Source organism: Hordeum vulgare, chromosome 7H (genome assembly GCF_904849725.1).
Source record: "Hordeum vulgare subsp. vulgare chromosome 7H, MorexV3_pseudomolecules_assembly, whole genome shotgun sequence".
Classification (NCBI taxonomy): Eukaryota; Viridiplantae; Streptophyta; class Magnoliopsida; order Poales; family Poaceae; genus Hordeum; species Hordeum vulgare.
Window position 1 is genome coordinate 49,946,292 of NC_058524.1, and position 71,600 is coordinate 50,017,891.

The 71,600-nt window shown below is 45.2% G+C and overlaps 4 protein-coding genes across 4 annotated transcripts in view; 2 read left to right on the plus strand and 2 right to left on the minus strand.

Annotated features, from left to right (window-relative positions):
* Positions 1-17,572: 17,572 nt before the first annotated feature.
* Positions 17,573-21,202, minus strand: LOC123407170 (zinc finger CCCH domain-containing protein 40). The gene is made up of 4 exons (XM_045100247.1): positions 20,970-21,202; positions 20,049-20,318; positions 19,443-19,666; positions 17,573-18,652 (listed from the first exon to the last, which is right to left on the minus strand). Exons 1-4 carry the CDS (start codon positions 21,072-21,074, stop codon positions 17,755-17,757), a joined length of 1,497 nt encoding a protein of 498 aa, XP_044956182.1. The 5' UTR covers positions 21,075-21,202; the 3' UTR covers positions 17,573-17,754.
* Positions 21,203-21,340: 138 nt separating this feature from the next.
* On the plus strand, positions 21,341-26,353 carry LOC123410263 (adenylyltransferase and sulfurtransferase MOCS3-2). The gene is made up of 11 exons (XM_045103172.1): positions 21,341-21,667; positions 21,766-21,858; positions 22,055-22,110; positions 22,575-22,639; positions 22,773-22,847; positions 22,943-23,021; positions 23,233-23,271; positions 23,353-23,461; positions 23,880-23,998; positions 24,922-25,041; positions 25,768-26,353. The coding sequence occupies exons 1-11, from the start codon at positions 21,397-21,399 to the stop codon at positions 26,155-26,157; spliced, it is 1,416 nt and encodes a 471-aa protein (XP_044959107.1). The 5' UTR covers positions 21,341-21,396; the 3' UTR covers positions 26,158-26,353.
* Positions 26,354-27,064: 711 nt separating this feature from the next.
* Positions 27,065-28,780, minus strand: LOC123408239. Its single transcript, XM_045101393.1, has 2 exons — positions 28,572-28,780; positions 27,065-28,016 (listed from the first exon to the last, which is right to left on the minus strand). Exons 1-2 carry the CDS (start codon positions 28,778-28,780, stop codon positions 27,065-27,067), a joined length of 1,161 nt encoding a protein of 386 aa, XP_044957328.1.
* Positions 28,781-68,558: 39,778 nt separating this feature from the next.
* The window catches only part of LOC123408240, a 3,581-nt gene continuing 539 nt past the window's right edge, over positions 68,559-71,600 (plus strand). The window contains exons 1-4 of the mRNA XM_045101394.1: positions 68,559-68,623; positions 70,352-70,728; positions 71,478-71,481; positions 71,569-71,600. The exon at positions 71,569-71,600 is cut by the window's right edge and continues 114 nt beyond it. Coding sequence (XP_044957329.1) covers positions 68,559-68,623; positions 70,352-70,728; positions 71,478-71,481; positions 71,569-71,600 — 478 coding nt within the window. The remainder of the gene's footprint in view (positions 68,624-70,351; positions 70,729-71,477; positions 71,482-71,568) is intronic.

Here is a 71,600-nt window from a genome sequence, read left to right on the forward strand (position 1 = left end):
CATCTGGGAGATGAGCAGAAATGTGGAATGTGTTCGGTGAGCAAAGGTCGTGTGTTGAACTTGATTTGGTAAAGGTACCGGTGAAAGGCTGTGTAGGAGTACATGGCGGGTTGTTTCATTGGAACCGTCCTTAGGAACTGAGTTCCGTGTATGTAATCCAAGACTAGATACTACCACATGCTGGGCCCTGAAATATGACCCCGCTCGGCCTATTAATCGCGTAGTACTCGGTCCGGGAGTTGCAAGTAGTTTCTGGTGTTTATAGTAATGCTGGAGGCCGTGCATGGTGCTGACCTGAGAGGTGGACCGTGATGCGGTAGGCAGTGGCACGGTGTACCAAGTGGCACCCGGATGGTGGGCTTGGGAACCCTGCGCACATTGTTTGAGGCCGTGGCGGAAACCTCGGCCGGACTTCCGTACGGGTTACTCTCAGATAGGCGATAAACCTGGACTAGGTACTAGTGTGGTTAACGGTCGTGGCCGACTCCCTCGCTGGGCTTCCGCTTGAAGGTTGCCGAGGTACATGACGTGCACATGGCGATAAGTGGCGGGAGCGTGTGTGACGAAGTACACCCCTGCAGGGTTATGATCTATTCGAATAGCCGCGTCCGCGGATATGGACTACTTGGAGACATATGTTGTTCATAGATAACTTCAACGGCTACTCATAAAATTGTCAAGATAAGCGTGAGTGTCGTGGACGGCATTTCCGTATGGAGACGGAATGATTCCACGATAGTGTATTGTTGTGGTGTTAGTGGACTCGTGTGCGAGAAATCAAGTTGTCAAAACTAATTTCAAAAAGCAAGTTGTCTAGCCACGAGTCAAATGTTGGCTTTCCGCATGAAACCCCAGAATACCTTCTTGATACCTTGCATGAGTAGTTAGTCATCCTGAAGTCTTGCTGAGTACCTTCGTACTCATGTTTGCTTAATAAATGTTGCAGAGGTTGCTAATGACCCTAATGGAGGGTTCTTCGTAGACATCGACGACGACGAGTAGTTGGTGTCCCAGCTACGATCTGGCCCTACGTCGGCTCTGTAGTATAGTCACGCCATGTGCCTTCTAGTTGCTCTGTCTGTACCCAGACAGTTTATAACTCTTCCGCTGGCTTGTATTGTATGCCTGCTACTATGGGTCGTGAGACCCTTAATGTGTAATAATATGTGTGTGGCTCTTCTGAGCCTCTTAAATAAAGCTTGTATGTTTATGGTTATGTTGTGATGCCATCGATGTATCTATACATATCGGTATGCCATGCATACGTGTGTCTTACTTGATATGTATGGGGTTCGAATACCTAGTCGTGAACTTTAGTAGCACTCCTTACAAGGAAATGCCCCTTTGTGATCCAACGAGCCTTGGTAGTTCGCTACTGCTCCGGACACATTGGTTGACCGGCATGTGTCCTTCTTAGCTGTTGTGTCTGTCCCCTTTGGGGAAATGTCACGCGACGTAATGGAGTCCTTGTAGCTTGCTACGACTCGTCTACGTTCGTTGATGACCGACACCTGCTTTGTTGGGTCATGTATGCCTGTCCTTGTGCGGAACTGCCACTTTGGTTTATGACTAGACATGTCGATCCGGGTTCTTTGACATTGGAATGCTAGCGACACTATCGCATACGTGAGTCAAAAGACGCAAACGGTCCCGGCTAAGGTAAGGCTGCAGCCGTGGAGTTAACCGTGCGTGAGACCACAAAGGGATGCGATGTGTTACAGGCTGGATTCCTATGGCTTAGGATCGGGGTCCCGACAGCCGGCTTGGGGACGGATCAGCCAATGGGCCGAGGCGCTGGGGAGGGGCGAGCCAACTGGGCCTGGCTCGACGCTGCCTGGGCCGCGCGCACGGGAGGGTTCCTCCCGAGCCGATCTGGATCGGGGGCTGGCCAGGGCGGCGGCAAACCGCTCCGTCGGGGCGACGGCGACAGGAGGCGAGGCGGGGAACGGGGCACTGGCAGGGAGCCGAGGTGGCGGCGCTCGCGGCGGAGTTGGAGGGCGGCGAAGGCTGGCGGCGGCCGGTGAGCTGCGACTACTGTTGTTGCTGCTCCGCGACGGGATCAAGGGGCGCCGGGAAGGCAGCGGCTCGGCTGCTTGGCGCTGGTGGCTGGCGGAGGCGACCCGGGCCACCGGCAGCATGCTGGAGGCGGCGGCCGACGGCTTGAGGATGCGGCACGGCGAGCGAGGTTCACGGCGGCGGCGCGGAGGCTGGGGAAGACGGAGGCGCTGGGGATCTCGCGCATGCGGCTCACGGCGGCGGGGATCCGGACTTCGCGGGCCCCGCGCGGGCCTGGGCGGGCCGCGACGGCTGGGGGGCTGGCTGTCTGCACATGTCGGCTAGGGTTGGTGGGTGCAGAATTCCAGGAGAGGGAGGGTTTGTTGCCTAATTAGGAAGGGCTACCTTCCTTTTATAGCCGGGGTAGCTAGGGTTTGAGTTTTTTCGCCCCGATTTCAACCACACGATCGTAATCGAATGGTCACGGACGCGGGAGGGTCAAGCTGGCTGTGCAGAGTGGCTAGGCGGAGGTGAGAGGGAAACAGTGCGGCGCGGCAACGCGATTTGAAACACCGATAACCGTCTGACGGTAGACCGAATACGGTGCCGCTACGGTCGACCCTTCGGGTACCAGACGGGCTCCGATCGCGACGAAATTCGACACGCGGCCTATCTATATTAAAATAAGACCGCACGTCAAATTCCAGCTCAACCGGAGAAAGTTTTATACATGCTTTAAAAACAGGGTTACGACGGTGCCGCGGACGTGTGCAAGTACGGTCGGGCTCAGAACGGACAACGACGAGAACCGGCAACTAACAACGGATGCAAGTTTTGAAAACTGGCGGCAACGGAGATGTCAATGCTATGCAGATGATGCGAATGATGCGATGATGATGCGACAAATAAAAAACAAACACGGGACGAAAACGGAATAGAAGGGGAATCTTCTGGAACGTCGGCATCGGGCTGTCACAAACCCGCAGGGTCTGCACACTTAAGGTTCGGTGACGTTTCGGTATAGTTGAGTTATAGGTGTTGGTAACCCAAAGTTGCTCGGAGTCCCGGATGAGATCTAGGACGTTACGAGGAGCTCCGGAAGGTCCAGAGGTAAAGATTGATATATAGGAAGTCCTGTTTTGGTCACCGGAAAAGTTTCGGGCTCATCGGTAGTGTATTGGGAGTGTCGGGAGGGGTGTCGGGGACCATCGGGAGGAGTGTCACGCCCCAAGGGGTCTCTGTTGGAATTATGCCCTAGAGGCAATAATAATATAGTTATTATTATAATTCCTGTATCAAGATAATCGTTTATTATCCATGCTATAATTGTATTGAATGAAGACTTATATACATGTGTGGATACATAGACAAAACACTGTCCCTAGCAAGCCTCTAGTTGGCTAGCCAGTTGATCAAAGATAGTCAGTGTCTTCTGATTATAAACAAGGTGTTGTTGCTTGATAACTGGATCACGTCATTAGGAGAATCACGTGATGGACTAGACCCAAACTAATGGACGTAGCATGTTGATCGTGTCATTTTGTTGCTACTGTTTTCTGCGTGTCAAGTATTTGTTCCTATGACCATGAGATCATATAACTCACTCAGACCGGAGGAATACTTTGTGTGTATCAAACGTCGCAACGTAACTGGGTGACTATAAAGGTGCTCTACATGTATCTCCGAAGGTGTTCGTTGAGTTAGTATGGATCGAGACTGGGATTTGTCACTCCGTGTGACGGAGAGGTATCTCGGGGCCCACTCGGTAATACAACATCAACACAAGCCTTGCAAGCAATGTGACTTAGTGTAAGTTACGGGATCTTGTATTACGGAACGAGTAAAGAGACTTGCCGGTAAACGAGATTGAAATAGGTATGCGGATACTGACGACCGAATCTCGGGCAAGTAACATACCGAAGGACAAAGGGAATGACATACGGGATTATATGAATCCTTGGCACTAAGGTTCAAACGATAAGATCTTCGTAGAATATGTAGGATCCAATATGGGCATCCAGGTCCCGCTATTGGATATTGACCGAGGAGTCTCTCGGGTCATGTCTACATAGTTCTCGAACCCGCATGGTCTGCACACTTAAGGTTCGACGTTGTTTTATGTGTATTTGAGTTATATGGTTGGTTACCGAATGTTGTTCGGTGTCTCGGATGAGATCACGGACGTCACGAGGGTTTCCGTAATGGTCCGGAAACAAAGATTGATATATAGGATGACCTCATTTGATTACCGGAAGGTTTTCGGAGTTACCGGGAATGACGAATGGGTTCCGGGAGTTCACCGGGGGGGCAACCCACCCCGGGGAAGCCCATAGGACTTGGGGGTGGCGCACCAGCCCTTAGTGGGCTGGTGGGACAGCCCAAGAAGGCCCTATGCGCCATAGGAAGAAAATCAAAGAGAAAAGAAAAAAATAGAGGAGGTGGGAAAAGGGGGAAGGACTCCTCCTTCCAAACCTAGTTGGACTCGGTTTGGAAGGGGAGGGTTCCCCCCTTAGGCTCGGCCGACCCCCTTGGGAGTCCTTGGACCCCAAGGCAAGGCTCCCCCTCCTCCCCCTATATATACAAAGGTTTTAGGGCTGATTTGACAACTTTTGCCACGGCAGCCCGACCACATATCTCCACGGTTTTTCCTCTAGATCGCGTTTCTGCGGAGCTCGGGCGGAGCCCTGCTGAGATAAGATCACCACCAACCTCCGGAGCGCCGTCACGCTGCCGGAGAACTCTTCTACCTCTCCGTCTCTCTTGCTGGATCAAGAAGGCCGAGATCATCGTCGAGCTGTACGTGTGCTGAACGCGGAGGTGCCTTCCGTTCGGCACTAGATCGTGGGACTGATCGCGGGACGGTTCGCGGGGCGGATCGAGGGACGTGAGGACGTTCCACTACATCAACCGCGTTCACTAACGCTTCTTCTGTACGGTCTGCAAGGGTACGTAGATCACACATCCCCTCTCGTAGATGGACATCACCATGATAGGTCTTCGTGCGCGTAGGAAAATTTTTGTTTCCCATGCGACGTTACCCTACACTGGCATCATGAGCTAGGTTCATGCGTAGATGTCTTCTCGAGTAGAACACAAAAGTTTTTGTGGGTGGTGATGTGCGTTTTGCTGCCCTCCTTAGTCTTTTCTTGGTTCCGCGGTATTGTTGGATCGAAGCGGCTCGGACCGACATTACTCGTACGCTTACGAGAGACTGGTTTCATCGCTACGAGTAACTCCGTTGCTCAAAGATGACTGGTGGGTGTCAGTTTCTCCAACTTTAGTTGAATCGGATTTGACCGAGGAGGTCCTTGGATGAGGTTAAATAGCAACTCATATATCTCCGTTGTGGTGTTTGCGTAAGTAAGATGCGATCCTACTAGATACCCATGGTCACCACGTAAAACATGCAACAACAAAATTAGAGGACGCCTAACTTGTTTTTGCAGGGTGTGCTTCTGATGTGATATGGCCAACGATGTGATGTGATATATTGGATGTATGAGATGATCATGTTGTAATAGATAATATCGACTTGCACGTCGATGGTACGGCAACCGGCAGGAGCCATAGGGTTGTCTTTATACTAACGTTTGTGCTTGCAGATGCGTTTACTATTTTGCTAGGATGTAGCTTTAGTAGTAATAGCATGAGTAGCACGACAACCCCGATGGCGACACGTTGATGGAGATCATGGTGTGGCGCCGGTGACAAGAAGATCGTGTCGGTGCTTTGGTGATGGAGATCAAGGAGCACGTGATGATGGTCATATCATGTCACTTATGAATTGCATGTGATGTTAATCCTTTTATGCACCTTATTTTGCTTAGAACGACGGTAGCATTATGAGGTGATCTCTCACTAAAATTTCAAGACGAAATTGTGTTCTCCCCGACTATGCACCGTTGCTATAGTTCGTCGTTTCGAGACACCACGTGATGATCGGGTGTGATAGACTCAATGTTCACATACAACGGGTGCAAAACAGTTGCGCACGCGGAACACTCGGGTTAAGCTTGACGAGCCTAGCATGTGCAGACATGGCCTCGGGACACATGAGACCGAAAGGTCGATCATGAATCATATAGATGATATGATTAGCGTGGGGATGCTTACCACTGAAACTATGCTCAACTCACGTGATGATCGGACTTGAGCTAGTGTAAGTGGATTATGAACCACTCAAATGACTAGAGAGATGTACTTTTTGAGTGGGAGTTTAGCGAGTAATTTGATTAAGTTAAACTCTAATTATCTTGAACATAATCTAAGTCCACTTTGAATATATTTGTGTTGTAGATCATGGCTCACGCGACAGTCACCCTGAATTTTAATACGTTCCTAGAGAAAGCTAAGTTGAAAGATGATGGAAGCAACTTTGTAGACTGGGCTCGTAATCTTAAGCTAATATTACAAGTTGGGAAGAAGGATTATGTCCTTAATGCTGCGCTAGGAGATGAACCACCCGCTACGGCTGATCAGGATGTTAAGAACGCTTGGTTAGCACGTAAGGAGGACTACTCAGTAGTTCAATGTGCAGTCTTGTATGGCTTAGAACCGGGACTTCAACGTCGCTTTGATCGTCATGGAGCATTTGAGATGTTCTAGGAGTTGAAGTTTATCTTTCAGAAGAACGCCCGGATCGAGAGGTATGAGACCTCCGATAAATTCTATGCTTGCAAGATGGAGGAGAACTCGTCTGTCAGTGAACATGTGCTCAAAATGTCTGGGTACTCAAACCGTCTAGCTGAGCTGGCGATTGAACTCCCGCAAGAGGCTATCACTAACAGAATCCTTCAATCACTGCCGCCAAGCTATAAAGGCTTTGTGTTGAACTAAAACATGCAAGGGATGAACAAGTCACCCGGTGAGTTGTTTGCGATGCTGAAAGTCGCAGAGTCTGAACTCCGTAAAGAACATCAAGTGTTGATGGTGAATAAGACCACTAGTTTCAAGAGAAACGGCAAAGGCAAGAAGGGTAATTCAAAGAAGAGCGGCAATCCTGTTGCCAATCCGACGAAGAAACCCAAAGCTGGACCTAAGCCTGAAACAGAGTGTTACTATTGCAAGGGTATGGGTCACTGGAAGCGCAATTGCCCCAAGTATCTGGCTGATAAGAAGGCGGCCAAAGAAAAATCAGGTATATTTGATATACATGTTATTGATGTGTACTTAACCGGCTCTCGTAGTAGTGCCTGGGTATTCGATACCGGTTCTGTTGCTCATATTTGCAACTCGAAACAGGAACTGCGGAATAGACGAAGGCTGGCGAAAGATGAAGTGACGATGCGCGTAGGAAATGGTTCCAAGGTTGATGCAATCGCCGTCGGCACAGTTTCACTTCAGTTACCATCAGGATTAGTTATGAACTTGAATCATTGTTATTTAGTGCCTGCGTTGAGCATGAACATTATATCTGGATCTTGTTTATTGCGAGATGGTTACTCTTTTAAGTCAGAGAATAATGGTTGTTCTATTTCTATGAGTAACATCTTTTATGGTCATGCACCCAATGTGAGAGGATTGTTCATATTGAATCTTGATAGTGATACACACATACATAACATTGAGACCAAAAGAATTAGAGTTAACAATGATAGCGCCATATTTTTGTGGCACTGTCGCTTAGGTCATATTGGTGTAAAGCGCATGAAGAAACTCCATGCCGATGGACTTTTGGAGTCACTTGACTTTGACTCACTTGACACGTGCGAACCATGCCTCATGGGCAGATGACTAAAACTCCGTTCGCCGGAACAATGGAGCGTGCAAGTGACTTGTTGGAAATCATACATACCAATGTGTGTGGTCCGATGAGCATAGAGGCACGCGGCGGATATCATTATTTTCTCACCTTCACTGACGATTTGAGTAGATATGGTTATGTCTACTTAATGAAGCACAAGTCTGAAACATTTGAAAAGTTCAAGCAATTTCAGAGTGAAGTTGAAAATCATCGTAACAAGAAGATCAAGTTCCTACGGTCTGATCGTGGGGGTGAATATCTGAGTTTCGAGTTTGGTGCTCACTTAAGACAATGTGGAATTGTTTCACAGTTGACACTGCCTGGAACACCACAGCGTAATGGTGTGTCCGAACGTCGTAATCGTACTTTATTAGAGATGGTGCGATCTATGATGTCTCTTACCGATTTTCCGTTATCGTTTTGGGGTTATGCATTAGAAACAGCTGCATTCACTTTAAATAGGGCGCCATCAAAATCCGTTGAGAGGACACCATACGAACTGTGGTATGGCAAAAGGCCAAAGTTGTCGTTTCTTAAAGTTTGGGGATGTGATGCTTATGTCAAAAAGCTTCAGCCTGAAAAGCTGGAACCCAAAGCGGAAAAGTGCATCTTCATAGGTTACCCAAAAGAGACAGTTGGGTACACCTTCTATCTCAAATCCGAGGGCAAAGTGTTTGTTGCTAAAAACGGAGCTTTTCTCGAGAAGGAGTTTCTCTCGAGAGAATTGAGTGGGAGGAAGATAGAACTTGATGAGGTTGTCGAACCTCTCATCCCTCTAGATGGTGGCGTAGGGCAAGGGGAAACCTCTGTCATTGCAACGCCGGTTGAGGAGGAAGTTAATGATGATGATCATGAAACTCCGGTTCAAGTTTCTGTCGAACCACGCAGGTCGACGAGACCACGTGCTGCTCCAGAGTGGTACGGTAATCCCGTCATGTCAATCATGTTGTTAGACAACAATGAACCTGCAAATTATGAAGAAGCAATGGTGGGCCCAGATTCCAACAAATGGCTAGAAGCCATGAAGTCCGAGATAGGATCCATGCATGAGAACAAAGTGTGGACTTTGGAAGTACTACCTGAGGGCCGCAAGGCTATTCAGAACAAATGGATCTTTAAGAGGAAGACGGACGCTGACGGCAATGTGACCGTTTATAAAGCTCGACTTGTGGCAAAGGGTTTTTCACAAGTTCAAGGAGTTGACTACGCTGAGACATTCTCACCCGTAGCGATGCTTAAGTTCGTCAGAATCATGTTAGCAATAGCTGCATTTTTCGATTATGAAATCTGGCACATGGATGTCAAAACGGCGTTCCTTATAGGTTTCCTTAAGGAAGAGTTGTATATGATGCAACCTGAAGGTTTTGTCGATCCTAAGAATGCTAAAAAGGTGTGCAAGCTCCAGCGATCCATTTATGGACTGGTGCAAGCATCTCGGAGTTGGAACAAACGCTTTGATGAGGTGATCAAAGCATTTGGGTTTATACAAGTGGTTGGAGAATCTTGTATTTACCTAGGAGAAGCTGCTTACATTCTAGGCATTAAGATCTACAAGGATAGATCGAAACGCCTCATAGGACTTTCACAAAGCACATACCTTGATAAAGTTTTGAAGAGGTTCAAAATGGAACAGTCCAAGAAAGGGTTCTTGCCAGTTTTACAAGGTACGAGATTGAGTAAGACTCAGTGCCCAACAACTGATGAGGATAGAGAGCATATGAGAACCGTCCCCTATGCTTCAGCCATAGGTTCTATCATGTATGTAATGTTGTGCACTAGACCGGACGTTAGCTTGGCCATAAGTATGGCAGGCAGGTTCCAGAGTAATCCAGGAGTGGATCACTGGACGGCGGTCAAGAATATCCTGAAGTACCTGAAAAGGACTAAGGAGATGTTTCTCGTGTATGGAGGTGACGAAGAGCTCGCCGTAAAGGGTTACGTCGATGCAAGCTTTGACACAGATCCGGACGACTCTAAGTCGCAGACCGGATACGTATTTATTCTTAATGGGGTGTGCGGTAAGCTGGTGCAGTTCCAAGCAGAGCGTCGTAGCAGATTCTACATGTGAAGCGGAGTACATGGCTGCCTCGGAGGCGGCTAAGGAGGGTGTCTGGATGAAGCAGTTCATGACGGATCTTGGAGTGGTGCCAAGTGCACTGAATCCAATAACCTTGTTCTGTGACAACACGGGTGTCATTGCCTTAGCAAAGGAACCACGGTTTCACAAGAAGTACAGACACATCAAACGACGCTTCAACCTCATCCGCGACTACGTCGAAGGGGAGGACGTAAATATATGCAAAGTGCACACGGATCTGAATGTAGCAGACCCGCTCACTAAGCCTCTTCCACGGGCAAAGCATGATCAACACCAGAACTGTATGGGTGTTAGATTTATTACAATGTAATTCGCATGATGGTGTGAGGGCTAGATTATTGACTCTAATGCAAGTGGGAGACTGCTGGAATTATGCCCTAGAGGCAATAATAATATAGTTATTATTATAATTCCTGTATCAAGATAATCGTATATTATCCATGCTATCATTGTATTGAATGAAGACTTATATACGTGGATACATAGACAAAACACTGTCCCTAGCAAGCCTCTAGTTGGCTAGCCAGTTGATCAAAGATAGTCAGTGTCTTCTGATTATAAACAAGGTGTTGTTGCTTGATAACTGGATCACGTCATTAGGAGAATCACGTGATGGACTAGACCCAAACTAATGGACGTAGCATGTTGATCGTGTCATTTTGTTGCTACTGTTTTCTGCGTGTCAAGTATTTGTTCCTATGACCATGAGATCATATAACTCACTGACACTGGAGGAATACTTTGTGTGTATCAAACGTCGCAACGTAACCGGGTGACTATAAAGATGCTCTACAGGTATCTCCGAAGGTGTTCGTTGAGTTAGTATGGATCGAGACTAGGATTTGTCACTCTGTGTGACGGAGAGGTATCTCGGGGCCCACTCGGTAATACAACATCACACACAAGCCTTGCAAGCAATGTGACTTAGTGTAAGTTGCGGGATCTTGTATTACGGAACGAGTAAAGAGACTTGCCGGTAAACGAGATTGAAATAGGTATGCGGATACTGACGATCGAATCTCGGGCAAGTAACATACCGAAGGACAAAGGGAATGACATACGGGATTATATGAATCCTTGGCACTGAGGTTCAAACGATAAGATCTTCGTAGAATATGTAGGATCCAATATGGGCATCCAGGTCCCGCTATTGGATATTGACCGAGGAGTCTCTCGGGTCATGTCTACATAGTTCTCGAACCCGCAGGGTCTGCACACTTAAGGTTCGACGTTGTTTTATGCGTATTTGAGTTATATGGTTGGTTACCGAATGTTGTTCGGAGTCCCGGATGAGATCACGGACGTCACGAGGGTTTCCGGAATGGTCCAGAAACGAAGATTGATATATAGGATGACCTCATTTGATTACCGGAAGGTTTTCGGAGTTACCGGGAATGACGAATGGGTTCCGGGAGTTCACCGGGGAGGGGGGGCAACCCACCCCGGGGAAGCCCATAGGCCTTGGGGGTGGCGCACCAGCCCTTAGTGGGCTGGTGGGACAGCCCAAAAAGGCCCTATGCGCCATAGGAAGAAAATCAAAGAGAAAAGAAAAAAAGAGGAGGTGGGAAAAGGGGGAAGGACTCCTCCTTCCAAACCTAGTTGGACTCGGTTTGGAAGGGGAGGGTTCCCCCCTTAGGCTCGGCCGACCCCCTTGGGAGTCCTTGGACCCGAAGGCAAGGCTCCCCCTCCTCCCCCTATATATACGGAGGTTTTAGGGCTGATTTGACAACTTTTGCCACGGCAGCCCGACCACATATCTCCACGGTTTTTCCTCTAGATCGCGTTTCTGCGGAGCTCGGGCGGAGCCTGCTGAGATAAGATCACCACCAACCTCCGGAGCGCCGTCACGCTGCCGGAGAACTCTTCTACCTCTCCGTCTCTCTTGCTGGATCAAGAAGTCCGAGATCATCGTCGAGTTGTACGTGTGCTGAACGCGGAGGTGCCGTCCGTTCGGCACTAGATCGTGGGACTGATCGCGGGACGGTTCGCGGGGCAGATCCAGGGACGTGAGGACGTTCCACTACATCAACCGCGTTCACTAACGCTTCTGCTGTACGGTCTCCAAGGGTACGTAGATCACACATCCCCTCTCGTAGATGGACATCACCATGATAGGTCTTCGTGCGCGTAGGAAAATTTTTGTTTCCCATGCGACGTTCCCCTACAGTCTCATGGGCTATGGGAAGAGATAAACCAGCCCCTAGTGGGCTGGAATAAGTTCCCACTAAGGCCCATATGGTTTGAGAAGGAAAAAACACAAGGTGAAAAGAGTTTCCAAGTGGGAAGGTGGAATCCTACTCCAAGTAGGATTGGAGTAGGACTGCTCCACCTCCAATTTCGGCCAAACCTTGAGGGTTTGAGGCTGCCTCCTCCCCTCCCTCCCTCCTATATATACTAGAGGTATTGAGGATTTTTGAGACACAACTTTGCCACGTGCTGCTCGACCCTATACCATGCAGTTTTTCCTCCAGATCGTATTTCTGCGGAGCTTAGTCGAAGCCCTGTCGGAGTAGATCATCACCACCACCGGCGCGCCATCACGCTGCCGAAGAACTCTTCTATCTCTCCGCCCCCTCTTGCTGGATCAAGAAGGTGGAGATCGTCATCGAGCTGTACGTGTGCTGAACGTGGAGGTGTAGTCCGTTCGGCACTAGACCGGAGCGGACCATGGGACGAATCGTGGGACGGTTCACGGGGCGGATCGAGGGACGTGAGGACGTTCCACTACATCAACCGCGTTTCATTAAACGCTTCCTGCTGTGCGATCTACAAGGGTACGTAGATCCAAATCTCCTCTCGTAGATGGACATCACCATGATAGGTCTTCGTGCGCGTAGGAATATTTTTGTTTCCCATGCGACGTTCCCCAACATGCCGCCCAGCGGCCTCTCCGTGCATCTCGTGACCGTTGCAAAACGGTGCCCGTTGATACTTGCTCAAGGCAGTTGGGCTCGCGAATGCAAGAGTTTGTAGCAAGCAGTAAGAGCAACTTTAATTGGGCGACTCATTTCGTTCGCGGCCGTCCGTTTGGATCCGCATGGATAAAGGTGATGACCCAACATCCAGACCCTTTGCTAAAACACGTTCGTTTTGCGTCCGTGCCGATCCATTTTGGCCCCAAAACGTCTATTTGGGTCCGTACGGATAAAAGTGATGACCCAACATCCAGACCCTTTGCTAAAACACGTCCGTTTTGCGTCCGCGCCAACCCATTTTCGGCTTAAATTTGGGACTAAAATGGGTTGGCACAGACGCAAGCGGACGCGCGCGCGCCCTCTCGGTGTCCGCATGTGGTCGTCTTGACCCAGTTGTCACACAGGCACCCAGGCACCTCTGTCTGCTTATTTAATTCGCTGGTCCATCCGCACCCACCTTTCTCCCATTATTATATTGCCACAATGTTGCTGCCCACTTGCTTCCCGTTGGATGCATGTGCTGACCCATTTAAAAAAACGGACACGGATAGTCCGGCGGACGATCCAAACAGACGAAAAGCGGTTAAAATTGTCGTCTGTTTGGGTCGGCCCGTTGGAGTTGCTCTAAGTGTTCCCTTGATGAAAACCAAGGTATAATCCATATAGGCACAAATTTCCTACACTAGTGATGAGCCCTGCAACATAAATAACCCTTCATTTGTACCCCCAATAATTCTCGGAAGGGTGTCAACATTACTAACCTTGCTAGTTGCACAAGAGATTAAAAGATAATGCGTTCGACAATATTTTTGTATTTTTGGAACCAATAATAATTGAAAATAAAAAATACAAGGAAAAAGTTGCTAAAACTGTTTTCTTATAATAAAACGTGAACTAGAGTTAATGATTTCACCAATAATAACTCCCCCCTAGATAAATCCCTAAAAAAAACTCTCTAGTAGATAAAAGTATGGCGAATATAACATAAAGATGTGAAATATGAAATATCTTCTGCTCATGTTAAATTGTGTAAGATGTGTTGATATTATATAAGCAATACATCCATAAATTCATAGACCTAGGCTCTCCCTACATATATGGCTAATACTCCACTATTTGGCCGAAAGCAATGCGTGGCTACAGGACCGCCGGTATCGCTGACCTTGACGGAGCGACCCGGTCCTATAGCGGTGTGTGCTACCAACTTCCTAACACGGGCATGTATGTGCAATAGTGGCGGGCAGCCGACGTGCCCTACCATCGATAAGACTCCACAGCCGGCCAGAGAGGCTGGCGGACGGAGCCTGCCCCCATTTCACATGTACATTATAAGCTGGGAGTTGACCTATAACAATCCCCCCCTCCCCCGCAGCCCTCCTAGTAGAGGGTCGACCACTCTCATACACACACCCATACGAGGCAGGAAGGCAGAGCCAGAGCTCCTTCTTCCTCCTCTTGGAGCAACATGTATTCGTGATCATCTTTAGTCACTCTGGCAGGATTAGAGGTGTTACCTCCCACAGAGGGCTTCGAACCTGGATACATCGTGTGTCTCGCACTGCTTGTCCCCAATCTTGTGTCGGGAACCTATCGGCGTCCACTGGCTCCAACCACACTCGATAAGCCATTCCATAACATCTGCCGTGATAACACCACGATAATTGTTGTACCAGCAGCATGGAAACAAGACCGGCACATCACAATCTCAACTATTAGCTAAAGAAATTCCTGTCAAAAATGAAAACACTTTCGAAGAAAATGGATTCTTCCGAAGTTACACAGACCTACTGACGGCACTTCTTCTCTTTTGTGTTCAAGTGCATTTCTAGCACTGAAGTTCTATGCTAACTAACCCTGTCGACAATCCAGAATTCATTCTCAAGAAAAAAGAGAAAAAAAGAAACAATCCAGAATTTAACTGTCTTTTTTTTGGGGAGGAACCAGAAATTCAACTGTTGAAGACATGGGCTTTCCTTTTTATGAGAGTTGTAGACATATTGACTGAAGGTAAATTTTGGGCACCATGAGCTCAGAAATACCGATGCCTAGAGCTCCTGTAGTAGGTCGTGTCCTAAGAGCATCTCTAGTAGAACCCTCAAACCCCCAAACCCTTAAAAATAACCGCTTTTTTACAGTTTTCGTCCGAAAAACGGCGTAGACTAGAACCCTTAAACCCTTAAACCCGTAAATATTTTTAGAGGTCCAACCCTTAAACTAGTTTTGAGCCTGTAGAAGTGAGAGTTGGGAGGAGAAACTCCTCCCAACCCACACTCCACTTCAGCTCCAGCGCGGGATCGATCCCGTCTCCCAACCGTCGCCTTCCTCGCGCCCGCCTCGCCCCCGCCGCCGCCATGGAGCCACCCGCCGCCGGCCGCCGCGCCCGCCCCGGCCCCGGCCGCGGCTGCAGCGCCTGCCCCGGCCCCGGCCGTCCCCGCCCCGGCCGCGCCTGCCCCGGCCGCCGCAGCGCCAGCCCCGGCCGCCCCCGCCACCGTCGGGGCCAAGCGGCGGCGGGCAGGCCTGCCACCGCCTTCGTCCGCGCCAGCCCCGGCCGCCGCTCCCGCCCCTGCCACCGCCCCGGCTTCCGCCCTCGACGACGCAGAGGTGGACCTCGGGGCTCCGCCTCTAGAACCCTTTAGGGTTGATGACTTGGAGGAAGATGAGGAGGATGAAGGGGATGACGAGGAGGAGGTGGCCGAGATAGGGGAGGAGGCATTCACCGCCGCTTCCCATCCACGCATGCGGTCGACAAACTACACCGAGGCGGAAGATATCCTCTTGGTTCGTGCTTGGGCAGCTGTGGGGATGGATGCAACCACCGGCACCGACCAAACCGGTAAACTGTATTGGCAAAGGATCGAGGACAACTATTGTAGGATCAAGCCGAAGAATAGTGGGTTCATCTCTCGCACTTACCGGTCGCTTCAAGGCTGGTGGGAGTTGATGAAGCCCGCTTGTGCTCGTTGGAGTGCGGCCATGGACCAAGTGAGGGATGCACCACCTAGTGGAACCGTGGAGAGTGACTATGTGAGTACATATCTCTTCACTATTTTGATTATGTGATTATGTGTGGCTATTGTTGTGTTCTTATGTGATTATGTGTGGTTGATAGGAGACAATTGCCGGCATGAGGTACAAGGAGATGGCCGCTTCCAAGGGCAAGCCATTCCCATTTAAACATGCTTGGGCAATTCTTCAAACCTTTGACAAGTGGAAGTTGAGGGATCAAGAGACCGCACCCAAGAAGTCGGCAATGCTTAGGATGGATGATAGTGAAGATGAGGAGGGGGAGAGGAACTTGGGCAAGCCCGAGGGAACCAAGAAGGGCAAGGTAAGGGTGAAGATGGAAGGAGAGGCGTCAAGCCTAAGGGAGAAGATGGAGCAAATGATGAAGGCAAGAGAGGAATTGACAACGAAGACATTGGAGACGAAGCTTCTTATCACCGAGAAGAAGAAAGAGGTCAAGCTTGCATAAGTGGAAGCAAAGCGTGAAGAAGCAAAGCGCAAGGCCGACTTGGAGGAGAGGATGATCAAGGTGAAAGAGGCAAAGGTATGGAAAGAACTATTGTGTGATGGTGCCGAGTAGAGGGGGAAGATGATGATTGTGTGATGTAAAAACTATTAAACCATGCATCAATGATCTTTATTTCCGTGTTTGTTTGGAGGTTTATTATGTTTTCCTAGTGAAAATTATGCAATGCCAAATGACAGTTTTAAGGGTTGGGGTTGGGGCAAAGAGTAGAACCCTCAAACCCAACCCTTATAACGGAATATTCCGTTATAAGGGTTGGGTTTGAGGGTTCTACTCCGTTATAAGGGTTGGGTTTGAGGGTTCTACTCTTTGCCCCTGTTTTTCAACCCTTAAAAGTGTTAAAATTGGACAATTCTCAACCCTTAAAACTGGTTTTACATTTAAGGATTTGAGGGTTCTACTAGAGATGCTCTAAGTTGCTTCGTTCAGAGAATGCCCACTTGTTTCGTCATTGCACCGAGAAGTGTTATTTTGTTTCATCCGTCATCCGTGCTGTTTACTCGTGTTTGAGCCTTGTTCCTTTTCTGGCTGAAGTTTTAGTTCAGGCGTTGTACTCTGTTTTCTCTGGTCAAAATAGGCTTGTGCTATCTCTTCACTGTCTTCTGGGCGGCGTCACAGTGCCTAGCATTGTGGATAACGGCTCATTTTCAAGCTTGGTTGGAGCATATCAACATCTTGGGTGAAACACAAAACTGCCTAGCTATAAAGAAAAAGGGAAGGGAACCAAATTCATATAGGGCGTGAACTTTCGTACATTTTCCTGTTCTTTAACCATGAACCAAGCTGATCACCTTGAACTTGTTCCTGTAAGGCATGAGTAAGCTGAGAATTCATGGTAGTAGTTGGCACAGGGAACAGCTTGGTTCTCCTTTCTCTGAAGTTCGTTCAGGCAGCAAGATGCAATTAGTAGAGTACCTCCTGACTTGGATTCTGAAAAGTCAGGGGGCTCGAATCCCTAAACCGTGAAGTACTCTTCTCGTTTTTGTTTGTCGTACCGTCACTAACTAAAAGTTTATTAGGAATTTGGCCTCTAATGTAAACAAAAGTTTACTGCTGTGGTTTATCAGGTTCAAACCACCGCGTGCACGAACGCACGAGTCTATGAGCCAGTGCATCATTTGTGACGACCATAAACTATAAGCAGATATCAAAAACCAAATAACCAGCAAAAGCTAACTTTACGCCTTGGTTTTTAACCGATTCTGAAATGACATGGTACTGAAAGCTCTCCTGTGCTCTGCAATTATAAAGATGACACCAAGGCAATACTCGCGAGTAAAAAGCAATCCAAGTTGACAAAAACAAAATCTAGTGGCTCAATAAAAATCCACTATAGCTGTTAGTTATAATAGATCCACATAAGCAACAACATTCCGAAAGGTTTAACTGCTAATCACAAATTGGGAATACAAAAGCTGGTAACCCAGCCAGGGGTTTACAATCGTCTGCAGTTGTTCCGACATCCTCCGCTTCTTCAGTTCTGGGCCGCCGCTGCTGCCGCCGCTGGCGGTGGCTGCTGCTGAGCAGGAGGTGCTTGAGCCTGCTGCTGCCCTGCCGGCTGCTGGGATGAACTCCCTTGTGGCTGCTGTGCTGGGGGCGCCAGCATTGGCCGGTATGGCGGATACTGGGGTGGGTACGGCATGCGAGGCGGGGCCATATAACCGCCACCATATGGTGGGGGTGGGTAGTATGGAGGGTACTGAGCACCACCATGGTAGTAAGGCGGCAGCGGCGGCCGCATAGGATAGCCCTGACCTGAGCTGCTTGACGCCTGAGCTTGCCCGGCGTGCTGTGGCCCTGGCTTGCTGCCATCGCCCTCCTGCGACCTGACTACAGCGCCCATTCTCTGGGGGTCCATCGAAGGGTACATCCGCTGATCCACCGCTGGCGGTGGTGGAATGTTGAAGTAGCCTGATCCTGGTGGTGCCACTTGTTGCTGTCCCTCCATCCCAGGTGGCTGAGGCTGGTCGCTGCTCTGCTGCTGAGATATAACAGCCCTAGGGAGTAATCCTCCATGGGAAACATGGCCTTGCCTCCCAGCCTCGTCATCATCTGGCCTTGGGGCTTGGGGCTTGCCCCACATGAGCTTCAGGCGCACACCCTTGATGACTAGCTTGTTAGCAAGCTCCTCTGCAGCTCTCTCAGCACCTTCTCTTGTTGTGTACGTCACAAATGCACAAGCACGCTGGATTACCATCCTGATGGATTCGATCTCACCATGTGCATAAAACTGATCCCTCAAATCCTGCTCACTGACTCGGTTATCAAGTCCACCAATGTAGAGGGTCCTTATAGTCTCATCATCTGGTGGTTGTAGAGATGGCATCTCACCTGCCTTACCCAAAAGCTTGAGAGCAACTGGGTCATTAACTCTGTAAAGAGTAAGAAGGGAACATCAGAAACCAAACCAAAGATTTAAGTGCCGTGTGCACAACAAGATAATCACTTAAGAGCCTACAAGAAGGAGCCGTATGATATGTTACTGCTTGGTATAACTAAAGCTCAATTAGGCTGAGATGCCATGTTAAATAGCTACAAGCTCAGGTTTTATCTAAGTTTAGACGGCTTTACAGCCCAAATAAAGGGATGTACATAATTTTCTTCAGTTCATGCCCAAATTCACATTAGCCACATACAAGTTTAAAGGTTTATTAATCCTGCAGTTGCTCTTTTTATCCTCAGAGAACACGGAAGAGATTTAAGTTTAGTGGTACAATCACGTCATACTCTAAACATAACTTGAAATTACAGGCCAAAACAACAGAGGAAGGGAGATTATAATCTGCTTATTTGGATAAGTCGGCTAAGATCCAACTCTAAGGCTACTAAAGGAGAATCATTGCATGCTACTGATAGTTCTTGCCAGACACTCTAAACGAACTATGCAATATTATGGACACATGAACTGGCAATAAACCAATCCTTTTAATACTCAATGTAAACGCAAATAAGCATTGGGATATATTCAAGGGCACTCAATTTCAGAAAACAAAGTACACCACCATGTCAATGTCTAAAAGCCAATCTGAGGTTGCTACGTGCGCTGAAGTTTTAACTGATATATGATGATTATGAATAAACTACCTGCCAATGTGATACGGAAAAATTGTAGAGAACTAAAAGCATATACCTCAATTTTATAGGCACAATAAAATCACATACCCATAGTAGCGATCTTTGATGTTCTGCTGGGATAACTCCCCTGTCTCAGGCATCTCGTGGCGATAGGGGCACTCAGCGCCTCTGGTACATTCACCCCGCACATAGAAACTGCAAACATGAGCTCGGTTCCTCTTGTAATATGGTGAAGTTCTCTGAAGCTTCAGAATGGTATCATTTGGACGGGCCTTTCCATATGAAGAGTCATAGTCTATGCCAGCTGCAGCCTGCATACATATAAAGCATGAACTTCCATTCAAAGGAACTAACCATAGATTCAAGAGGCAGGCACAAGAAGTTGAGCATGGGTGAAATATAAGCAGATAAACGGTACAAGGCATTATGGAAAATAAGAGTATAAAGTTAAAAGATATTGTGGTTATTATTTATCAATATACTTTAAGCGCATCCATCTCACTAAGTTTTAGTAAATACTAAACCATTGCAAGTCACAATGAAATTTGTTTTCTTACTTTCATCCTATCATAAAACCAGTGAATATAGACATGCTCACTGCAGTAGATGTGGAAGTTAAGTAGTGTTTAGCTATAAGCAATATCACATCTAGTAAATGATGGCAGCGAGATTGTGATGAAAAGTAAAACATACCTTACGGTCATGCTCTTCTGCAAAGTACTCGCGGTTGACATCACTCCTTGGAATTGCATCGTTCGAATTGATGGCGAGCGCAGTATCGCGAACCTGAACTGGCAGACCATATTCAAGGTCCAGAAGGCAGACCTGGCAGACGTTTTTCAACTTGCAGCACGTCTGGCAGATCTCTGTCTTCTTGTACCTTGCATCCCGACCAGGTCTCCAACGGAAGACAGTAAAAGGGCGAGCACAGATCTTGCATTCCTTGTCATATTCTGCTCTCAGCTGCCAACACAAACAAGAAAACCAGTAAATAATCCATCTTGCAAAGAACTGAAGCAATACAGAATAAGGAGCTGCTCGTAGTAGAAACAACAAAAAGCTTTAACTGCAGATGTTTTTCACATCCATTGCATGTTCAATTGTACCCTTACGCAATCTGATTGATAACTTGTTCCCGTTTTGCTATATACAGTTAACTTGCTTGCATCTAATTTACCAATGGATATAACAGTGGCGGGACATGTAAGCAAACCACGCATGGTACCAAGCAGAGTAATTCACCCGGAGCTACGGATCGATAATTGTTAGAAATTTCTAAATCGTGGCAACTGCGACAACAGAATCAAGCGGTTCAATTCAGCGAAGAGCTACCGGTATCGATTTTACTTCGTCTAAGGTAAAAAAAATCCGAAAACGCGGAGGAGTACGAACACACAAAATCGAAGAGCACGCCAGCGGAACAGGCGCCCAGCTTCGAGTCCGATCTACTCCCCAACGGACAGACAGCAGCCTCGCCAAGCAGATCGCGGCGGCACGCACAAAACCGCTCAAACGCCGACGCCGCACCAGCAACCGAGCACGCGAATCGACGAGGTAGGGTTAGGGTTTGGGGGGGGGGGGGGGGGGGGGAGGGAAGTGGGCCGCGACACGTACCATGCGGACGTAGGGGTTGTCGCCGAGGCATGACTCGCAGATGATGGGGAAGTCGGACCTCTCCCAGCCGTCCGCCTGCGCGTCCCGCAGCAGCCGGTGCGCCATCGCCGCCGCCGAGAGGAGGCAGCGAGAGCGAGAGCGAGAAGAGGCCGCACGGGACGAGACCTCGATTTCGATTAGACGACCACGACGCGCTACCGGGCTCTCTCTCTCTCTCTCTCTCTCTCTCTCGTTTTCCCTTGGGTGGGTTGGTTGCCTAGGCTATTTAAATGGGCCTGGGTCATCCGGGCCTTAGTCGGCTTCTGCGACGTGGGCCCGACCGGCATACGGACTGCCAAGGGCCCAGTTGGTTTATCGGCCCATTAAAGAAAGTTTATTCGGCCGGCGGCTTGGGCGACCCGGCAGAGAGGTGTCGAGCTGCGGCGAGATGGACGGCGGCGGCGGGAGGGGCAGGGAGCTGGAGAGGCTGCGGGCGGAGAGGGAGGAGCTAGACGCCCGCATACGGCTGCTCGAGTCGGAGATCGAGACCGGCTCTGCCGCTCCGGCGGGAGAGGCCGGAGGGCCGGCGGCGGGGGTGGGAGACGGCGGTGGCGGTGCGTGCCAGGCGTGCCCTGGGCTCGCGCATGCCGATTCCCTCCCGGCCGACATGATCTACCGCTACAGCCGCCACCTCCTCCTCCCGGACTTCGGGGTCGAAGGTTTGTCAGCTCAGCTCAGCTCAGCTCAGCTCAACTGCGCACCTGCTCGTCGCGGCTCGACGAACCTGCCCTCTGATGCTTTGCTGACGACGTGGCAGGCCAGCGGAAGCTCTCCCGGTCATCGATTCTGGTGGTCGGCGCCGGAGGGCTGGGCTCGCCCGTGGCGTTGTATCTAGCAGCTTGCGGCGTTGGTAATGCTCCTGCCCTGTTGCTGCCGAACTGAAGCCGTGTTTGGTTTTGTAGTTTGAGATCATGATTGTGGGAACTCTGGGGAAGCATTTAGGATGTTGTGAACTCGGATGTTTCCCTTGATTGGGGGAACTGGGCAGGGTAGTTCTCGTTGCTGTCACTGACGTATTGCTTTCCTGTAACCTGCTATCCTCCTAGGGATCCTGGGCATTGTCGACGGTGATGATGTCGAACTGAACAACCTTCATCGACAGGTATAAATGATTTTGGATTTGTTTTGCTCCTCTCATCTCCTATATATTCTATGTTCTTTGTATTCTACCTTATGAATTATGTTGGTGATCATGCTGTCTGAAAAGAAAAATCTGAATGATAGAAGTAGGCAAACTATTCTAATTCACTTGTCGGGGTGTCAGCTATCAAATTCAGCCACTTTGCTTGATAAAAGTGGACCTTTTGAGCATAGCTGCCCATAAAATTTTTGTTGTTATTTCAAATATTTAATAGTGGTGGGTCATACTCCCTCCCTTCCTAAATATAAGTCTTTGAAGGGGTTTGATTAAAGGGCTACATACGAAGCAAAATAAGTGAATCTATAGTCTAAAATATGTCTATATACATCCGTATGTAGTTTCCCTAATGAAATCTCTTAAAAGACTTATATTTCGGAACGGAGGGAGTACTATTCATCGTATCTAGTATTTGAATGATTTCTTAGATTATCCACCAAGAAGCATATATTGGAAGATCGAAAGTGAAGTCAGCAGCTGATACTTGCCGTGCGTAAGATACTGTTCTTTTGACACACTCTTTATATAGTTATATCCCCTTTAAATAGTGTTTTTGGCAAAGAAAGCCTCTTACCGGATTTGAGGCTACTGTGTAACTAATTTCAGTTGTGTTATTGTGGAATCAGGATTAATTCATCTATTAAGGTGGTAGAACATCATCATACATTGAAACCAAGCAACGCTTTGGAGGTTGTGAGGAAGTATCCTTCAGTAATCTGATGTTATCAGCAAATGAACACTGCATCTTTAAAACAAAAAAATGAATACTCCTGTTTTCAGCACTAAATTATCACAGATATGACATAGTTGTTGATGCAACTGACAATCTTCCTACGCGGTACATGATCAGTGATTGTTGTGTATTGCTAAACAAGGTAACCCATTTTTTTGGCCTTTGTTAACAGTAGTGCTCTAAATACTTCACAATGTAATCCTGATTCTCTGTTACATTATGTTAATGGCTAGCAAGCTTTCTCCTAGGTTATTAGGTTTTTTGTGTATTAGCTTGCACCGCTACATTTATATTTGTTTCACTTGCACTGGCTTTCGTTGATCAAATTCTGATATGTTATTCAATTCATGCAGCCTCTTATATCAGGTGCAGCATTAGGTTTAGAAGGACAGGTAAAGGTCTTTCTTGCAAAGATCTTGTATTTTTGTAACCCACCTTAACATTTTTTATCCATTTGCTGATGTCTTGAATAGCTGACTGTTTATCATCATAACGGAAGTCCATGCTACCGGTGTCTTTTCCCAAATCCACCACCAGTGGCAGCTTGCCAGAGATGCTCAGACAGTGGTGTTCTTGGGGTTGGTAAGTAATCTAGTAAATCGTGTGTCATGGCATAACAACAGCACGCTCCAGCAATTGAAGTATGAACTGTAGTAGTCACTACAAACATTGTCCGATTATGTATGCATACACAAATTTCTGTTGCACAAATAATTGAAATCATGAATTATTAAGTTACTCATCAAACATTATTCAATTTCTAAATTTGGTTATTCCCACCTTAGTTATCTGGTGAGTGGTGACTACATTCTTAGATTTTTTTTTATATAACAATGCTTCCTTTTCTAGATAGAGCATGCATTTACTACTGTGGTTGTATTTTATTTGGCAGTAAATGGGATTGTATGTGTGGTGTGCTTATTATATGCAATATCAACTTCATATCTTCTTTCTTCATAACTAGTTTCGCGCTGTATTCTCACTACTTTTTGTTGAATAGTTCCGGGAGTGATTGGCTGCCTTCAAGCCCTAGAGGCTATAAAGGTTGCAACTGATATTGGTGAACCTCTAAGTGGAAGAATGCTACTCTTTGACGCACTATCTGCTCGTATTAGAATTGTATGTTACTCTACTTTCGTACACCTGTTGCTTATGCACCTGTGAATCTTTTTATTTCCATACCATGCTGTACACAGTGAGGTTTGTTATTTGCTACTTGCAAATTGCAATATGTGTTTCATAAATTAGGATTGTAACGATAATTTGGAATTTTCACTTTTCCATCTGAGACTCATCCGTGAATATGTGCATTGTCCTTCATGTGCATTTGGGGAAGGGGGTATTTAGACTTTGCTCTCCATTCCTCAGTGTACTCGCAATTTCGAACACGATAAGCCGTATATTTACTGCTGCTGCAGCTCAGACAATGGGTACACGCACCATATACTGTCTGCCTCCAACTTAAATATTCTCTTTAGTGTCTTTTATCATAGAACCAAAATGCTAGCCATAATTATAATATGGCAAGGGTATGTTCATCTCTCCAATCATGCTAACTGACTCCAGTCCTGAAAATGATAATTTGACAATCAGGTAGTCCCTCCGTAAACTAATATAAGATCTTTTAGATCACTAATATAGTGATATAAACGATCTTGTATTTCTTTACAGAGGGAGTATTTATGTAGTGTATATTGCAAGCTGTAAGAGAATCAGTTGGGTTGGGATATGCATAGTAGATTATGATCATTAAGCCTATTCTTTTTATCTCGCAACCTGTCATTAGCCTTGTATGACCTTCTGAAGTTGTATCAATTGCTTGAGAATGAACTACACAGGACAAGTTTAAACCTGCTTATAATCTGTTGCTTCATATTATGCTTGTTTTATACTCCCTCCGTCCCAAAATTCTTGTCTTAGGTTTGTTTAGAAATGGATGTATCTAAATACTAAAACGTGACTAGATACATTTATGTCTAGACAAATTTAAGACAAGAATTTTGGGACTATTTATTTCATTATCAATTTACATATTCCTGCAGGTTAAGATTCGAGGAAGCTCGCCTGTTTGTACTATTTGTGCAGAAAATTCAGTTTTCACGCAAGAAGATTTTCAGAAGTTTGATTATGAGGCCTTCACACAATCCCCAATGTCTGACAAGGTATGTTCTCCTTCTGTATTGAGATTCTGGTTTTCTTTTCATACTTAAGATGGCTTCAAAACATTGACCATAATTTGTCTTCAATGTGGTCGGCATTTTGTGTAAACAAAGGGAGGTATGAATTGCATGTTTTGACTATTTTCTTGTAACTCTAATCATATGTGATTTACAGAACAGAACTCTAGATTAGCAATTAGTGTTCAGCAAGTGTTATACAAAATGCTCACTGCACTGTAAACCAACTGGGCAATTTTGGCCAATTTGTAGCCCTGTACATAAATGTGGAGTGATAGACCAGTACAGATGTGCAGTGAAAGCATTTAACGAGCATCCTCTCATAGCTCTACAGCCTGAGTTGCCCTACTACGTAGGAATATGGGTATGAGAGCACTGAGCAGTCCAGGTCCAGTTATATTTTCATTACCTGGCGGTTTCTGGATGTCACTTGGAATGGCCAGAATCATTGATCACCAGCTTACACAGTAAGCAAGCTGAATGACATGTTAGAGTTTAGAAAGTGATAAAGTTGAAATGAATTTTAATAGTCCACGTCCTTACATGGAATTCATAATTCTTTAGTGTTTCTCTAGTTTCTCCGAAAACAAAGGCAACAACAAAGGTGCAGCGCCAAACAAAATCATGTTAATTTAGTTTCTTCTGGATCACTTAGTTCTTGTTCCAGGTTGTAAAGCTATGACATTTCACCTACTTTTATTATTAATGCAGTCGACACTGAGCCTGAACCTGTTACCGGAAAGTGCCCGCATCACGTGTACGGAGTATAAAAGGCTGATCGACAAGGGCGAACCTCACGTGCTGCTGGATGTACGGCCTGCTCATCATTTCCAAATAGTTTCACTTTCCCGGTCTCTGAACATACCACTCTCCGTTCTGGAGGAGAAGCTGCCTATGCTCGAGACCTCAATGAAGGAAACTATGGATGCCTCCGCCGCCTCAGATAAACAGCCTTCCTTGTACGTTGTCTGCAGAAGAGGCAACGACTCACAGAGCGCTGTCCAGCTTCTCCGCGAGAAGGGCTTTCACTCCGCCAAGGACATAGTCGGTGGCCTGCAGTCTTGGGCACAAGACGTCGATCCTGATTTCCCTGCATACTAGCAAAGTGCATTTTATGCTTCTTTCTGGAGTTCCAGCCTTAATATTGGACATGATTGTTGAGCTTCAGATCATTGTTTTGCATGACGTTGGCTTACTTGAGCTATCTCCAAAGATCTTGTGGAGTTGTAGTAAGATACTGCAGCAGTTTTACAGGCGCGAGGCTTCCTGGTGAAGTTTCCGTGGAAGGTGTTTCATATATACTTCTAGTTATCGTTCCTGACTGTTTCTGCTGCCATCCCTGATGGCAAGCCATCAGAGAGATCAGGAGATGATGTATCATGTTAGAGCAGCCGCAACAGTTTGTATGTTAAGTTGTTGGTAAATCTGTCCACATCAGCAACCAACAACACAACATACAAGCTCTCCAATGGACCGTATGTTAAGCTGTATGTAATTAAGAGAGAGAATATAGCAGAAGCATTAAATTAGTAGAGGAAGCACATGATCACCAGTGCAACACATCTTTGTAACCATAGATGATGCCTTGCTTGCAAGCACATACATAACGAAAAATCTTCAAACTGGGATAGCACTACAGCCGACAAAGTTTAACAAAAGTAGAAATTCTTGCAAAATAACATAGTACCAGTGCACTCTATTTTTGTTCTTACATAAAAGGCCACAAGGTCAAACAAAAAGACTGATTCGCAAAAGAGTAATCAACTAAATGAAATAAGGCAAAGGTTTCCTGCGGTTGCAAACTCCAATAAGCTGCCATGAACCTCTTCATTTTTCTAAATGCCATGAATCGCTTGACCTTGCCAATCCCAGCCTGAAAAATAAGAGATAGAAAAGAACAATCACACGACTACTCTTAACTTTTTTCAGTTGTACAAATAAGATATCACATTCTAAGAGTATGAGGAAATGTTTTTTTCCTATAGAGAAGCTATACCTAATTATTTAGCTAATTGCCAAATCTCTTCCAAATGTGCTCAACCAAGTCCCTCTTGAGTTGCGTATGTGTTGAGCGATCACGAATTCCAGCATTTCTACGAAGAACATCAGCAAAGCATGTGTTACCACCTACCTTCATTTCTGGAGGTAACACAACTGATGACCCCGGAGTCTCATTCAAGTCAAGAGGAGTGGTGACCATTTCCCTCTCATCTTCAACTATCATATTGTGAAGAATGATGCATGCTTTCATAATATTTCCAATAGATGCTCGCGACCATAATCGTGCTGGACGACGCACAATGGAGAAGCGAGATTGCAAGACCCCGAATGCACGTTCAATATCCTTCCTAGCTCCTTCTTGAAGTTGTGCAAACCGCTTGTCCTTTTCTGTTTGGGGGAGTGGAATTGTCTTGACGAAGGCAGCCCATTCTGGGTATATGCCATCCACAAGATAGTAGCCAGTATTGTACCGCCTCTCATTGACAGTATACTGCACACGAGGAGCTTCCCCCTTCAACTCCTCAATGAACAATGGGGACTGGTTGAGCACATTTATGTCATTATTGGAACCAGCAACGCCAAAAAAGGCATGCCATATCCAAAGGTCATACGAAGCTACTGCTTCGAGCATGAGAGTAGGGACACCATGGTCACCACAGGTAAACTGTCCTTTCCAAGCAACCGGGCAATTCTCCCACTGCCAGTGCATACAGTCTAGGCTTCCCAACATGCCAGGAAAGCCTCGAGACTCGCCGACTTGCAGCAAGCGCTCCACATCCTCACAAGTGGGGCGTCGCAAGTAATGCCCAGCAAAGTTGGCGATCACCCCTTTTGCGAAATGCTTCAAACACTTCAATGCAGTGCTCTCACCAATCTTCAAGTAATCATCCAGCTCATCAGCAGGGGTACCATACGCCATCATACGAATAGCGGCCGTGCATTTGTCTTCTATTTGTCTTCTAGTTATATCCAAAATTCAGAGAACGCTCCTCCGCCTCCGTATTCTGACAAAAGCTACACAACTTCCTTTAGAACTACAACCTTTAATTCTTCCTACTAGATTAGATATATACTGATTAGTATTATGAACTAGACAGAAATATTATGAACTATACAGCCTTTAATTCCTTTTACTGTGCTAACCATGTTCCAGCCAGAATAATAGGTGTTAGCATTGCCAGATTAAGTAAATCTGAACCTATGTTCTGCTGAAACTTCTATGAAAATGTCTGCTCCTTCACGCTGCTTCGTAGTTGATGATCAGAGTAGAAAATAGAGGTTCACGTCTTAAGATGATTGCTAACAGAACTGAACAGAAAAAATGACAATTTATTATATAGCAAATATTTTTAGCATAGAACTGTTATCAAACTCAGTGCTCCATGTGAGTATAACGAGTGGTTGTCGTGCGTACTTTACATTTTTGTATCATTCCACACCTGTGGGTTCAGAATACAAGTGCACACTGAAGAAACCAAAATCAACCATGGACTTAGCTGTACATGTGTACGTACCTGAAATCTTTCACGGGCATGAGGGGAGGAGATCCTGACGAACTCCAATAGCCGGGAGGAGTGGAGGTGCCCATGGTCTGCATGGAAGGAGCTATACCATAGGACGCAGCAACGTCGGGAGTCAGCGTGGGTTCGCTGGTAACAGCCGTTGCCGGCCACGAATACGGCGGCGGCGGCGGCGGCGCTTGAACCCTAGTTTGGCGGCTCATGGTCAGAAGTTTGGGGCAAAGTGAAATTAAGAGATGAACGCGAGAGGGGATTTGATGGAGGCGGGAGCAGCAGGGCAATTTGGGCGCGAGCAGCAGAGTGATTTGGCGCGCGAAACAGGAAATCGGGATATACACGCGGGAGAGGAGAAATTTTGGGGCGGCTACTCGCACCAGATCCAGACGACCCCACTTGAATGCTAAAGAAAGGAACGGGCTGGCCTCGGAGCTTGTGTCCGGAGCGTCGGTTCAGGATCATACGTTTTGGTTCTCTCTCTGCTATTATTACCTGCCATGTCACCAAAATAGTCTACGTGGCCAACTTACCAACGCTTATCATACGCCTGTTGGAGATGCCCTTAGTATATCAAATTTCTTTGAAACCTGGTCCACAAAAAATATAACGAATAGTGCTCCCTTGTCTTGTAGAGTTGTGGTGCTGCTGCCACTGGAGCACAACCAAAAAAGTTTGGACTCCTTATAGTGGGTTACGCAATTGACATGTACTGTGCCACAAAGATTTTTAAGTAAAAAGATTGATTCACGCACTATGTAATAAAAAGGAGAATTTCTGCCGTGAACAGTGACATACTAGAAGGGTTGGACGCGCTTTGCTGGGCCGCTGAATGTGTTGTGATTTTCAAATTTCTTTAATCATTCTACTTTAAAATATATGGTGTATTACTTTTTTGAAAAGTCAAACCTTTTTAAATATGATTAAATTTGTAGAGAAATATATCAAAATTCATAATATCAAATCGATGTTATTAGATTCAACAGGAAATGAATTTTCATATATTTTTGTTTAACATTGTGGAAGTTGATATTTTTGGCTCTGAGCTTGGTCAAAAATACGGAAATTTGACTTTTCAAAAAACTAATAATCCTTATATTTTACAATTGATGGAGTATTTAGTTTGGCCGGTGGGGGAGACGGTGGAGTGTGTTTTATGTTTATTTATAATGCGGTTATTTGATGGGCCTTTCGTGGTGTGATTTGTGTTATGCGTTAATCAATCCATGTTTATGTGAGGATCTTTTTTTTATCATTGGTTGCGTGTACTTTATTCAGCTATAATATCACATGGTGGTGCTTTTTTTATGATGACATGAGTCTGCGAGGGGTTAATATATTTTTATAGGTCGGTTGTTGCTAATTAATTTGAAAAATCGTCGGTCCGATCAAAATTGTAAACCAAATCCGAAATTGAATACCTCAATCGAATGAAAGAGTAAAATTAGGAAACATGAAGACTTAAAATAAATTAATAGGAGGGCTCCTTGAGAAATTGTTGACCCGGTCAAAATCGGACCAACGGATTAGTGGTACTAGTATAAGTATCGTCGCGGTGTTGGGCGGAGGCGGCACCGACGACATCAACACCATCAACACGGGCTTGTGGAGGCGCTATTCGTCACCCTGGGTGAGGAATAGTTATTCTTCACCCCCTTTATTTTAACATCAATGCACCGTAATTTTACGTTTCGTAATTTTGCCTCATTTTATATGTAAAAAGAAACCGTAAAAAATATAATCAACATAAAAATATTTTATGCCACGTAAAATTACGAACATACAAAAATAATGCAAAAAATAAAATAAATTCAATTTTTTATGATCTTGTGACCTATATTATTGTTTTTCTTTTGTTAAATTTTAAGTGATTCAATATAAATGTAACTATTTGTATTTTAAATGTAATTTATTTATAAATTGATCGTAAGATTATCTCGGATGAAGAATAAGCTATTCTACACCCTGGGTATATATATGTGTGTGAGTACACATACATATTTTATATATATATATATATATATATATATATATATATATATATATAAACTATCTATATCACATATGTATCATTGATTGTATGCATAACACGTACATATTATAAAATGCATGTATGTGAGTACTATAAAATGTATATCTAAACTGGATTAGGTAGATTTTTTTAATCATAATTAGTTACTAGTAGCTTGGGTGTATCATAGAGGCGCTACTACTATGTGGGTAGTAGCGTGGAGCACAAGCGCTACTGGTATGTCAGATTACCAGTAGCGTGGGGGTAGAACACGCGCTACAGCTAAAAAATAACTATAGCGACTTAGGAGTAGCGCGGGAGCCCGCGCTAGTGCTAGTCGAAAAACCAACGTTACTACTAGGGTTTTTTCTAGTAATGAGTGCTTAAGTGTTGAGGAGACTATCCTTTAAGCACTAAAGTAAGGAGTTCATCATCCATACCACATCTATTAACTTTTGAAGAGTGGTGTTTCCTAGATTGGTTATGTGTCACTTGGGAGCCTCCAAATCATGTGGAGTTGAACCAAGAAGTTTGTAGGAGCAAGGAGATCACCTACTTCGTGAAGATCTACCTTGAATGAGGCTAGTACTTCGTGGACGTAAGCCATGATGGAATAAACAAGGTTGCTTCTTCCTGGACCCTGATACGTCCATTTTGCATCATGCTTTCATGTTGATATTTATTGTTTTTGAGTTGTTATTACACTTCACGGTACAATACTTATGCCTTTTCTCTCTTATTTTGCAAGGTTTACATGAAGAGGGAGAATGTCGGCAGCTAGAATTCTGGCCTGAAAATGGAGCAAATTTGAGATGCCTATTCTGCGCAACTCCAAAAGCCGTGAAAATCAACGTGGATTTTTTTAGGATTTATAAAAAATACTGGGCCGAAGAAGTGCCAGAGGGGCGCCAGCAGGAGGCCACAAGCCTGCTAGGCGCAGCCTCCCCCCGGCCGCGCCTAGGGGGCTTGTGAGCTCCCTGCTGGCCCACTAGCCCCCCTCTTTTGCTACAAGAAGGGTTTCGGTTTGAAAAAAATCAAGCGGAGGCTTTTCGGAGGATTCGCCGCCGTCACGAGGCGGAACTTGAGCAGAACCAATCTAGAGCTCCGGCAGGACGATCCTGCCGGGGAAACTTCTCTCTCGAAGGGGGAAATCGTCGCCATCGTCATCACCAACACTCCTCTCATCGGAGGGGACTCATCACCATCAACATCTTCATCAACACCATCTCATCTCCAAACCCTAGTTCATCTCTTGTAACCAATCTCCGTCTCGTGACTCCGATTGGTACTTGTAAGGTTGCTAGTAGTGTTAATTACTCTGTGTAGTTGATGCTAGTTGGATTACTTTGTGGGAAAGTTTATGTTCAGATCCTTGATGCTACTCATTACCTCTCTGGTCATGAATATGATTATGCTTTGTGAGTAGTTACTTTTGTTCCTGAGGATATTGGATAAGTCATGCTATAAGTAGTCATGTGAATTTGGTATTCGTTCGATATTTTGATGTGTTGTATGTTGTTTTTCATCTAGTGGTGTTATGTGAACGTCGACTACATAACACTTCACCATTATTTGTGCCTAGAGGAAGGCATTGGGAAGTAGTAAGTAGATGATGGGTTGCTAGAATGACAGAAGCTTAAACCCTAGTTTATGCGCTACTTCGTAAGGGGCTGATTTGGATCCACTAGTTTAATGCTATGGTTAGACTTTGTCTTGATTCTTCTTTCGTAGTTGCGGATGCTTGCGAGAGAGGTTAATCACAAGTGGGATGCTTTTCCAAGTAAGGGCAGTACCCAAGCGCTGGTCCTCCCACATATCAAACTATCAAAGTAACGAACGCAAATCATATGAACATGATGAAAACTAGCTTGATAGAAATTTCCATGTGTCCTCGGAAGCGCTTTACCTCCTATAAGACTTTGTCCAGGCTTGTCCCTTGCTACAAAAGGGATTGAGCCACTTTGTTGCACCTTTGTTACCGTTGTTACTTGCTACTTGCTACGAATCATCTCACCACACAACTACTTGTTACCGATAATTTCAGTGCTTGCAGATATTACCTTGTTGAAAACCACTTGTCAGATCCTTCTACTCCTCGTTGGGTTCGACCCTCTTACTTGTCGAAAGGACTACGATAGATCCCCTATACTTGTGGGTCATCAAGACTCTTTTCTGGCGCCGTTGCCGGGGAGTGAAGCGCCTTTGGTAAGTGGAACTTGGTAAGGAAACATTTATATAGTGTGCTCAAATTTATTGTCACTTGTCACTATGGAAACTAATCCTTTGAGGGGCTTGTTCGGGGTATCTTCACCTCGAACGGAAGAACAAAGAGTTGCTCCTCAACCTGCTACACCTACTGAAAATATTTGCTATGAATTTCCTTCGGGTATGCTTGAGAAACTGCTGGCTAATCCTTTTACAGGAGATGGAACATCACATCCAGACTTGCATCTAATCTATGTAGCTGAAGTTTGTGGTTTATTTAACCTTGCAGGTTTGCCCGAGGATGAGGTCAAGAAGAAGGTCTTTCCCTTATCTTTGAGGGATAAGGCGTTGACATGGTATAGGCTATGTGATGATACTGAATCATGGAACTACAATCAGTTGAAATTGGAATTTCATCAAAAGTTTTATCCTATGCATCTAGTACATCATGATTGGAATTATATTTATAATTTTTGGCCTCGTGACAGAGAAAGCATCGCTCAAGCTTGGGGGAGGCTTAAATCAATGTTATATTCATGCCCCAACCATGAGCTCTCGAGAGAAATTATCATTCAGAACTTCTATGCTCGGCTTTCTCATGATGATCGCACCATGCTTGACACTTCTTGTACCGGTTCTTTTATGAAGAGAGATATTGACTTCAGATGGAATTTATTGGAGAGAATTAAACGCAAATCTGAAGATTGGGAGCTTGATGAAGGTAAGGAGTCAGGTATGAACTTCAAGTTTGATTGCGTTAAATCCTTTGTTGAAACAAATACCTTTTGTGATTTTAGCGCTAAGTATGGACTTGACTCTGAGATAGTAGCTTCATTGTGTGAATCATTTGCTGCTCATATTGATCTCCCCAAAGAGAAGTGGTTTAAATATCATCCTCCCTTAGAAGTCAATGTAGTTAAACCCAATCCAGTTGAAGAGAGAGTCATTGCCTATAATGATCCTATTGTTCCCAGTGCTTACATTGAGAAACCACCTTTCCCTGTTAGGATAAAGGATCATTCTAAAGCTTCAACCGTGATACGTAGAGGCTACATTAGAACACCTACACCCCGTGAGCAAACTAGAGTTGAACCTAGCATTGCTATTATCAAAGATCTCCTGTCTGACAATGTTGATGGCCATGATATTCACTTCTGTGAAGATGCTGCTAGAATTGCTAAACCACACGCTAGAGACAAACATAGGCATGTTGTTGGCACGCCTGTTGTTTCTATTAAGATAGGAGATCATTGTTATCATGGTTTATGTGACGTGGATGCTAGTGTTAGTGCAATACCTCAATCCTTATATGATGAAATCAAAGACGAGATTGCACCTGTCGAGATAGAACCCATTGATGTCACTATTCAGCTTGCGAATAGAGATACTATCTACCCTGTGGGAATTGTTAGGGATGTTGAAGTCTTGTGTGGTAAAACGAAGTATCCTGTTGATTTCCTCGTTCTTGCTACCACCCAAGATAGCTTTTGTCCCATCATATTTGACAGACCCTTCCTCAATACCGTCAATGCTCATATTGACTGTGAGAAGCAAACTGTCATTGTTGGCTTTGAAGGTGTGTCACATGAATTCAATTTCTCCAAGTTTGGTAGACAACCTCATGAAAAAGAGTTGCCCAGTAAGGATGAAACTATTGCCTTAGCTTCTATTGCCGTGCCTCCTACTGATCCCTTAGAGCAATACTTACTTGAGCATGAAAATGATATGCATATGGATGAAAGGGATGAGATAGATAGAGTTGTCTTAGAACAATATCCTATTCTTAAGAATAATTTGCCTGTTGAACTGCTTGGGGATCCACCCCCACCAAAGGGTGATCCTGTGTTCGATCTTAAACAGTTTCCAGATACTCTTAAGTATTCTTATCTTGATGAAAGAGAGATATATCCTGTTATTATTAGTGCTAGCCTCTCAGAGCATGAAGAAAAGAAGTTACTAAAAACTCTGAGGAAGCACCGTGCTGCTATTGGATATACTCTTGATGATCTTAAGGGCATTAGTCCCACTCTATGTCAGCACAAGATTAAAACTGATCCTGATTCCAAACCAGTTGCTGATCATCAACGGAGATTAAATCCTAAGATGAAAGAGGTAGTAAGAAAAGAAATACTAAAGCTCATGGAAGCAGGTATTATCTATCTTGTTGCTCATAGTGATTGGGTGAGTCCGGTGCATTGCGTCCCTAAGAAGGGAGGTATTACCGTTGTCCTTAATGATAAGGATGAATTGATCCCACACAGGATTATTACTGGCTATAGGATGGTGATCAATTTTAGGAAATTGAATAAAGCCACTAGGAAAGATCATTAACCTTTGCCTTTTATCGACCAAATGCTAGAAAGACTGTCCAAACACACACACTTCTGATTTCTAGACGGTTATTCTGGTTTCTCCCAAATACCAGTTGCACAAGCTGATCAGGAGAAAACCACTTTCACCTGCCCTTTCGGTACCTTTGCTTATAGGCGTATGCCTTTTGGCTTATGTAATGCACCTGCTACCTTTCAAAGATGTATGATGGCTATATTCTCTCACTTTTGTGAAAATATTGTTGAGGTTTTCATGGATGATTTCTCCATCTATGGGTCTTCTTTTGATGATTGCCTCAGCAACCTTGATCGGGTCTTGCAGAGATGTACAGACACCAATCTTGTCTTGAATTGGGAGAAGTGCCACTTTATGGTTAATGAAGGCATCGCCTTAGGACATAAAATTTCTGAAAGAGGTATTGAAGTCGATAAGGCTAAGGTTGATGCAATCGAGAAAATGCCATACCCCATAGATATCAAAGGTATAAGAAGTTTCCTTGGTCATGCTGGTTTCTATAGAAGGTTCATTAAAGATTTCTCTAAGATTTCTAGGCCTCTTACCAATCTCTTGCAAAAGGATATTCCTTTTGTCTGTGACGATGATTCTGAGGAAGCCTTCGAGATACTTAAGAAGGCCTTGATAACTGCACCTATTGTTCAACCACCTAATTGGAACTTACCTTTTGAAATCATGTGTGATGCTAGTGATTATGCTGTTGGTGTTGTCCTAGGGCAAAGAGTTGATAATAAGTTGAATGTTATTCACTATGCTAGTAAAACTCTAGACAGTGCCCAAAGAAACTATGCTACTACGGAAAAGGAATTTTTAGTAGTCGTGTTTGCATGTGAAAAGTTTAGGTCTTACATAGTTGATTCCAAAGTCACTATTCACACCGAGCACGCTGCTATTAAGTACCTCATGGAGAAGAAAGACGCTAAACCTAGACTTATCAGATGGGTTCTCTTGCTACAATAATTTGATTTGCATGTTGTCGACAGGAAGGGTGCTGATAACCCAGTAGCAGATAACTTGTCTAGGTTGGAGAATGTTCTTGATGACCCACAACCTATTGATGATAGCTTTCCTGATGAGCAATTGAATGTCATCAATACTTCATGTAGTGCACCGTGGTATGCTGATTATGCAAACTATATCGTTGCCAAATATATACCAGCAAAAGAAGAAATTCTTCTTTGACTTGAGACATTACTTTTGGGATGATCCTCACCTTTATAAGGAAGGAGTGGATGGTGTTATTAGACGTTGTGTACCTGAACATGAACAGGGACAGATCCTACAGAAGTGTCACTCCGAGGCCTACGGAGGACACCATGCGGGAGTGTGACAGCCCGATGCCGACGTTCCAGAAGATTCCCCCTTCTATTCCGTTTCCGTCGCGTGATTAGATTTATTCATTGCATCGTCATGTAGTTTGCATCATCGCACCATGCATGGCATCATGTCAACCGTGTCTTGTCGGTGTTGCCTGTTGCTCCGTGTTGTTGGGTGTTAGTGCTTCGTGAGTGGCGTCGTTTGTAGGCATGATGAGAGTGCGTGCGTGAGGGCCACCGCCAAACCCCGTTGCACCGCAGACCTAAACCTTCTCTCCCCTCTCTTTTATTTGTCGTGCGGTTTGCTAAAGTTTCCGTTTTAACCCCGTCAAAAGATTCGTCTTCTTTTAAAACCTTTTATAAAATGCGGGGGCAACCCTTAGGTTTTTATTTTATTTCTCCGTTCGTTTTATTTTAAAACCGTCCCATTTTATTTTCTCTTTTAAAAGGCTTTTATTTTATTCTTTAAATAAAGAGGTTTTATTTAATTCTTCAAAGGGGTTCGTTTTTTTTGTAAACGGGTTTAAATTTTATTTCTTCAAAAGGTTTTATTTTATTTGTTTTAAAAATGCCCAAAAGTATTTCTTATAGTGGGGTATGTTTTTAAGTAGTTAAAAGACATTTTCTTTATTTTAATTTTTTCTGTTAAAACCTTTTATTGTGAGTTTCTATTTTTTTCCTTTTCTTTCTTTAAAAAAAAGAAAAAAATCAGGTTTAAAAAAAACCAAATGGGGGAGGAGCCAGGCCAGGCCAGCCGGCCCAAGGCCCAGCTTTCCCCCCGTGACCTAGCCCGTTGCTCCCCCGTGCCCGATCCCATCGTCGTTCCCGTCCCAGCGCTGCAACCCTCGTCTCCTCCCTCGTCCTTCCCCGTCGCCCGAGCAGCTCCGCCCCGCCTGCGCCGTGGCCTGCTGCCGCCCGTCGCAGGAGGTGCACCTCGCCGACCTCCTCCTCCCGAGCCGCGCCTCCCCGTCGCCGGCCTCTCCTCCGCCGCCTCGCCCCTGCCTCGCAGCACCCCGCCTCCAGCCGCCTGCTCGCCGGTTGCCGCCATGGCCTCGAGCACCCTGCGCCGCCCAGCCCCGATTGCCTCTCCCTCGCCCCCGCTCGCCTGCCCGTGCGCCGCCGCTGGCCTCGGTCGCGCTGTCTCGCTGCCTCCCCGCGCAGGTTCCCCGAGCCGGCCACCGCAGCCGCAGGCGGCCCAGCCTCGGTGCCTGCCGGCCAGGGCCGCCGGCGCGATGCCGCACCCTCCCGGGCCCCTGTCAGTTCCCCGACGGCCATTGTCGCTGGAGCCGCCTTGGTCCCGCTCGCCCCCGTGCTCGCCCCCTCGCCGTTCTGCTGGCCGTTGCTGTTGCTGCGCCGCTGCTTGCCGTTGGCCTGCTGTGCTTGCCTGCTATGTGTTGCTGCCATTGTGGCCGAAGCTGCCGATGGTGTTGATGTGCACGTGGCTGTTGCATGCCTGAGGATGCTGCCTGCCGAGTGTTGTTCCTGTTGCTGCCGGTTGCTTGCTGCTCTGCCGGCTGATGCTTGTAGCTAGCTGCTGCTTGCGTTTTTGCATGTTGGTTGCTTGCTCCGTTTGCGTGCTAGCCTGCTAGATAGTTGCTAGTTGCTGTGCTAGGTAGCGGCAGGATGCTGTTGCTAGTTGCCGTAGATGTTGCTGCTTTGCTAGCTGATGCTTTTGCTGTTAGATGCTAGTCTAGGTAGCTAGTGGCTTGCGGTTTGTCCGCTTATGCTAGCCGTGATGCTGCCGCTTGCGTCGCCACGCGGACCATCCTTGCCTACCATGAGTCATCGACGAGATCGGCGAGTACAACGACGACCTCGACGAACCCTGAGCATCGACGGAGACGTGATCGACTACCGACGCCGAACATGTCTGCCGACGCCGAGAGAACGACTACTGTCGACGAGAACGTGTGCCACTACTTCAACTACCGGCGCGTGTACGACTACTTCCACGACGACCACGACGTCCGCTTCGACCGAACCCCTCTGATTCGCACGCGTCGAAGGTATACCGATGGGACATGTCGTGTACCGTGTGCTAGTGATGTACGAACGTATGAGTTGTTTGAGTTGAATGCATGTATGCACCGTTTGTTTGCCCGTGCACGTTGTCTTCCTTTTCGTCGTGCCCTCGACACATGGGAACACGGTAGTCGGGATCACCCCATCTTTATTTAGCGTTCCCGCACGCGCTCCCTATTCGTTGTCACCGATATCTCGTCGAGTTATCGGGATAGGAACGTTGCCGTGGCATCGTTTCCGATTTGCCGCCATGGTTCCCTTTCGCTCGCCGTGGCGACATATGTTTCTTTCCCTTCTTGCCGTGATGTAATGAACTCGCATGCATAATGCATTCATGGCATAACATATTGTGTTGCATGTCTTTTGTGCCGTAGATCCGATCTATGTTTCGTGTGTTACCCGACTAGGATGTCGTGTAGGACCATCGCTTCACCCTTGCCATGTTAACAACAATTTAATATTGCCGTGTAAATAATCGGGAGTGAATTAAATAATTAATCGTGGAGTTCCGTCGATATGCAACCCGTTGCATATCGAGCTTCACTTAATGTGTAGAGTTTGCGTGAGGTGAATTGCCATGCCATCCCTTGCATTATTGAACTGATCATGCATCATAGTAGGTTATGCATCATGTTGTGCATCGTGTGGTGAATATCTGTGTTGATGTTTGTTTCCGGTTTGCTCCGTCTCGATAGAGTTCCGCAAGCGTGTCGGAATGTGAGGACCCGTTCGACTACGTTGGTTCGTCGACATCTCCGAGAGGTTCTTCTTCCAAGCGGGATCTCAGGCAAGATGATCATTTCCCCCAGATACCATTACTATCATTTCCATGCTAGTTATTTCGATGCTATCGATTATGTCTCGTTGCCTACCACTTGTTAAAAATCAGCCTCTCAACAATGCCATGAATACCTTCAACCTGTTCGACCTAGCAAACCACTGATTGGCTATGTTACCGCTTGCTTCCCCATGTTGTTAGCGTTGCTAGTTGCAGGTGCAGATGCTTCCATGTGATAACATGGGTTCCTTGTCATATCACCCTATTAAACTCTATTTAATTTAATGCACCTATATACTTGGTAAAAGGTGGAAGGCTCGGCCTTTCTAGCCTGGTGTTTTGTTCCACCTTTGCCCCCTTAGTTTCCGGCTACCGGTGTTATGTTCCATAAATGAGCGCTCCTAACACGATCGGGGTTGTTATGGGGACCCCCTTGATAATTCGTTTTAGATTAAAGCTGGTCTGCCAGGGCCCAACTTTAGTACTACATTTTCCTAATAACTAATGAACTGCATAGGGAGTAATTAACCCGAGGAAATTTAATCAACCCCCGGGCCAGTGCTCCTCATGAGTGTTGGCCCCACCTGAGCGATGTCCGGCGCCCCTCTGGTCACCCGGAGGTTTAGCGATCCCGACGTCTAGCTCATCTGCCGTGTCCTGAGAACGAGGTACGCGACTCTTATCGGGATCGTCGACACGTCGGGCGGCCTTGCTGGATTAGTTTTACCTTTGACGAAATATCTTGTGCATCGGGATTCCGGTGATGCTTTGGGTAATCTCAGAGTTGAGGTTTTCCACTAGGGAATCCGATGAGATCGCGAGCTTCGTGATTGAGGATTTCTATGCGGCTTGTGGTAATTTGTGATGGACTAGTTGGAGCACCCCTGCAGGGTTAAATCTTTTCGGAAAGCCGTGCCCGCGGTTATGTGGCAACGTGGATACTTTGTTTAACACTGGTTCTAGACAATTTGAAGTTAACTTAATTAAAACATGCCAACTGTGTGCGTAACCGTGACTGTCTCTTTCGTGAGTTCTTTCTCCGATCGAGGACACGGTGGGGTTATGTGTGACGTAGGTAGGTGTTCAAGATCATTCATTTGATCATCAGTAGACACGTCCGCTATGCGTAGTCCTTCCCCTCTCTTATTTCTTGTACTCGTAAGTTTAGCCACCAAATATATGCTTAGCCGCTGCTGCAACCTCACCACCTAACCATGCCTCACCCATTAAGCTTTGCTAGTCTTGATACCTTTGGAAATGAGATTGCTGAGTCCTCTGTGGCTCACATATTACTACAACACCAGTTGCAGGTACAGATAAAGGTCACTTGACGCGAGCGCGTTGATTGTTCATTTGGAGTTGCTTCTTCTTCTTCCTCTTCATCGATATAGGATGGGTTCCAGGCCGGCAGCCTGGGATAGCAAGGATGGACGTCGTTCTTACTTTCTCGTTTGTTTCCGTCCGTAGTCGGACCCTGCTCTTACTCTTGATGATTATGTAATGTACTGATGTGACTCTTATGTAGCTTGTGGCGAGTGTAAGCCAATTCTATATATCTCTTCTTTTCAGTACATGTACTTGTAACGATATCCATTCTTGCGACACGACGAGATGCGCTTCTATCCCTGACGAGGCCCTCGTGCCAAATTGAGGATAGGGTCGCATCTTGGGCGTGACAAGTTCGTATCAGAGCCGTACCGACCTAGGATCCCCCTTGATTGATCGAACTTGGCCGAGTCGAGTCTAGTGAAAAACTATTTGAGTCTAGTTATATATCGGAGAGTAGGATTCTTTTTTCTCCTCTTCTATGCTCTGGTGAGGAATCTTGACGTAATAATTTATTCTACTCCTCTTCTCACTCAATTTTTTTTAGGATCACGCGGTTATTTTTGAGATCTATATGATGCCGATGTGACGGAGTTCTGTCTTGGTGCCTCCTGTCTGACTTGATTTTCTTCCGGGGAGTTGAGCTCCAGGGGATTCTCGAGCACATCATTATCATTCAGATTTCTTAGTATCTCAGAACGAAGGATGTTCGTAATTGCTTCAATACTAGTAGTGGCGAGATAACCCCGATGTCTCCAGTACTGGTGCAGATTGTTCAGGAGTACTGTCATACTTTGTATCGTTGTGATCACGAGGGTCTGTTGTAGATGAAGGCCCGAGATTCTGGTTGTGTGTTGACGGATGTGATATAGGTGACGGGTTAGTTAGGAGTTGTGTGATTATTACTCCTTGTATCCGTGTACCAGATTGCATGACCAGATATTTCGGGAATTCATAGGTGGGAATTCAAGTAGTTACTTATAGGACATTCTTCCAACAAATGCATGATGTTAGGTTGGGGTTCGACATCTAGTGGATTCGTTTGTTCACGATCGACTTACAGCGGTACACGTTGTGTCTTAAAGAGTCCTTGTAGCTTGCTACGACTCGGGGACGCTTCGTATGTCGGGTGCACTGCCTTGCACTTGATGGCTACTGTAAAATCGTGCCCGTGCGATTCCGTCCACGAAAATATCGGACGAAATCTTTCTCATGAGTTTGTTCTGGCTTGTTTCATAAGCCTCATCCTTTGTTTTGTTGAATATGGTAATTCAAGTTGCTTCGATGTCAAGTGGTGATTTCAGATCTTTTCTAAGCAGTGTTCTCATATTTTTATGTGAGAATGCAAATTCTTTTGTTCATTCAAATTCTCATATCAATTCTTGTCAACCGGAGTCGTCTTTTCAACCGGTGTGTTTCTCTCTAAGTGAATTCTATCATTTCCGAATTTTGCAAGATCGTTCTCTCATTTCATCTGGAGTTCGTCTCATCTGTCCCAAGTCATCTTTGTTTTTGCCCGCCCTCCCGCCCTTTTTCTTCGGTGTTGGATTTCATCCAAGCGCATTCATTTCATTGTGCTTCCGATATCTCTTCTTCCTTTTGTACCCGGTGATTCATTGTGAAGTTTATCACGAGATTCGTGTTCTTCTTTATTCATTCTGTCATCTTTTCCGGTGAATTTAATTTAATTATCTGTGTTCATTGTATCCTATTCATCCTTGTAATTTTTCCCATGTTGGAAATTCTCATCGGTCTTCTTATGGTCATTTCTCTCTATTCCATCCGGAGTGCTGAAGTTATCTCAGAGGTTCTTATTTCCAATCCTTTTAATTATTTTCAGGTGCTATCCTCATCTATACCGGTGCAATCTCTCTTTCTAATCTATTTTTTTCTATTCAACGGTGGTTTCTTTGAGTGGGCCCATAACCCACAAGTTTTTTCCAAGGATCTTATATGTCTCTTCTATTTTTCCACAGGTCTTTAATTCTTTTCAACTATGACGTAAGTATGATTTCCATCAGTCATATCCCTTCTCCAAGGCCTATTTGAATTAATTCTCATATTTGGCTGAACCTTGCATTTTTCTTTATTCCGGAGGTCTCAGTAATTCTTGGTGTTGTTTCTCGTAATCATTCTCAGTTTGTAATTCGAAGGAGTGCTTCTCTCAAAATCTTGGTTCATTCTCTTGGAGATTAATCATTTCAGCTTGGTGCCATCATCTTAATTGTTCCAATCAGGAGTAATCTATTTCTTGCTATCCGGTGCATTTCTAAGTTGTTTTTATTTCTCGATCCTCCGAAGGCCATCATTTTGGAAGATTCTTCGTTCTCAGCTTTCAACTCTCATCCTCAATTCTTCTCAATTGTTGTCTCTTCGTTCGTCTCTCGATTATCCGGTGCCCTGTTTAAGTTTTCTTCTCTTAGGTGGATCATGATCTCTTCGTTATCTTGCATCTCCATTAATTCTTGGTATTCCCATTCAATTGTGAATTCTCACCGGTGCCTCTTTCAAGATTTCTTCTAGTTTGTGCTCATATCTCTCCTTAATCATTTCAAGAAGAATAAGTTGTATGCTAATTCCGTTGCTTGTCATCAATTAAACTTGATGAAGGATAAGCATAACATAATTTTTATTCTTGTTCTTCCTTCTTCCAAGAGATTTCAATTCTTCTTCCGGAGTGGCTCACGATATCAATTCCTTTTCTCTAGTGTTCTTATCTTTCTTTTCCGGAGTTCCAAGTTTTCTCAAGTATCTTTTCGTGTTGCTTCATCTAAATCTTGGCAAGGTCATAATCTTATTCTTCTCTACCTTCATATCTTTGCATCATTCATTTGTATACAGAGGTCCTTCTTGGTGGTTCGTCAAGGTTTCAATTCGTTCTCAAGTGTTCTTCAAGATTCTTGTTGGAGAACCTCTAGTATCCTTTCTCTTGCATTTATATGTGCAATTGTTCTTCCTTTATCCTTTGAGGTGGTATTATAGCATTCTTGTTAGTGTAGGAGTCTCGAAGAGATTGTATTTCAAGAATGAGATAATTAAACCCACCAATTCTACGATCATGAGGTATTTGCAACACATGATTCTTCATTGAGCTATCTTGATTTGGATTTCACCTAAAGCTTTTCCTGTGGATTGTTGCTATCATGGTGCTTGTCATTAATCCAAGTTCTCAATGTATCCTCTTGGTGTAAGATTTGTTCATATCTTGTTTCTCCCAATCAATCCGTGTTTCTTTTAGTGGTTGGTTGTCACCTCATATATGTTGATATGATCTTCATAAGCCCACTACTATCTTGTTCTTTTCGTTGTTGGTTTTCCAACTACTATGCCAATTCTCTGTCCGGAGGCTCTCCAATTCTATTGTGATGTTAGTTGTCATTCTTTTCTTCATTCTCTTCTTCCGCTTGAGCTAGTTCTTATTCTCTTGTTCTGGAGGCATGTGATGTTGCTCTTTGGGTCTATAATCTTGTTCTGTCAAGATCATGGTGTTCCCTTGTTCTATTTACTTGTTTGTTGTGAATATTGTCTAATTCTCCTACCTTTTCGATTTTTTTGTCCCATTTTCCTACCGAAGTGCTGCCGAAATTTTCTGTGAATTCTGGCCTCTTTCTCATGTCATTCCTCATCTCCTTGCAACCTTCAAGGATCGTTGGTTTCACTCGTTTGTCAAAGAAGCGACTAAGTTTTACCTCGTGTTCTTTCTCATCCTCTCCCCCTTTCATTCTTGGATCTCGGGGCGAGATCTTCTTGTAGTGTAGGAGAGTTGTGACAGCCCGATGCCGACGTTCCAGAAGATTCCCCCTTCTATTCCGTTTCCGTCGTGTGATTAGATTTATTCATTGCATCGTCATGTAGTTTGCATCATCGCACCATGCATGGCATCATGTCAACCGTGTCTTGTCGGTGTTGCCTGTTGCTCCGTGTTGTTGGGTGTTAGTGCTTCGTGAGTGGCGTCGTTTGTAGGCATGATGAGAGTGCGTGCGTGAGGGCCACCGCTAAACCCCGTTGCACCGCAGACCTAAACCTTCTCTCCCCTCTCTTTTATTTGTCGTGCGGTTTGCTAAAGTTTCCGTTTTAACCCCGTCAAAAGATTCGTCTTCTTTTAAAACCCTTTTATAAAACGGGGGCAACCCTTACGTTTTTATTTTATTTCTCCGTTCGTTTTATTTTAAAACCGTCCCATTTTATTTTCTCTTTTAAAAGGCTTTTATTTTATTCTTTAAATAAAGAGGTTTTATTTAATTCTTCAAAGGGGTTCGATTTTTATTTTTTTTGTAAACGGGTTTAAATTTTATTTCTTCAAAAGGTTTTATTTTATTTCTTTTAAAAATGCCCAAAACTATTTCTTATAGTGGGGTATGTTTTTAAGTAGTTAAAAGACATTTTCTTTATTTTAATTTTTTCTGTTAAAACCTTTTCTTATGAGTTTCTATTTTTTTCCTTTTCTTTAAAAAAAAACCAGGTTAAAAAAAACCAAATGGGGGAGGAGCCAGGCCAGGCCAGCCGGCCCAAGGCCCAGCTTCCCCCCCGTGACCTAGCATGTTGCTCCCCCGTGCCCGATCCCATCGTCGTTCCCGTCCCAACGCCGCAACCCTCGTCTCCTCACTCGTCCTTCCTCGTCGCCCGAGCAGCTCCGCCCCGCCTGCGCCGTGGCCTGCTGCCGCCCGTCGTAGGAGGTGCACCTCGCCGACCTCCTCCTCCCGAGCCGCGCCTCCCCGTCGCCGGCCTCTCCTCCGCCGCCTCGCCCCTGCCTCGCAGCACCCCGCCTCCAGCCGCCTGCTCGCTGGTTGCCGCCATGGCCTCGAGCACCCCTACGCCGCCCAGCCCCGATTCCCTCTCCCTCGCCCCCGCTCGCCTGCCCGTGCGCCGCCGCTGGCCTCGGCCGCGCTGTCTCGCTGCCTCCCCGCGCAGGTTCCCCGAGCCGGCCACCGCAGCCTCAGGCGGCCCAGCCTCGGTGCCTGCCGGCCAGGGCCGCCGGCGCGATGCCGCACCCTCCCGGGCCCCTGTCAGTTCCCCGACGGCCATCGTCGCTGGAGCCGCCTTGGTCCCGCTCACCCCCGTGCTCGCCCCCTCGACGTTCTGCTGGCCGTTGCTGTTGCTGCGCCGCTGCTTGCCGTTGGCCTGCTGTGCTTGCCTGCTATGTGTTGCTGCCGTTGTGGCCGAAGCTGCCGATGGTGTTGGTGTGCACGCGGCTGTTGCATGCCTGAGGATGCTGCCTGTCGAGTGTTGTTCCTGTTGCTGCCGATTGCTTGCTGCTTTGACGGCTGATGCTTGTAGCTAGCTGCTGCTTGCGTTTTTGCATGTTGGCTGCTTGCTCTGTTTGCGTGCTAGGCTGCTAGATAGTTGCTAGTTGCTGTGCTAGGTAGCGGCAGGATGCTGTTGCTAGTTGCCGTAGATGCTGCTGCTTTGCTAGCTGATGCTTTTGCTGTTAGATGCTAGTCTAGGTAGCTAGTGGCTTGCGGTTTGTCCGCTTACGCTAGCCGTGATGATGCTGCTTGTGTTGCCGCGCGGACCATCCCCGCCTACCATGAGTTGTCGACGAGATCGGCGAGTACAACGACGACCTCGACGAACCCCGAGCATCAACGGAGACATGATCGACTACCGACGCCGAAGACGTCTGCCGACGCCGAGAGAACGACTACCGTCGACGAGAACGTGTGCCACTACTTCAACTACCGACGCGTGTACGACTACTTCCACGACGACCACGACGTCCGCTTCGACCGAACCCCTCCGATTCGCACGCGTCGAAGGTATACCGATGGGACATGTCGTGTACCGTGTGCTAGTGATGTATGAATGTATGAGTTGTTTGAGTTGAATGCATGTATGCACCGTATGTATGCACCGTTTGTTTGCCCGTGCATGTTGTCTTCCTTTTTGTCATGCCCTCGACACATGGGAACCCGGTAGTCGGGATCACCCCATCTTTATTTAGCGTTCCCGCACGCGCTCCCTATTCGTTGTCACCGATATCTCGTCGAGTTATCGGGATAGGAACGTTGCCGTGGCATCGTTTCTGATTTGCCGCCATGGTTCCCTTTCGCTCGCCGTGGCGACATCTGTTTCTTTCCCTTCTTGCCGTGATGTAATGAACTCGCATGCATAATGCATTCATGGCATAACATATTGTGTTGCATGTCTTTTGTGTCGTAGATCCGATCTATGTTTCGCGTGTTACCCGACTAGGATGTCGTGTAGGACCATCGCTTCACCCTTGCCATGTTAACAACAATTTAATATTGCCGTTTAAATAATCGGGAGTGAATTAAATAATCAATCGTGGAGTTCCGTCGATATGCAACCCGTTGCATATCAAGCTTCACTTAATGTGTAGAGTTTGCGTGAGGTGAATTGCCATGCCATGCCATCCCTTGCATCAATGAACTGATCATCCATCATAGTAGGTTATGCATCATGTTGTGCATCGTGTGGTGAATATCTGTGTTGATGTTTGTTTCCGGTTTGCTCCGTCTCGATAGAGTTCCGCAAGCGTGTCGGAATGTGAGGACCCGTTCGACTACGTTGGTTCACCGACATCTCGGAGAGGTTCTTCTTCCAAGCGGGATCTCAGGCAAGATGATCATTTCCCCAGATACCATTACTATCATTTCCATGCTAGTTATTTTGATGCTATCGATTATGTCTCGTTGCCTACCACTTGTTAAAAATCAGCCTCTCAACAATGCCATGAATACCTTCAACCTGTTCGACCTAGCAAACCACTGATTGGCTATGTTACTGCTTGCTTCCCCATGTTGTTAGCGTTGCTAGTTGCAGGTGCAGATGCTTCCATGTGATAACATGGGTTCCTTGTCATATCACCCTATTAAATGCTATTTAATTTAATGCACCTATATACTTGGTAAAAGGTGGAAGGCTCGGCCTTTCTAGCCTGGTGTTTTGTTCCACCTTTGCCCCCTTAGTTTCCGGCTACCGGTGTTATGTTCCATAAATGAGCGCTCCTAACACGATCGGGGTTGTTATGGGGACCCCCTTGATAATTCGTTTTAGATTAAAGCTGGTCTGGCAGGGCCCAACTTTGGTACTACATTTGCCTAATAACTAATGAACTGCATAGGGAGTAATTAACCCGAGGAAATTTAATCAACCCCCGGGCCAGTGCTCCTCATGAGTGTTGGCCCCACCTGAGCGATGTCCGGCGCCCCTCTGGTCACCCGGAGGTTTAGCGATCCCGACGTCTAGCTCATCTGCCGTGTCCTGAGAACGAGGTACGCGACTCTTATCGGGATCGTCGACACGTCGGGCGGCCTTGCTGGATTAGTTTTACCTTTGATGAAATATCTTGTGCATCGGGATTCCGGTGATGCTTTGGGTAATCTCAGAGTTGAGGTTTTCCACTAGGGAATCCGACGAGATCGCGAGCTTCGTGATTGAGGATTTCTATGCGGCTTGTGGTAATTTGTGATGGACTAGTTGGAGCACCCCTGCAGGGTTAAATCTTTTCGGAAAGCCGTGCCCGCGGTTATGTGGCAACGTGGATACTTTGTTTAACACTGGTTCTAGACAATTTGAAGTTAATTTAATTAAAACATGCCAACTGTGTGCATAACCGTGACTGTCTCTTTCGTGAGTTATTTCTCCGATCGAGGACACGGTGGGGTTATGTGTGACGTAGGTAGGTGTTCAGGATCATTCATTTGATCATCAGTAGACACGTCCGCTATGCGTAGTCCTTCCCCTCTCTTATTTCTTGTACTCGTAAGTTTAGCCACCAAATATATGCTTAGCCGCTGCTGCAACCTCACCACCTAACCATGCCTCACCCATTAAGCTTTGCTAGTCTTGATACCTTTGGAAATGAGATTGCTGAGTCCTCTGTGGCTCACAGATTACTACAACACCAGTTGCAGGTACAGATAAAGGTCACTTGACGCGAGCGCGTTGATTGTTCATTTGGAGTTGCTTCTTCTTCTTCTTCTTCATCGATCTAGGATGGGTTCCAGGGCGGTAGCCTGGGATAGCAAGGATGGACGTCGTTCTTATTTTCTCGTTTGTTTCCATCCGTAGTCGGACCCTGCTCTTACTCTTGATGATTATGTAATGTACTGATGTGACTCTGATGTAGCTTGTGGCGAGTGTAAGCCAATTCTATATATCTCTTCTTTTCAGTACATGTACTTGTAACGATATCCATTCTTGCAACACGACGAGATGCGCTTCTATCCCTGACGAGGCCCTCGTGCCAAATTGAGGATAGGGTCGCATCTTGGGCGTGACAGGGAGATAGAACTACACACAAGGTATTGCAATCAGGTTTCTATTGGCCCACTCTCTTCAAGGATGCCCGTAAGTTTGTCTTGTCTTGTGACGAATGTCAAAGAATAGGTAATATCGGTAAACGTCACGAAATGCCTATGAATTATTCACTTGTCATAGAACCATTTGATGTTTGGGGCTTTGATTATATGTTACCTTTTCCAAAATCCAATGGGTATACTCACATCCTAGTTGTTGTTGATTACGTCACTAAATGGGTAGAAGCTATCCCCACTAGTAGTGTTGATCACAACACCTCTATCAGGATGCTTAAAGAAGTTATTTTGCCTAGATTTGGAGTCCCTAGATATCTAATGACCGACGGTGGTTCACATTTCATTCATGGTGCTTTCCGTAAAACACTTGCTAAGTACGATGTCAACCATAGAATTGCGTCTCCCTATCACCCTCAGTCCAATGGTCAAGTAGAGCTAAGCAATAGAGAGATTAAACTAATTCTGCAAAAGACTGTCAATAGGTCTAGAAAGAATTGGTCTAAGAATCTCGATGATGCACTGTTGGCTTATAGAACCGCCTATAAGAATCCCATGGGCATGTCTCCGTACAAAATGGTGTACGGTAAAGCATGTCATTTACCTCTTGAGCTAGAGCATAAAGCTTATTGGGCAATCAAAGAGCTCAACTTTGATTTCAAACTTGCTGGTGAGAAGAGGTTATTTGATATTAGCTCAGTTGATGAGTGGAGAACTCAGGCATATGAGAATGCCAAGTTGTTCAAAGAAAAGGTTAAAAGGTGGCATGATAAAAGGATACAAAAGCGTGAGTTCAATGTAGGTGATTATGTCTTGCTATATGATTCTCGTTTAAGATTTTTTGCAGGCAAGCTTCTCTCTAAATGGGAAGGTCCTTACATTGTTGAGGAAGTATATCGTTCCGGTGCTATCAAGATCAACAACACAGAAGGTAATTGTCCGAGAGTGGTAAATGGGCAGAGAATCAAGCATTATATCTCAGCTACTCCCATAAATGTTGAAAGCAATATTACCAATACCATAACTCCGGAGGAGTACCTAAGGGATATTTATGAGCCTGTTTCAGACTCCGAAAACGAAGAGGTATGTGATTCGGTAAGTAAACAGACTCCAAAACTTTTCCAGTAGGAATTTTTCTACGTTTTGGAATATTTAGAAAATTAGTAAAATTTGAAGTAGTCCGGAAAGCGCACGAGGAGGCGACAAGCCTACCAGGGGCGGGCCACCCCCTGGCCACGCCTGGGGGGCTTGTGGCCACCTCGTGTGCCTCCCGGACTCCGTTTTCTTGCGGAGTACTCCTTCTGGTCGGAAAAAAATCATTATATATTCTCTCGAAAGGTCTGACCCTTGTATCACGCGAATTTCCTCTATTTTTGTTTCGAGCCTGTTTCTGTTGCAGATCTAGATTGCTATGACGTCCCCAAAAGCTCCGAAGGACAAGATCTTCGAGAAGGTCATCAATCCCTACCTCACGGGAATGCTGCAACACCCTCAATCTATCGAGATGCGTGAGGGTGTGTTGCACATCCGTGATGTTGAGGGGCCTAAGAAGACTGGAAGCATGGAGGCGAGGCTCGATGCAATGGAGCAATAGGTCTTCAAGTGCCAAGGGATGGTGGAGCGTGGACTCAACGCCAACCACATGATGATCACGGAGTTCACCAACAAGCACAAGATCGATGCCAATGACATCGGGAAGCACCTCTCCACGCTCTATGACAGAATTGATCACCTCCAAGCCCGGATCTATGACCTGCATAACCAAAACTGTGAGTATGAGTATAGATTTAAATCAATACGGTTGGGTGCAGATTTGAGGATTCCGGAGACTCGGTCATCTTTCCATGATGGAGCACCTATCCCTAGGAAGACGGAAGATCAAACCTATGTTGCAACAACTCCACCACCATCACCTCCAAAGGAACACAGCTAAGCACGGGTATGGGCAATCCCCTTGGCTTGCCAAGCTTCGGGAGTTGCCCCGGTATCGTATCACCATCACATATTTTGCCTTTACCTTTGTTTTAGTTTGTTCCTTTTCAGTTTTCTCTTTCTCTAGTAGATTAAAGGTCTTAGTGTTTTAGGCTTGAGTTTTGCTTTGTGTCACCCCCGATGTATTCGAGCTCGTGAGCCATATAATAAAGAGTGTCTTAGTTGAGGGCTTTGCCTCTTGCCATGATCAAAAGAGTGAGAAAAGAACAAAAGCATGAAAGATCATGTAATGATCTTATGGAAAGTGACTGCCTCACATATAAAAAGGATGATGATTGAAACTTGTTGAGGGTAGACAAATGTAGACCTTGGTCATTGTTGCAATTAATAGAAAGTGATAAAGAAGGAGAGGTTCACATATAAATACATCATCTTTGACACCATCTATGATTGTGAACACTCACTAAACTATTACATGCTTAGAAGTAGATGTTGGACAAGGAAGACAACATAATGAATTGTGTTTGCTTGGTTCCGAACAATTTTATACGACTAGAGATCCCTTAGCATGTGACGATTGCTTCCACCTCATATTAGCCAAACCTCCCGCACCAAGTAGAGATACTACTTGTGCATCCATAAACCTTCAACCCTATTTTGCCATGAGAGTCCACCATACCTACCTATGGATTGAATAAGATCCCTCAAGTAAGTTGTCATCGGTGCAAGCAATAAAAAATGCTTCCTAATATGTATGATATATTAGTGTGTGAAAAATAAGCTTTGTACGAACCTGTGATGAGGAAGACATAAAAGCGACAGACTGCATAATAAAGTTCTTTATCACAGGAGGCAATATAAAGTGACGTTCCTTCACACTAAGAGGACACACATCCAAACGTCAAAAACGCATGACAACCTCTGCTTCCCTCTGTGAAGGGCCTATCTTGTATGGAAAACGTTTCATGTCTATAGTCTGATAAGACCCCAATTTCACACCAGGCAAACATCGTCGATTTAATTGAAATCTAACGTTGCAGAGTTCTGCTTCTTTTGTAAATAAGGAAATAGAAAAAAATTAATTGTCACGGAGGTAATCCCGCAATGCCCACACGTAATCTTCTCCCTGGTCCCCATATTCCAATCGGGACACACAACACCGAGAACTTCCCGTCTCCACCTCGAGCGCAGTCCCGGCTCGCTCCTCGTCTAGATTCCCTTTTCTCCGGCTCCGCCCCGTGCTCCTCCTTCTCTCCTCGTCGTCGAGCTGTCCGGCCGCCCCATCCTACAGTTCACTGATGTGTCCCCCGGACAAGACCGCAGGTGCGCCATCCTGGCATTATGGAGTCGAGCCCCATTCTAAACTGCGATTCGTGCTTTGGTTGGTTACAAATCGGCTGGATCGGTCGCCGGGGAGTACCCCCTTGAAGCGCCCATCTCGAAATCGAAGGTATTGCACTGCTTCTGTCGCCTTGATTTGATGATTTGTTATTTTTGCAATGCAATTTTGTTTGTAATTGATCAAAGAGCCGATTACTCATTGTAATTTATGTTCAACGTCTGCCTAGTATTCATGAAGTTAATGTGTCTCCAATACGTATGTATGCATTAATCGTGGCTTTTCCGTAGTTTCAATATTCGGTGCTTTCAATGAATATGACAAATGTTGTGATTCTTTTTCATTGCTTCCTGTTTACAGAGCTTCCAAAAATATGTATCCTCAGTTGGCACAAATATATTTTTGTTTTATGTTTCAAAATTTGATGCTTCCACCTAACACAAATAAGGCACCCTTTGCATTATTTCTTAGCTTCATGCATGTTTGCTTCTACATTATACTCATGTTGCTAAGATCGTCAAGAAATATGCTTCCCCTATCATAGTTTATCCTAGCACAAGTTGATTTACGCAATAAACACATTCCTACTTTTGTTCGATGATACTAATCATCTCATCTTTGCGGCAATGGTTCTAATATTCAGTGATTTTTACACTAGGCCACATATGTGTTCTGCTTGCAAGATTTTCCCTTTTTGCTATAGATATTCGATGCTAGAAATATATCTGTTATGTGCTTGTACTTACGGATGAATTTGAAATACAACCAGGCTTCTCAGGTTCAACATCCTCTTCCTGCTGTCACCACTAACCCCTTTTGCCTTTTTGAATGAATCTGATGCTTGCTACATATGTATCATTCTTCTGCTTTTTAGAGTTATAAGCATTTAAACCATGCTTCCATTTTTTATACTCTTGTTTTATATTACATAGCATGAAAATTGATGCTTGCAAATATCCATGATCTAGAATTATTGTACTCCACTCCATATAGATTGTATCATTAGTCCAAAATTAGGTTGACAGATTTGTTTTTTTCATTGGGAGTAGTTCATTCCTGCTATACATGTTGCCAGTTATATTGACAACGAACTATTTTAATAGCTAATTAGTTGTATGTTCTTAACTTATTTGCAAGACATAACTTCCTGCATCCAATGATGCTCGCAATTAAAAAAAAATCCATGCTTCCAGTGTGTTTATATATGTTATGATATAATGAATTTGATGCTTCCTAGTAGACATGCTACTTTTCTTACGTGTGTGTTTCTATGGTATAGCAAATTTTTCTTCCAGCATTGTAATTGTATGCTTATTTTTATTGTAAAATCATTTTGATGAGACCATTAGCAGACATATGTGCTTCAATCACTACTATTATGTGCTTCAACCAATGTCACTGTTGCTTGAGTTGGTGAAACTTTATTGTACATATGATTTTGAACCTTTTATTTTTATGAACAGCCATCGGTGTGTGTTTTCTTCCTTCTAACTGAATGGTTCTAATGTACATACACAGACACCCGATTCCAAATATGCTTCTTTGTTGTCTGCAAGATGCCTTGCAATGGCGTTGAGTGCCTATAACTGGGACAAACCCGTCATTGCTTTAAGTTGTTGGTTGCACTAGAACAAGGGAGAGCTCGTGGCACGCGACGATCTTGTCCATGACGGGCTTGTAAAAAGTGTTGTTGTGTAGCCTTCTATTAAGTTGCAAAAAGGAATTGTAATATTTTGTGCATATCTTATGAATTATTTTGATGGCTTGATCTTTGTTGTGCTTGCCGATGATTTCTTTGCGAAGCAAACGCTTCCACTATATAAGAAAATGCCTCCTTTACACCAAAAAAGTATTTCCATCTCCTAAAAATATAGCATAGATTAAATCATTCCGTTGAACAATTTTTTCCTGCATCACCACAAAGCATATGCTTCGAGCATTTTGAATGTTTCCATGGCACAAAAGCAATGTCTGCTTTGCATAAAAGTGAGTCTCGGAAAAACATTGGTAGTATACTAGATGCACAATATCTCCCGTATGCTTCCGGCGGTTACAGGGAGTGTTCCCATGGCATAAAGATGCACATTATCTCCAGTAAATATGGATAAAGAATGATTTTTGGAGACAATCCTGGGAAGCATAATTCTCGGAAGCAGGAAACAAATCATAACCATATTTAGCACAATTCTTGGAAGCACGATTCTCGGAAGCAGAAAACAAATCCTAAACATAATTACTGAAAACTAGCTACGACCAAGCCCATCCCCGAAAATAAACTACCACCGGGCCCATGCACACATAGCAGTTGCGATGCACCATTCAATTAATGGTACAATCCATCAATCATGCGTGGGAGATTAGTAGCTAATCTGATGGTCAACGTGCATCTGATCCAAAGGTCGTGGACTGGTCTGGTAGATGCAAAGCATCAGTAGTCTGATGCCTAGTGCTCTCCATCTTGTATCTTTATTTTTTGCCCTTGAAAGAGTCATGGTGATCTACACCAATTCCTTATTTCGCCTTTATCTTGGCTAACGTCATATGCTTGGGAAAGATCTATATTCATATGTCAACTTAGAAATAAGTATTCATGAATTATTATTGCTGACATTACCCTTGAGGTAAATAGTTGGGAGGCGAAACTATAAGTCCCTATCTTTCTCTGTGTCCAACTGAAACTTTGATCTCATGAGTACCGCGTGAGTTGTAGCAATTGTAGAGAACGAAAAGATGATTGAGTATGTGGATTTGCTTTACAAGCTCTTATTTGACTCTTTCCGATGTTGTGATAAATTGCAATTGCTTCAATGACTAAAGGCTATCGGTTGTTAATTCTCGGTAAGGTTCTTGATCCATGCTTTACTTTGTGAAGGAATTGTCACTTTAGCATAAGAGTTGTTATGATGGTATTGCTGTTATGATCATGATCATGATGCCTGCATGTTCGTACCTTGTTTTGTTGACACCTCTCTCCCTAAACATGTGGGCATGTTTATTGATCTAGGCTTTCGCTTGAGGACAAGTGAGGTCTATGCTTGGGGGAGTTGATACGTCCATTTTGCATCATGCTTTCATGTTGATATTGTCGGGGAACGTCGCCAGGGAAACAAAAAAATTCCTACGCGCACGAAGACCTATCATGGTGATGTACATCTACGAGAGGGGATGAGTGATCTACGTACCCTCGTAGACCGTACAGCAGAAGCGTTAGAGAACGCGGTTGATGTAGTGGAACGTCCTCACGTCCCTCGATCCGCCCCGCGAACAATCCCGCGATCAGTCCCACGATCTAGTACCGAACGGACGGCACCTCCGCGTTCAGCACACGTACAGCTCGACGATGATCTCGGCCTTCTTGATCCAGCAAGAGAGACGGAGAGGTAGAAGAGTTCTCCGGCAGCGTGACGGCGCTCCGGAGGTTGGTGATGACCTTGTCTCAGCAGGGCTCCGCCCGAGCTCCGCAGAAACGCGATCTAGAGGAAAAACCGTGGAGGTATGTGGTCGGGCTGCCGAGGAAAAGTCGTCTCAAATCAGCCATAAAACCTCCGTATATATAGGTGGGAGGGAGGGGACCTTGCCTTGGGGCTCAAGGAGCCCCAAGGGCGTCGGCCGAGTCCAAGGGGGAGGACTCTCCCCCCCCCCAAACCGAGTTGGACTTGGTTTGGTGGGAGGGAGTCCCCCTTCCTTCCCTCCTCCTCCCTTTTTTTTTCTTTCTCTCTTGATTTTCTTCTCCTTGGCGCATAGAGCCTTTTGGGCTGTCCCACCAGCCCACTAAGGGCTGGTGTGCCACCCTCAAGGCCTATGGGCTTCCCCGGGGTGGGTTGCCCCCCGGTGAACTCCCGGAACCCATTCGTCATTCCCGGCACATTCCCGGTAACTCTGAAAACCTTCCGGTAATCAAATGAGGTCATCCTATATATCAATTTTCGTTTCCGGACCATTCCGGAAACCCTCGTGACGTCTGTGATCTCATCCGGGACTCCGAACAACATTCGGTAACCAACCATATAACTCAAATACGCATAAAACAACGTCGAACCTTAAGTGTGCAGACCCCGCGGGTTCGAGAACTATGTAGACATGACCCGAGAGACTCCTCGGTCAATATCCAATAGCGGGACCTGGATGCCCATATTGGATCCTACATATTCTACGAAGATCTTATGGTTTGAACCCCAGTGCCAAGGATTCATATAATCCCGTATGTCATTCCCTTTGTCCTTCGGTATGTTACTTGCCCGAGATTCGATCGTCAGTATCCATATACCTATTTCAATCTCGTTTACCGGCAAGTCTCTTTACTCGTTCCGTAATACAAGATCCCGCAACTTACACTAAGTTACATTGCTTGCAAGGCTTGTGTGTGATGTTGTATTACCGAGTGGGCCCCGAGATACCTCTCCGTCACACGGAGTGACAAATCCCAGTCTTGATCCATACTAACTCAACTAACACCTTCGGAGATACCTGTAGAGCATCTTTATAGTCACCCAGTTACGTTGCGACGTTTGATACACACAAAGCATTCCTCCGGTGTCAGTGAGTTATATGATCTCATGGTCATAGGAATAAATACTTGACACGCAGAAAACAGTAGCAACAAAATGACACGATCAACATGCTACGTCTATTAGTTTGGGTCTAGTCCATCACGTGATTCTCCTAATGACGTGATCTAGTTATCAAGCAACAACACCTTGTTCATAATCAGAAGACACTGACTATCTTTGATCAACTGGCTAGCCAACTAGAGGCTTGCTAGGGATGGTGTTTTGTCTATGTATCCACACATGTAAATGAGTCTTCATTCAATACAATTATAGCATGGATAATAAACGATTATCTTGATACAGGAATTATAATAATAACTATATTTATCATTGCCTCCAGGGCATAATTCCAACAGTATCCCACTTGCACTAGAGTCAATAATCTAGCCCTCACATCACCATGTGAATTACATTGTAATAAATCTAACACCCATACAGTTCTGGTGTCGATCATGTTTTGGCCGTGGAAGAGGTTTAGTCAGCGGGTCTGCTACATTCAGATCCGTGTGCACTTTGCATATATTTACGTCCTCTTCCTCGACGTAGTCGCGGATGAGGTTGAAGCGTCGTTTGATGTGTCTGGTGTTCTTGTGAAACCGTGGTTCCTTTGCTAAGGCAATGGCACCCGTGTTGTCACAGAACAAGGTTATTGGATCCAGTGCGCTTGGCACCACTCCAAGATCCGTCATGAACTTCTTCATCCAGACACCCTCCTTAGCCGCCTCCGAGGCAGCCATGTACTCCGCTTCACATGTAGAATCTGCTACGACGCTTTGCTTGGAACTGCACCAGCTTACTGCACCCCCATTAAGAATAAATACGTATCCGGTTTGCGACTTAGAGTCGTCCGGATCTGTGTCAAAGCTTGCATCAACGTAACCTTTTACGGCGAGCTCTTCGTCACCTCCATATACGAGAAACATCTCCTTAGTCCTTTTCAGGTAATTCAGGATATTCTTGACCGCTGTCCAGTGATCCACTCCTGGATTACTCTGGAACCTACCTGCCATACTTATGGCCAGGCTAACATCCGGTCTATTGCACAGCATTGCATACATGATAGAACCTATGGCTGAAGCATAGGGGACGGAGCGCATATGCTCTCTATCTTCCTCAGTTGCTGGGCACTGAGTCTTACTCAATCTCGTACCTTGTAAAACTGGCAAGAACCCTTTCTTGGACTGTTCCATTTTGAACCTCTTCAAAACTTTATCAAGGTATGTACTTTGTGAAAGTCCTATCAGGCGTTTTGATCTATCCCTATAGATCTTAATGCCTAGAATGTAAGCAGCTTCTCCTAGGTCCTTCATAGAGAAACTTTTATTCAAGTAACCTTTTATGCTCTCCAATAACTCTACGTTGTTTCCAATCAGTAATATGTCATCCACATATAATATTAGAAACGCCACAGAGCTCCCACTCACTTTCTTGTAAATACAAGATTCTCCAACCACTTGTATAAACCCAAATGCTTTGATCACCTCATCAAAGCGTTTGTTCCAACTCCGAGATGCTTGCACCAGTCCATAAATGGATCGCTGGAGCTTGCACACCTTGTTAGCATTCTTAGGATCGACAAAACCTTCGGGTTGTATCATATACAACTCTTCCTTAAGGAAACCGTTAAGGAACGCCGTTTTGACATCCATCTGCCAGATTTCATAATCGAAAAATGCAGCTATTGCTAACATGATTCTGACGGACTTAAGCATCGCTACAGGTGAGAAAGTCTCATCGTAGTCAACTCCTGGAACTTGTGAAAAACCCTTTGCCACAAGTCGAGCTTTATAAACGGTCACATTGCCGTCAGCGTCCGTCTTCTTCTTAAAGATCCATTTGTTCTGAATAGCCTTGCGGCCCTCAGGTAGTATCTCCAAAGTCCACACTTTGTTCTCATACATGGATCCTATCTCGGATTTCATGGCTTCTAGCCATTTGTTGGAATCTGGGCCCACCATTGCTTCTTCATAATTTGCAGGTTCATTGTTGTCTAACAACATGATTGACAAAACGGGATTACCGTACCACTCTGGAGCAGCACGTGATCTCGTCGACCTGCGTGGTTCAACAGAAACTTGAACTGGAGTTTCATGATCATCATCATTAACTTCCTCCTCAACCGGCGTCGCAATGACAGAGGTTTCCCCTTGCCCCGCGCCACCATCCAGAGGGATGAGAGGTTCGACAACCTCGTCAAGTTCTATCTTCCTCCCACTCAATTCTCTCGAGAGAAACTCCTTCTCGAGAAAAGCTCCGTTCTTAGCAACAAATACTTTGCCCTCGGATTTGAGATAGAAGGTGTACCCAACTGTCTCTTTTGGGTAACCTATGAAGACGCACTTTTCCGCTTTGGGTTCCAGCTTTTCAGGCTGAAGCTTTTTGACATAAGCATCACATCCCCAAACTTTAAGAAACGACAACTTTGGCCTTTTGCCATACCACAGTTCGTATGGTGTCGTCTCAACGGATTTTGATGGTGCCCTATTTAAAGTGAATGCAGCTGTTTCTAATGCATAACCCCAAAATGACAACGGCAAATCAGTAAGAGACATCATAGATCGCACCATCTCTAATAAAGTACGATTACGACGTTCGGACACACCATTACGTTGTGGTGTTCCAGGCGGTGTTAACTGTGAAACAATTCCACATTGTCTTAAGTGAGTACCAAACTCGAAACTCAGATATTCACCCCCACGATTAGACCGTAGGAACTTGATCTTCTTGTTACGATGATTTTCCACTTCACTCTGAAATTGCTTGAAATTTTCAAATGTCTCAGACTTGTGCTTCATTAAGTAGACATAACCATATCTACTCAAATCGTCAGTGAAGGTGAGAAAATAACAATATCCGCCGCGTGCCTCCACGCTCATCGGACCACACACATCGGTATGTATGATTTCCAATAAGTCACTTGCACGCTCCATTGTTCCGGAGAACGGAGTTTTAGTCATCTTGCCCATGAGGCATGGTTCGCACGTGTCAAGTGAATCAAAGTCAAGTGACTCCAAAAGTCCATCAGCATGGAGTTTCTTCATGCGCTTTACACCAATATGACCTAAGCGGCAGTTCCACAAAAATATGGCGCTATCATTGTTTACTCTAACTCTTTTGGTCTCAATGTTATGTATATGCGTATCGCTATCAAGATTCAATATGAACAATCCTCTCACATTCGATGCATGACCATAAAAGATGTTACTCATACAAATAGAACAACCATTATTCTCTGACTTAAAAGAGTAACCGTCTCGCAATAAACAAGATCCAGATATAATGTTCATGCTCAACGCAGGCACTAAATAACAATGATTTAAGTTCATCACTAATCCTGACGGTAGCTGAAGTGACACTGTGCCGACGGCGATTGCATCAACCTTGGAACCATTTCCTACGCGCATCGTCACTTCATCTTTCGCCAGCCTTTGTCTATTCCGCAGTTCCTGTTTCGAGTTGCAAATATGAGCAACAAAACCGGTATCGAATACCCAGGCACTACTATGAGAGCCGGTTAAGTACACATCAATAACATGTATATCAAATATACCTGATTTTTCTTTGCCCGCCTTCTTATCTGCCAGATACTTGGGGCAATTGCGCTTCCAGTGACCCATACCCTTGCAATAGTAACACTCCGTTTCAGGCTTAGGTCCAGCTTTGGGTTTCTTCGGCGGATTGGCAACAGGCTTGCCGCTCTTCTTCGAATTGCCCTTCTTGCCTTTGCCGTTTCTCTTGAAACTAGTGGTCTTATTCACCATCAACACTTGATGCTCTTTACGGAGTTCAGACTCTGCGACTTTCAGCATCGCAAACAACTCGACGGGAGACTTGTTCATCCCTTGCATGTTGTAGTTCAACACAAAGCCTTTATAGCTTGGCGACAGTGATTGAAGGATTCTGTCAGTGATAGCCTCTTGCGGGAGTTCAATCCCCAGCTCAGCTAGACGGTTTGAGTATCCAGACATTTTGAGCACATGTTCACTGACAGACGAGTTTTCCTCCATCTTGCAAGCATAGAATTTATCGGAGGTCTCATACCTCTCGATCCGGGCGTTCTTCTGAAAGATAAACTTCAACTCCTGGAACATCTCAAATGCTCCATGACACTCAAAGCGACGTTGAAGTCCCGGTTCTAAGCCATACAAGACTGCACATTGAACTATTGAGTAGTCCTCCTTACGTGCTAACCAAGCGTTCTTAACATCCTGATCAGCCGTAGCGGGTGGTTCATCTCCTAGCGCAGCATTAAGGACATAATCCTTCTTCCCAGCTTGTAAGATTAGCTTAAGATTACGAGTCCAGTCTACAAAGTTGCTTCCATCATCTTTCAACTTAGCTTTCTCTAGGAACGTATTAAAATTCAGGATGCTGTCGCGTGAGCCATGATCTACAACACAAATATATTCAAAGTGGACTTAGACTATGTTCAAGATAATTAGAGTTTAACTTAATCAAATTATATGCTAAACTCCCACTCAAAAAGTACATCTCTCTAGTCATTTGAGTGGTTCATGATCCACTTACACTATCCCAAGTCCGATCATCACGTGAGTTGAGTATAGTTTCAGTGGTAAGCATCCCTATGCTAATCATATCATCTATATGATTCATGATCGACCTTTCGGTCTCATGTGTTCCGAGGCCATGTCTGCACATGCTAGGCTCGTCAAGCTTAACCCGAGTGTTCCGCGTGCGCAACTGTTTTGCACCCGTTGTATGTGAACGTTGAGTCTATCACACCCGATCATCACGTGGTGTCTCGAAACGACGAACTGTAGCAACGGTGCACAGTCGGGGAGAACACAATTTCGTCTTGAAATTTCAGTGAGAGATCACCTCATAATGCTACCGTCGTTCTAAGCAAAATAAGGTGCATAAAAGGATTAACATCACATGCAATTCATAAGTGACATGATATGGCCATCATCACGTGCTTCTTGATCTCCATCACCAAAGCACCGGCACGATCTTCTTGTCACCGGCGCCACACCATGATCATCCATCAACGTGTTGCCATCGGGGTTGTCGTGCTACTCATGCTATTACTACTAAAGCTACTTCCTAGCAAAATAGTAAACGCATCTGCAAGCACAAACGTTAGTATAAAGACAACCCTATGGCTCCTGCCGGTTGCCGTATCATCGACGTGCAAGTCGATATTTCTATTACAACATGATCATCTCATACATCCAATATATCACATCACATCGTTGGCCATATCACATCACAAGCATACCCTGCAAAAACAAGTTCGACGTCCTCTAATTTTGTTGTTGCATGTTTTACGTGGTGACCAAGGGTATCTAGTAGGATCGCATCTTACTTACGCAAACACCACAACAGGGATATATGAGTTGCTATTTAACCTCATCCAAGGACCTCCTCGGTCAAATCCGATTCAACTAAAGTTGGAGAAACCGACACTTGCCAGTCATCTTTGAGCAAAGGGGGTTACTCGTAACGATGAAACCAGTCTCTCGTTAGCGTACGAGTAATGTCGGTCCAAGCCGCTTCAATCCAACAATACCGCGGAATCAAGAAAAGACTAAGGAGGGCAGCAAAACGCACATCACCGCCCACAAAAACTTTTGTGATCTACTCGAGAAGACATCTACGCATGAACCTGACTTTGATACCACTGTTGGGGAACGTCGCCAGGGAAACAAAAAATTTCCTACGCGCACGAAGACCTATCATGGTGATGTCCATCTACGAGAGGGGATGAGTGATCTACGTACCCTCGTAGACCGTACAGCAGAAGCGTTACAGAACGCGGTTGATTTAGTGGAACGTCCTCACGTCCCTCGATCCGCCCCGCGAACAATCCCGCGATCAGTCCCACGATCTAGTACCGAACGGACGGCACCTCCGCGTTCAGCACACATACAGCTCGACGATGATCTCGGCCTTCTTGATCCAGCAAGAGAGAAGGAGAGGTAGAAGAGTTCTCCGGCAGCGTGACGGCGCTCCGGAGGTTGGTGATGACCTTGTCTCAGCAGGGCTCCGCCCGAGCTCCGCAGAAACGCGATCTAGAGGAAAAACCGTGGAGGTATGTGGTCGGGCTGCCGTGAAAAAGTCGTCTCAAATCAGCCATAAAACCTCCGTATATATAGGTGGAAGGGAGGGGACCTTGTCTTGGGGCTCAAGGAGCCCCAAGGGGGTCGGCCGAGTCCAAGGGGGAGGACTCTCCCCCCCAAACCGAGTTGGACTTGGTTTGGTGGGAGGGAGTCCCCCTTCCTTCCCACCTCCTCCCTTTTTTTTCTCTCTTGATTTTCTTCTCCTTCGCGCATAGAGCCTTTTGGGCTGTCCCACCAGCCCACTAAGGGCTGGTGTGCCACCCTAAAGGCCTATGGGCTTCCCCGGGGTGGGTTGCCCCCCCCCGGTGAACTCCCGGAACCCATTCGTCATTCCCGACACATTCCCGGTAACTCCGAAAACCTTTCGGTAATCAAATGAGGTCATCCTATATATCAATTTTCGTTTCTGGACCATTCCGGAAACCCTCGCGACGTTCGTGATCTCATCCGGGACTCCGAACAACATTCGGTAACCAACCATATAACTCAAATACGCATAAAACAACGTCGAACCTTAAGTGTGCACACCCTGCGGGTTCGAGAACTATGTAGACATGACCCGAGAGACTCCTCGGTCAATATCCAATAGCGGGACCTGGATGCCCATATTGGATCCTACATATTCTACGAAGATCTTATCGTTTGAACCTCAGTGCCAAGGATTCATATAATCCCGTATGTCATTCCCTTTGTCCTTCGGTATGTTACTTGCCCGAGATTCGATCGTCAGTATCCATATACCTATTTCAATCTCGTTTACCGGCAAGTCTCTTTACTCGTTCCGTAATACAAGATCCCGCAACTTACACTAAGTTACATTGCTTGCAAGGCTTGTGTGTGATGTTGTATTACCGAGTGGGCCCCGAGATACCTCTCCGCCACACGGAGTGACAAATCCCAGTCTTGATCCATACTAACTCAACTAACACCTTCGGAGATACCTGTAGAGCATCTTTATAGTCACCCAGTTACGTTGCGACGTTTGATACACACAAAGCATTCCTCCGGTGTTAGTGAGTTATATGATCTCATGGTCATAGGAATAAATACTTGACACGCAGAAAACAGTAGCAACAAAATGACACGATCAACATGCTACGTCTATTAGTTTGGGTCTAGTCCATCACGTGATTCTCCTAATGACGTGATCTAGTTATCAAGCAACAACACCTTGTTCATAATCAGAAGACACTGACTATCTTTGATCAACTGGCTAGCCAACTAGAGGCTTGCTAGGGATGGTGTTTTGTCTATGTATCCACACATGTAAATGAGTCTTCATTCAATACAATTATAGCATGGATAATAAACGATTATCTTGATACAGGAATTATAATAATAACTATATTTATCATTGCCTCTAGGGCATAATTCCAACAGATATTTATTGCTTTTTGGGCTGTTATTACACTTCACGGTACAATACTTATGCCTTTTCTCTCTTATTTTGCAAGGTTTACATGAAGAGGGAGAATGCCGGCAGCTGGAATTCTGGCCTGAAAAGGGAGCAAGTTTGAGATGCCTATTCTGCGCAACTCCAAAAGCCGTGAAAATCAACGTGGTTTTTTTTGGGATTTATAAAAAATACTGGGCCAAAGAAGTGCCAGAGGGGTGCCAGCAGGAGGCCACAAGCCTGCTAGGCGCGACCTCCCCCCAGGTCGCGCCTAGGGGGCTTGTGAGCTCCCTGCTGGCCCACTTGCCCCCCTCTTTTGCTACAAGAAGGGTTTCGGTCTGGAAAAAAATCAAGAGGAGGCTTTTCGGAGGATTCGCCGCCGCCACGAGGCGGAACTTGAGCAGAACCAATCTAGAGCTCCGGCAGGACGATCCTGTCGGGGAAACTTCCCTCCCGGAGGGGGAAATCGTCGCCATCGCCATCACCAACACTCCTCTCATCGGAGGGGACTCATCACCATCAACATCTTCATCAGCACCATCTCATATCCAAACCCTAGTTCATCTCTTGTAACCAATCTTCGTCTCACGACTCCGATTGGTACTTGTAAGGTTGCTAGTAGTGTTAATTACTCTCTGTAGTTGATGCTAGTTGGATTACTTGGTGAAGAGTTTATGTTCAGATCCTTGATGCTACTCATTACCTCTCTGGTCGTGAATATGATTATTCTTTGTGAGTAGTTACTTTTGTTCCTAAGGACATGGGATAAGTCATGCTATAAGTAGTCATGTGAATTTGGTATTCGTTCGATATTTTGATGTGTTGTATGTTGTTTTTCCTCTAGTGGTGTTATGTGAACGCCGACTACATAACACTTCACCATTATTTGGGCCTAGAGGAAGGCATTGGAAGTAGTAAGTAGATGATGGGTTGCTAGAATGACAGAAGCTTAAACCCTAGTTTATGCGCTGCTTCGTAAGGGGCTGATTTGGATCCACTAGTTTAAAGCTATGGTTAGACTTTGTATTAGTTCTTCTTTCGTAGTTGTGGATGCTTGCGAGAGAGGTTAATCATAAGTGGGATGCTTGTCCAAGTAAGGGCAGTACCCAAGCGCCGGTCCACCCACATATCAAACTATCAAAGTAACGAACGCGAATCATATGAACATGATGAAAACTAGCTTGATAGAAATTCCCATGTGTCCTCGGGAGCGCTTTACCTCCTATAAGACTTTGTACAGGCTTGTCCCTTGCTACAAAAGGGATTGGGCCACTTTGCTGCACCTTTGTTATCGTTGTTACTTGCTACTTGCTACGAATCATCTCACCACACAACTACTTGTTACTGATAATTTTAGTGCTTGGAAATATTACCTTGCTGAAAACCACTTGTCAGATCCTTCTGCTCCTCGTTGGGTTCGACACTCTTACTTATCGAAAGGACTAAGATAGATCCCCTATACTTGTGGGTCATCAGACCCCTTGTGGATGGAGCCCTCCGTGGACTCAGTACAACCATTACCCTTAGTGGGTTGAAGTCTCCATCAACGTGGACGTACGGTAGTACCATCTATCGGAACCACGCCAAAAATATGTGTGTCTTCATTGCATTTGATCTTCGTATCTCTACTCCGTACTTACATGTGCATATCTTTATTTTCCGCTGCTATACTCATAGACTTGAATGTGTAGGGTGTGCTCGACTTTCTATAATTGCTAAAACTTGCCAACCAATAAAATTGGAAAAAAGTTAGGTTTTTATTTGGTCAAGTAGTCTATTCACCCCCACTCTAGGCATACTCTTCTCGATCCCACACCAAGTGATTAGGAGCATCTATTCTTAGTGGTTAATAAATGTGAAGGGTTAGAACAAATAGTATTTGTTCTATTAATTTATCATATAGGAGGACAAAAAGATAGACAAGAGAGGAAGATGTGGGATAGATCAAGTAGTATATATTCTTAAGCAGTTGATGTAGAAAACTTATATGAACTTAGCCAGCAACACTAACACTGCCTAGCAGCATCAATTATTACAATATGAAAGTTAAACAGACCAATGGAAGTATGATCAAAGGATCACACTTCTATAGTTAACTGAATCCCAGATATCATTCACAACTAGTGTAGCAACAATTAAGCTGCTAATTGAAGAATTCTTCAGTTAACATGAACTACGGGAGCCGCGGGACAACAATTAGAGCACTGCACCAACCATGAACAATTTAGCACATCATCACATAATCCACATACCACCAAGAACATTACAATAGCACATATAAACAGCAACTACACATGCACAACCACTAGCAAACCCTAAACCAACATGAAAACATCACAGAGAGAGCTCCAGGACGAGCTAATGCATGATCACAACGTCTAGCAACAACTAACAGAGCCCCACATCCTATCAAATTATGGCCAGACCATGCAGGAGCTAGATTGGAAGAGGGGGAATAGGAAGTATCTCACCAAGGGATTTGTAGCCGTAGGAGAAGCTAAGCCACACCATGGTTGTGGTGTGACCATCACCACATCCAGGAGAAGGCCTGGGAGCCGCTGGAGCGCCACCACGACGACACCTGGCCGCACACGGGCATAGATGCGCCAACCCAATGGCACCACATCATGGAGGCGTCACCAAGGGGCACCCCCAGGCCACAACACATCCAAACACCCTGGAGGACCCCTCACACCAAGCAGAGCAACGCTGGAGCACCGCCGCCGTACCACCACCGAAACCCTAGAACACCTAAAGCAAGGGATCAATGAGAGGAGAGAGAAACTAGAGAAATAGACGAGAGAGAGAGAGGGAGAGAGAAAGAGGGAGGGAGAGATAGAGAGGGAGAGAGATGGAGAGAGAGAGAGTTTGGTACTCCCTCCTTTCCGGTTTATAGGGCTCAAATCTGAAATCTCATCAATCAAGATAAATTATGAGTGGATGACACTAGATATAACTAGCCAATGAAATATTTCTCACGTGTTCAATTTCCGAGGCAATAAATGTAGCATCCTCCTTTTCATTGGACTTGCATGGTGGATGCAGAAAACGATGCATGCATAACCACTCATTTCCTTTCTCTAAACTCTATGAATTAAATATGGCATGAGACTCAAAGCACTTTAACTCAATTAGAGTCAAAATGAGCCTAATATAATGGAAATCTGAAATTTTTGAGATGAGCCCTATAAACCGGAAAGGAGGGAGTAGTAAGCACGATGGAAGGGACGACTAGAGTCAATGAGGATCATCCAGCGACGGCATCGTGCGAAAGGGGGTCAGGGAAGATAGAGAGTAAGTGAGACTGCCAAAAAAAGGGGGGAGAGAGTGAGTTGGGGCGGTGGCCTAGGCCTTTCTTTTAGAAAAATATTAAAAGAAAGAAAAAAGAAACTTTACCAAATTTAGGAAATACCATACAAACCTATTAATTCAAATACAAATGTTCATCATTTACATAATAGTATTATCCATTTAATAGAAATGATTTCGAGGAATTTTAAATAAGTAAAAATAATTATAAAATGCTTAAATAAAAATTGATCAATTAACAACAGTAATTTATTATTTACTACATAATTATAGTAATCTAAGGAAGCAAAAAAGTTATAAAAACTGTTCCATAAATTTAAAATAATGGAAACTTGTTAAGAGAAATAATCGATTGAAACTAAAGATAATTTAAAATCTGATAATTAAAGAAAAAAAATCGACAAAAACTCTAGAAATAGAGAAATAAACTAATAACTTTCACCACATCTTAGAGTAGTTAGCAGGGTAGAAAACCATGTCATAATATGCATAATAGCATATTGTAGATTTGTTGCAACATTAGTCCTTATCAAATTATATGTCGTTTTTAGAACCCTCGGCAATCACGAGTCTCGAAGCGTCGAGTTACGTTAACTCTCAATCACGAGGCAAGTTCATACCTTGCATGTCCTGTTGTTTATGCTTTCGTAAAAGCATCTTACTAAATTCCCTACTCACAATATCTACTCATTGCATTAAATAAAGTTACATTCAGTACTATCAAACCATAGGTGGGCAGTGAAACTTAGGATGATAACACGGTGGTAGAGATCCATTATACTGGGATTAATAACCAAAGCCACTAGACATTCTAGTGACGTAGAGATAGCGTTGACCACGAAGTCTGAAATGGGATGTGCGAGTAAATAACTTAACTGCATGCGATGTGCCCTCACACATGTTATCACCACGGGGCGTGAATCCGTGAGCCAACCCAGGGAGTTGTAAATCCTATCGGCTATGGGTCCCGTTAATACCCCTATCGACAGAGGACCATTAAAATGTTATTGCCAGGGCGGCGTAAGCTGATGGGTCATGTCGTCGTATAAACCCTACCTATAGCAGATTTTGGGCAAAAGAGCGAATACCTCTCGAGCCAGGGCCATGGGCATTGGTAAAAGTGGAAGAGTGAAAGACTCGGATCTTGGACCCGACCACGTATATATCCTGTACGTGCAAGGTTACAAACCAGGCAAAAGGGTTAAATTAATCGCTCGTGGGTGGTAAAGTAACGCACCTCTCTGCAGAGTGTAATGAATTGCGGCTTGTCACTCCTTGATCTGGGAAAGATCTATGAACGCAGCGGGAAAGGAGTCTATTGGAGATTCTATCAACCCGTGAAGTCTAATGATTAAATATTTTAAGTAAAACTTGATGCTACATTCTTAAAATCATTGCCGAGATCTAATTTTGGGAATCTGTAGTAGTTATGGTGCATCTCCACCCACAGTAACTATGAAATTGTTGAGAACCCATGTACTCATCCCTTGTATCATAAATCCTCTTCAAAATCTGAATATTTTGGAGAGATGCTGGATGATCCAAATGTTGCCGGCGAGTACTTCTATCAAGAACCAAACCTATCCTAAGGAGTCATAGGAGTCGACTACATCATCGCCTATGGAGCCGATAATGGAGGAGAAGGGTCTGAGCAGCAGCAGCGAGACTTGTGCAGAATAGTAGTAGCAGCCAGCTTGATTATGTTTGACATGATCTGAACTTAATAAGTGACCACGAGATCAATTGTGGGACCCCCTTTTCCGGTACCAGTAGTTTGAGCCGTTTGAACTTTGGCCCTTTGTTTGAATAAAGTACTCTATGTAATACTTCCTCCGTCTTAAAATAAGTGTCGTTGATCTTATATAAAATTTGTACTCCCTCCGTTCCTAAATATAAGACCTTTTAAAGATTATACTATAAACTACATATGGATGTACATAGACATATTTTAGAGTATAGATTCACTCATTTTGCTCCGTATGTAGTCTTCTAGTGAAATCCCTAAAAGGTCTTATATTTTGAAACGGAGGGAGTATTAATTTAGTGTTAAGTTTACGACACTTATTTTGGGACGAAGAAAGTATAATGGTGGTTTGGACCCGTTATTCTGTTGTACATTTTGAGAGAGATAAGGTTCACGAGATGGTGTCTTATGAGCCTTATATCAATGACAGACACACTATATACCATGCATATGTTGGATCACCGCAAGGGGGGAGGGGTTGGTGCGAAGCCGGGCTCCGTTTCCAAATAGTTTCACTTTCCCTGTCTTTGAACATACCGCTCTCCATTCTGGCGCCCTGGACTGTCACTGACCGGTATGAATGCACGACATTCGCTTCGTGTGGGAGAGAGTTTTGGATGGGTCCGCGGTGGCAGGCGCATACTTGACAGCGGTCCGGACGTCCGCAAAGCCCCATAATTTGTATACGCTTTGTTGAAAAACTGACATTTGCGATAAATATTGTGTTGAATGGTAAACTACATTCGGTCTAGATGGTTGCAGGCGATTTGAGAGTCCACGTTGAAGTTGCACTTAGTATTTACTCCCTTCGTTCGTAATAAGACCTTTTAGAGATTTTATTATAAATTATGTTGGGATGTATATAGACATATTTTAGAGTATGTTCATAGTGAAATATCTATAAGGTCTTATCTTTAGGAACTATATTTAGGGACCGGGGGTAGATTCTAGACCCGCTGCCGTCTTAGAGCACAACAATCGTACGGCATTATTGGCTGATGTATAGAGTTTTTTTACGGTACCTTGTCTCTCCCTAATAATAAAGCACCTATGCCTTCTGTCGTCCGGCATCACATTTTTACACAAAAGCCCCTGTTGATTTAGCTAACCAACCAGCAATCCCCAGGTAAGTCAACGAATCGGTACGTGCAAGAGAAAAAAAAAATAACCCAACGGAGTTGCGTCTCCCTGCCTCCCCATCGGAGCGGGCAGCCCCGGCTCGAGCTCCCGTGCCCGAGGCGCCCCGCCGCACCGCGCAGCAGCTCCCGCCGCCGGTCGCCTTCCGTCGCAGATCCCTGCTGCGAGTCCCCGTCGCCCCGTTCTGGATCGGGTCAGCCGAGCAGGGCGTTCGCCTCGCCTCGCTCCTGGATCGAGATCCAGGTCAAGCGCCTCGCCCGATCCCCGCGTTGACCAGCCGCGCCAGGCCAGCCACAGCCTCCCGCATCGGCCGCCCGAGCCCTCAGCCGGCCTGTCCTCCTCTCTGTGCCACAGGACTCAGCCGGCCTCGCCAGTTCCTGCTCGCCGAAGCTGGTAATCTGCATGTGGTACAGATCTCGATCTTGCTTTAAAAAAGGGATTTGGGATCTCTCATGTGGTGCAAATCTGGAGCAGAACAGAATGTGCATCCTATGATCTAGAGAAAAAAAACCCAGTTGATTCAGGTTTTAGCAAATTTTATTTGAACTCTTAAGCTTGATGAATTCCTGAAAGATGCATGCCCAATGTCCTTTTTGGGCAATTCTTGTCCAGTGTTTCTACAAACTTGCAATTTTGTGTTCAATCATATATTGCCTTGAACGTGCTGCCTGTGATGATCTGACTATGCATTTGTCGCAGCAGGCATCTCTTCTGCTGGTATGTTTATCTGAAGTAAAAAAATTGATAAGCCCAAGCCCCTATTAAGACTGTTCTGCAGATATACTTATGATTTTATTTTTGCTCCTTGTCAACTTATCATGCTGGCCTGAATAGTAAAGTGCAAACTGCCGTTCTTGATGACTGGCTTTCATCAAGGACACAAGTTGTTGTTGCAACTGTAGCATTTGGGTATATAGCTTTTTTCTGCATCTTGTAAACATTGTTTCTGTCTTACGAATTGATTCCATGTCCACGAGTTGTAGAGTACAGCTTCATCCGACTTAGTTACCTACATACCTTCCAACTTGTAGTATATACTTTATTTTTTCTACACCAATATTAGACTCATACTCTGTTTTCATGTGTATTGCATTTTTCGATATGGGCCTTGTCCGGATTTTAATGTGTATGCTGCTCCACAGAATGGTATGTAATACTCTAATTGCATTGTGTTTCATGATGCTTTTCTGCAGAGGTGCTTTGCTTATATATTGGCGCTATTCATCTTTTCAGGGTATTGATAGACAAGATGTCCGCATTGTGTG

Bases quoted from the DNA above. Each gene is read 5' to 3' on its own strand.
- LOC123407170 (XM_045100247.1), bottom strand. From the start codon at position 21,074: ATGGCGCACCGGCTGCTGCGGGACGCGCAGGCGGACGGCTGGGAGAGG. The intron at 20,319-20,969 runs GTACGTGTCGCG...TTGTGTTGGCAG, and splicing joins ACAACCCCTACGTCCGCATG to CTGAGAGCAGAATATGACAA. The intron at 19,667-20,048 runs GTATGTTTTACT...ATATGTATGCAG, and splicing joins CAGAAGAGCATGACCGTAAG to GCTGCAGCTGGCATAGACTA.
- LOC123410263 (XM_045103172.1), top strand. From the start codon at position 21,397: ATGGACGGCGGCGGCGGGAGGGGCAGGGAGCTGGAGAGGCTGCGGGCG. The intron at 21,859-22,054 runs GTAATGCTCCTG...CTATCCTCCTAG, and splicing joins TCTAGCAGCTTGCGGCGTTG to GGATCCTGGGCATTGTCGAC. The intron at 22,111-22,574 runs GTATAAATGATT...ATGATTTCTTAG, and splicing joins TGAACAACCTTCATCGACAG to ATTATCCACCAAGAAGCATA.
- LOC123408239 (XM_045101393.1), bottom strand. From the start codon at position 28,780: ATGAGCCGCCAAACTAGGGTTCAAGCGCCGCCGCCGCCGCCGCCGTAT. The intron at 28,017-28,571 runs GTACGTACACAT...GGATATAACTAG, and splicing joins ATGCCCGTGAAAGATTTCAG to AAGACAAATAGAAGACAAAT.